This window comes from Diceros bicornis, chromosome 2, assembly GCF_020826845.1.
Source record: "Diceros bicornis minor isolate mBicDic1 chromosome 2, mDicBic1.mat.cur, whole genome shotgun sequence".
Lineage (NCBI taxonomy): Eukaryota > Metazoa > Chordata > Mammalia > Perissodactyla > Rhinocerotidae > Diceros > Diceros bicornis.
Genome location: NC_080741.1, coordinates 6167091 through 6239179, shown reverse-complemented (window position 1 = coordinate 6239179; position 72089 = coordinate 6167091). Strand labels below are relative to the sequence as shown.

At 39.4% G+C, this 72089-nt stretch overlaps 1 protein-coding gene across 1 annotated transcript; it reads left to right on the top strand.

Annotated features, from left to right (window-relative positions):
• The first annotated feature begins 19557 nt into the window (after positions 1-19557).
• AGTR1 (angiotensin II receptor type 1) lies at positions 19558-63437 on the top strand. Its single transcript, XM_058551253.1, has 3 exons — positions 19558-19920; positions 29328-29412; positions 61476-63437. Exon 3 carries the CDS (start codon positions 61522-61524, stop codon positions 62596-62598), a length of 1077 nt encoding a protein of 358 aa, XP_058407236.1. The 5' UTR covers positions 19558-19920; positions 29328-29412; positions 61476-61521; the 3' UTR covers positions 62599-63437.
• Positions 63438-72089: the final 8652 nt, after the last annotated feature.

Below are 72089 nucleotides of genomic sequence, written 5' to 3'. Positions count from 1 at the left end.
AAAATTTCCTAAAATTGTATTCAGGATAATATTTTCATGATTGTTCACTAAAAAGATCTTAAGCAATTATCTAACTTCCCCCAAAATGAAGAATCTGTACCTCTATCAACTCAAAGATTTTGCAATCTGACTTCCTGATATTTCTCTTCTGCAAATTGAATTTCTTTCTCCCTAATCAAAATACGTTTTGTATGAAAAATGTTAAACTAAATAAGTTAACAGTGTTAAACTTTGGGGAGGGATTTACCCAGTGATCAAAAGTCTTACTGGTCTATTTAAAATCCTGTTTACCTCTTGCTTATTGATGCTCACTTTTCACACGCAAAGTGCAAAATAGTAATCTTCACATGTTTAATTGCTCTCTCTGAACGCTGGACTCATGCCAAACTCTGTCCATTTTTTTTCCTTTATGATTCTGGGACATGGTGCACAGCAGAGAATAAAATGAGGAATTATCATGAAGACAAATAAGGTTATAATAATCACTTGAGCCAAGAAATGAGAAGAATTCTAAGTAAGGATAGTGATTAGCCTGATTTTTAAAAGGCCATGTTCATCCTCAAGTCACTTTATGTGAATTTATTCAAGGAGCTTCCTCTTTGCTTAATTTTTACCAATACTCATTTTAATGGATGGGCCATTTTAGAATAATATAATATTTTCATTTATTAATAATTATCCTTATTAAATAATATTGCTAAATATGCAATTAAAAATATGGATTTTATAATATAAAAACATTTTGAGATCGTTATCAATAGTGTCAAAAATATAGTGACACTGGGTATGGGGAGGGGGAATTGGAAGAAAGTGGTCAAACCTCCAGTTACAAGATAAATAAGCTCTAGGGATGTAATGTACAATAAGACGACTATGGTTAACACTGATGGATGATATATAGGAAGGTTGTTAAGAGTAGATCATAAGAGTTCTCGTTATAAGGAGAAATTTTTTTCTTTTCTTTTTATTGTATCTATACGAGATGATGGATGTTAACTAAACCTATTGTGGTAATTATTTCACAATATATCTAAATCAAAACATCATACTGTACACTTTAAACTTATCAGTGATATATGTCAATTATTTCTCAATAAACTGGAAAAAAGATTTATCCTAATATCAATATTGATCATTATCAAACAATCAATTATCAGTAAAATCATTATCAATAGTTTCTTTTCTTTTGTTGCAGGACAGCATTCTACTGTATAGATATATCACAATTCTTTTGTTTCTTGATGGACATTTGGGTTGTTTCAAGTTGTTTTGGCTATTACAAATAAAGCTGATATGTAAAATTGTGTAGATAGAAAATATAGTGGTTCTATGCTAGTTTCATGTAAATTAACCAATTTAACCTTCACAAAATCTCTGAGGAAATCTGATTATTATATCCATTTTATAGATGAGGGAACTGGGGCCTAGAGGGATAACTTGCCAATAAGTGGCAGAAACGCTGTTACAATAGAGACAGTGTAACTCAAGTCACTCTTAACCACCATGTCCTACCATGTAATGACAACACCTTGCATTGTGTGATGCTCGGCAGTTTACAAAATTCTATCACATGATCTTCTCACCAAAACCAAGAGATAAATATATCCATTCTCAGGATAAGTGGCTGAGACTCAGAAAAGTTAAATAATCTTTCCAGAATCTAATGGCAGAGACGTGATAAATCCAGGACAAGAACTCCAGTTTTATCCCAATTTGTATTCTTTTTTCTATTCTCTGTTTCCTATAAAATAGGTTAAAATTATCAACCTGTGAAACGCATGGCAATAGTAAAAATTCCTGTTTTCTTGTCAAGCAACACTGCTTCCTTTAAAATATCCAGAATTTATTTGTTACATTTAAGGCTCATTTTTTTGCATGTATGAAAGACATTTGTACTCTAATACTGCATACAAGTATTAGTTTGGGAATAAAAACCTATGTTACAAGAGCAGTGTTTTTTGTGACCTATTATAATTCTTTATCAATTTAACTCATCATATGATGTGTGATGAATACTAGAGCACTGAATAAGGAGTTAGGAGATCTGACTTTTGGCCCTGGTTTTATCAGTAACAAGTGAATCTGGATGAGTCGCTTAACTGCTCTAGGCTTCAATTTCCTCATCTATACAATGAGAGGACCCTCCAAGTTCTCTACAGCTCTAGGAATTACAATAAATCAGGATGTCCTTACAGGACAATTTCCACAAGCTTTACTAAGCCTGTGGCAAGCAAAGAGAGAAAATTATACAAATCTTATTCAACAGGGAAGTTTTAAAGACTGTATGGGTAAATTACAGCGTATCCCCTAGGAGAGAGGAGATGGATGTTGCTAATAATGCTCTGAGCTCTTTCTGTGTTCCACACACTGTGCTAAATGTTTTCACATGCATGCTTTCTTGTCACACAGTTCACAAGCACCCCAAGAACTCTAATCAATTCACCTGGAAATGTTGACTAGGTCCTGCTAAACCTGCTCCTTCTATTGCCAATGTTACTTACACATTCAGTTAAAATATAGCCAAGGTCAGAAGCCAGAGTCAGCAAGTACGTAACTTCAAAAATTATGTGTATATATATATATATACACATATACATATACATACACACACATATATATAAAACAATAGATTCATTCCAAATCCTCAGAAATTTCACTTAAGAACTTTAAACAATTAAAAGTTAACAGAAAAGCAAAATTAATTTTGAAAACTGTAAAAACACTGTGATGTCAAAGTAAAGCTGAGCATATACTTGCTCTGTAACATGCATTAAAACCCCTTACATTGGTTCTCTTTTCCCTAATACAAATGTTATTGCAATGTGTTGACACAAATTATGTTTAAACTTGTTCTCTTTTTTAAAAAGCCTTATGTTTTGTGTTAGGAGAGGACAGTTGTAAAATTATTAACCACGCATTAGGCTCATACTGATTTCAGAGGCTATTAAGCAATACAAACAGCATCTTGGTGGTTGGGAATTAGCCTCAAACACAGCATATTCCATAGGCGTTCGTCTTTACAATCTGCTTCATACTGTGTGCAAAACACTAGAGCTATAAGCAACAGAACTGTTAGAATATCAAATGAGGCTGATATGATAATACATATGTGGCAGGTATGAAGAATCAGAATGAATCTCTTCAATGAATAGATGACATTTGGCTTTCTCAACAATAACGCGTGATCTTTATGGAGCATCTACTATGTGCCAGGCATTGTTCTGAGCAATGGGACTATCATGGGCGATATTATACCATTCTTTTCTTTGGAAATAACATACCAAGACCAAGATTTCTTGTCTTATTTCAGATACATATTCAGGTTTATGTATTCAAAGGGAGCCAACTAAAATATTTCAACAAATAAAATCTTCACCACTTCTAGCTATCCAAGAGTAATACAGTATCTCTGGGGTCAACTGAATATGTTGACCCTTATTTTTGGTTTTTTTTCCCTGTAGAGGTCTAGAGCCTTTGGGTGTTTGTGCTTAAATATTTCATGCCTGCACATTCATAAGTAAGACAAATGGTGCTAGGGAAAGACACTTTTTTATGTTATGTTCAAATTAAACTACAACTGGTTTTAAAAAAGAGCTTTAGTCATGTGGGCTAGAACTGATAAAATCAAAATACTCAAGACAAAAATAGGTTAGCAAACATAGGTGTTTCCTCAGTGTAGATTTAAGAATTCACACCAAGCTTACAGTCATCAACAGCAACAACGCCTATAGAAGCTAAGCTAGGATTACACACTGTTCTGAGCTCAGTAGAGCAGGTATTCTGGAAAGGTTGTGCATATTTTCTTCTTCTAAGCCTAAATGCTGGGAAATAGAGGTAGAACCTATAACCAGTTGAAATGTTGAAATTCCTGGTTCTTTCAAGGATTCAGCTTTGTTACCACACTGATGAGTGTGATGTACTCTCTGCAGAGACCAGAACAAAAGGAAGTCAGGTAAAATGGAGGGGGGGAATAGTTTAGTTGGTCTTAAAGAACAGTCTCAAACACACTTATAAAGTGGGGTGAAAAAGAAACTCTTGAGTATTAGAGATTTAGAAAACTATGAATTATTTGACTAGTCACCAACTTACAGACAAGGCATATGGGTTCCAATTTGTGATCCTAGATTAATTCATATGTTGCATATCTCAATTCACTTTCATGTGCATAACCTAATATTTAACTACACTAGTCAGTCTTTGATATCTCTTTTTATATTTGGATCGACGTTTTCATTTTCAGCAACACTTTCTACTTAAAACTAAAATAAAATGTGACAACTATTCAGAAAATTTGAATAGGCATTGTACTTGAAGAAATACTTGCAATTTCTATTTAATAGAAACTCAAAATCAGGCAGGATCCCAGTAAGAAACAGAATTCACCCCAGAATCAATGAAAATCAATGAAGACTCAAAAGCCTTATAGAAGTATGGGCAGGGATAAGGAAACAAATAAGATACATAAGGTGCTTAGAGACAAGCGATCCATGTGAATCCGTTACCACCCCCAGGACTAAAGAGACAAGGGGAGGAAATGGTGGTCTGGAACCCAGTGAAAATGAGAACCATGAAGAATGAGCCTCCCAGAGGGAACCAGACACATGGAGGAGTGGAACTACTGCCAGACGCAATGCCGAAGCAGAGAAGGAGGCAAGAAGAAATACCCCAACCTCTTGCCCCTCAGGTCTCCTGCCTCTGCCTCCTATTAGCCAAACCCAGCAAGATGCCAGAACCAGAAGCCAAACCCAACCTCCCACTGGCCAAACCCAACCGGAAGCCAACCAGCAAGAAGACCAGGTGATGCCTTCAGTAGGAGGCAACTGCCCAAGGAAGACAGCAGTACAGAGAAGGATAGAGAACGGATTTGACGGGTGTAGGGATGCAGATGGAGATTAATCAACACACCAGGACAGCCGCGTGCCCTTTAGATTTAAGATAGGAATTGGAAAAGTAAGCAGGGTGCTTTCTGGAGTTCACCACGTGACAACAGCATGAAGAGAAAAAGCATTCAAATTCATTCCCTAAGAAAGCAGTTGTTACAAAGCTATTACAAGATGGCCAATTTAAACCCAATGCTCTTGCTATCTGGCCTTTTTCTCTGCAGAAAGGTATGATCCTGTCTTCTGGAGTGAAGAAGAGAAGTATGAAGTTACATTTCTAAAATAATTTAGACTTGAAAATTATTATTTTAACAGACCCTATGATCCAGCTATTCCATTCCAGGTATATGCCCTTGAGAAATGTGCATATATGTGGAGCCATGTACAGGGATGTTCATTCCAACAGTACCCATTACAGGGAAAATGTCAACCCAGATGTCTTTCCACAACAGAATTCATGTGGTAGGTATATTCACACAATGAGGTACTCTATCATAATGAAAATGAACAGATTAAAGCAATACATAGCAACATGGAAAATTCTTGCCAACTCTATGTGGAGCAAAAGAAGCACGATGGAGACAAATACATTAACAGCAATGGTTCTATCTTTATGAAGTTTAAAATCTATATTGTTTAAAGATATATTCATATGTAGAAAAAATATAAAGAAAAACAAGGAAATGATCACAATAAAGGTCAGCATAGTGGTGGCTTCTACAGGCAATGTGATAGGAAAAAAAGAGACATGGGGGGGCTTCTGACATTCTGGCAATGTTCTGTTTTTTGACTTGGATGGTGTATTAGTCGGCTTGGGCTGCCATAACAAAATACCACAGAGCAGGTGGCTTAAACAGCAGACACTTATCTTCTCACGGTTCCGGAGGCCGAAAGTCTAAGACCAAGGTGCTGTCAGGGCTGATTGAGGCCTCTTTCCTGCCTTAGAGGGCTGCCTTCTCACTGTGTCCTCACACGGCCTTTCTTCTGTGCGCTTGTGGAGTGGGAGAGAGCTCTCTGTGTCTTTTCCCCTTCCTATAAGGACACCAGTCCTATTGGATTAAGGCCCCACTCTTACGACCTCACTTAACTTTTATTACCTCCTTATTGGTCCTATCTCTAAATACAATCACACTGGGGTAAGGGTTTCAATATATGAATTTGGGGAGGATACAATTCAGTCCATAACTGATGGTGTTTACATGGATGTTTGCTTTATATTTATTGACTACAGTGTATGTTTATTTTCTGTATTTTTCTATATGCGTGTAATATTCACAATGGAAATGTTTTTAAAATTATTACTTGAGTTTCTTTTACTTGAATATTTTGAGTTTTACAATGAGGAGCCTTCTTGGTAATTAGACAGATAATTCATTTCCAGGAAACTTTGTGCTCTGAAATAATTTCCTTTGGCTCCTAACGTTTAATTATAACACTCACCGGATATAATAAATTAGAAGGAAAAATCCAAAACATTTCGTTTCTGCAACCTCTTTGGAAAAGACATCTTAGGTGTATCTCTATCAATGAAGACAATTTGTCCCAGAACACATGCGCCAAGCATTTGTTTTTGGAAGGAGATACAGCATAAAAAATATAACTGCCCGGTTTGATCTCAGAAGAGAAGAATTATAGTTTGGAAACAACATTAATTAATAATTAAAATAATATCAATGTGCCAAAAAATATATAAATTTGGATTCTGGGTGACTTTGGACTTAAGGATTTATCAGGGTAAGGGTCAAGGTTAGTGATGAGAAAGTGATGTCCTCAGGGACAGAGGAGTGGAGAGAAAGCAAGTCTAGAGGAAGAGGAAAAGAGCCTACTGAAATTAAACGTACCTTTATAAAATAGAGTTCAAATTCGAGCTGTGAAATAATTCATCCAAAGAATAATCTAGTCTCAATATAAAGTATTTGATTTCTATTCCTTGAAATTTAGAAAAGTTCCATTACACCTTGGCATTACTTTTCTTTCGTATGCCAGCATGTTGGAGATGACACTTATCATAGGTAATAAGAAATATTTAAATGATAATTTAGGGGATTTGAGCATTATCCTTTTCTGCCAATTTTCTCTAACTTTTCTGTATTTTTACACAAAATGTGTTCTAAAGCTGTATTAAGGCTTCCTTCCTCTGTCAAACTCTTGTTCCCAACATATTTTCCTCATGACCTGAAATGTTTCCATGTTAATTATGTTCTTATACTTGTTCATTTTTCCTTTTAAATGACTTTCCCTGGAGCCTCCTTGCCCTTCCTGGTTAGCACATATTAAGGACTCGCAGAACTGAAGGACGGATGTAGGAATTGTTGCATTGGGGTGGGGGTGGGGCAAGGAAACGGTTTCTCCTCTGTCAGGTTGGGTAGTATTGTTTCTAAACTATTCTGAATGGATGCAGACCCCACCAAACTCAACCTGCAAGTAGAATTGAGCATTTAAACACCACTGATTGTGCTTCCTCACTATTTTTAGGTTACATCTCTACAACATTCCTCAATTATTTTGAAAGTAGAAGAAAAATAGATGGCACTTTTGATATGGTTAGTATTAAAGTTATTTCAGCATGTGTTAAATAAGCTCTCTATTATTTTTCAACTATTTACAGACATCCCTAAGTTTTTGACAAGTTTTTTTCACCCTCAGGAATAATCCATTTGCCTGCTCTCTGACTGTCAAGTAGCTAGAAAGGACTGAGGGATGGCCATGCCAAGGCAATTTTCCTACAAATGGTACCACCAGAGCAGGTCCCTAGGCGTAGATATAGGAATGACCAAAATACAGTTAGGTAGCTAAGAGTTGTAATTCAAGTTTCCTAAAAGATCTTAACAACTAGAAGCCAAAAATAAAACTCTAATTATAAAAGAAATCAATATAAATTTTCTTTAAACTTCCAGAATAGAAAACTGCAAGGATATGGTTCCATTTTAACACAAGCCCTTAAATCAAGTGATCTCTAAGTCCAAGTAAATAGATGGATGTTTCATTCAAATCTTATTTCAAATATCACCACTAAACTCTCTTGCATGTTGCAAACTTACTTAGAAGTGGGAAAGGAAGGAGGATACAATGGAAAGAGAACGGGAGCAAGAATTAGAGTGTCTAGTTCTCATCTGCTCCCTTAGCTACGTGTCTTTGGGTACATTTAACTCTCGATCCTCGGGTTCTTCATCTGTAAAATGTGGGTAGTAACACACAGTATCTGTCAGACAGGATTATTTTAAGAATCAAGTAAAATTCCTCTTAGCCATCTTAGAAGCACCATTCAGAATAGACACCATAGGGAAAGGATGTGATGGCTCAGTCCAAACTTCAACCAAAGGGCAAAGAGAACCAAAGATAATCTGTCCATGTGTACACAGAACCCTATGCCCCCTGCCTTCCAGAGGATCTTGTCCTGTCAATGATCTCTTCTTATAATCTTATAATCTCTCTTATTTTTCACATGGTTCCTTTACCTCCAAATATTGGTCAAATTACCTAAATCCTAAAACAAAGAAACAAAACAAAAACTCTTCTCTAGGCATTGCCTTTCCCTTAAGGCATCACCTTAGTTCGGTCTTTTCCTCCCCTGCCAAACTTGTTAAGACTCTATATTTACTCTATCAATCTTATTATCTCCAGTCTATTATACTGAGATTTTTGCCCCTCTACTCTAATGAAACCACTTTTACTGGATCATCAACTACCTCCTATTTGCAAGATTCAGCAATATTTTTAAGGCTCATATGTTTGCACCTGACACTTAACACCCCCTTTTTATTTAAACCAAGGGTTGGCAAACCACAACCTGCTCCCCTTTTTATATGGCCCATGAGCTTAGAACAGTTTTTTTCATTTTTAAAAGCTTAAAAAAAATCAAAATAAAGATATTTCAACTTACGAAAATTATATCAAATTCGAATATCAGTGTCCACAAAGTTTTAACGGAACACAGCCACACCTAGTTGCATGTCTATGGCTGCTTTCGCACGTCAGAGGCAAAGTTGAGCAGTTGCCACAGAGGCAATATAGCCCGAAAAGCCTAAAATATTTACTATCTGGCCCTCTGCAGAAAAAGTTTGCTGATGCCTACTTAAAACTCCCTCCAGCCAAGGTTTCAGGATGCTTTTCCTGGACAAGCTCCTACTTCTCTGCTAGTTTTCCCAGAGCTGTTGTGAAGATTAGATGAGACAAGTACCCAAGACGGCATCTGTCTCACAGTCTGTGTTCAAAGCAATGTTAGCTCTCTTGTCTGTTGACTCCCTTCCCTCTGTCTATCCCTCAGATGTATACCCTCAAGATTTCATCTTCATTTCTGTCTCCTTTTCTCTTCACACTCTTTCTTGTAAACCTCATTGCCTCCCAGAGCCTCAAGCATCGTGTCCACACTCATGACTCCCCAAACCACATATCCCAGCCCAGCTCCTGCTTTACTTTGATGCCCTTCAAGAAAGCAAGCTGAGCATATCCAAAATTAAACTCCTCCTCCCTCTAAAACACGTTCCCTTTGGTATTTCTGACCTCAGTTAATAGCACTGCCATCCGCCAGCCTCCCAACCCAGAAATCTCATCCTTTCCTTTCTACCTCTTTCTCACCCTTCATATCCAACTAGTCAATGAATCTTTTCCACTGCATTTCAGAACCTTGTCCCACCATCCAGAGAGACACCACTTTAGTTTAAACTCTCTTCATTTCTCTTCTGGAATTTTTAGTTCACTTCCTGGAATTTCTAACTCAGCAGGCCCACAGTCTGGTCCCATTTAGATCCATCCTCTACATTTCCACCAGAATTACTTTTCATCTTCTTCCAAAACACATGGGATCAGGACTCCCTGCTCAACGACCCTTGTGACTCTCACTACCCACAGGATAAGTCCAAATACTTGAACCTGGCCTTTCACAATCTTGCCCTCACTCATCCATTCATTCCTTTAACAAATATTTATTGAGCATGTACTGTGTGCCTAGTGCTATTCCAGACTATGGGTAAAACAGCAAATAGGATCAGCACAGTCTCTGCTTGCTGGGGGAGTCCAATCCAGTAGAAGACACCAAGATTAAACAAAGAACCACTGCATTTCCCTTCTACCCATATTGGAAAAGGCACACTGTCATAGTGCCATCTGCACATGCAGTGACCCCTGTCTAGAATACTCTAACCTTCAAGGCATGGTTCAAATACCTCCTCTGGTATGGGAACTTTCTCCAACTTGTGGCTATCAGAGTAATTCCAGCCTTCTCTGTATTCTCTGAGCATCTCTCTATTCTTTAAACACAGTATTATACATTCCTGCTACTCTTATGTCACTGGATTGTGAATATCTTATATTCGTGGACTAAATTGATTGCTGCCCCCAGGCCTAATCTAGTAGTCATCATAGGTGCTTTCCTTAATTAATTGTGACTAAAGGCCAAAAACCTGCTTATATATACACTATAATAATAAGCAATATTTGAAAAAATCAAATAGTAAAGAAATACGTAGAGCGACAACATATCTTGCTCATGGATAAGTAATATGAATAAAATAGTGCTTTATTTGCATGTTTAAGTAATTAATTTTAAAAAATTTAACTTTTACATTTTGTTCATTCAGGAAAAGCCAAATGATTTGCCAGTAAAGGCATAGTTAGCTGTTTAATGCTTAATTTTTATCTGCTAATTTTGTTTCTTATTTTAATATTTTCAAAGTATATTTTAGTGAAATATAAATCTCTTTGCTAAGAAATATTTGAGCAAATTATCTTTACAATAAGATATTTGTTTTATATGAATAATATATTTACATCCTGTAGATCTTCAAGGCATAAACAATGACAAAATAGAGAATGATGGATGGGCTGCAGAAAGAGTCAAGAAAATAATTATAATAATAACTATTCTAATCTTTCAGATGTGCCGAAAGGGAGATCCAGGAAATTACCAAGCAGTTAACATCAATACTAGGAAAGAATCAGAACAAATAACAATAGAATTGATCAGGAAGTACTTAGGCAAGGGCAATTTAATGAGCAACTAGCAGCATGAGTCCATGTAGAAAGATCGTGGAATACAAACCAGAAAGTGTGAATACAAGCAGAGTCAGCCAAAGGAACCTGAATTTGTGTACCAAAATTATACCAATTGCCCTGTGGAAAAGCGTCTTAAATTAAAATAATCCTATAAGTAGAAATATAAAACCAAGTTTTGGCTGATATACTAGAAAAGACAGCACTTAATTAAAAAAACTTGCTGTTCAGATGACACCTTCTACACAACCACGCCTCCACCGCTGGCTCAAAGTGGTGCGTATGTGTGCCGATGGTACTACTTCAATACTCTTACTCCAACTCTCAACACGTGATTGCTCAAACCTCGCTAATAAGTGCTTTTCAAGCCAGCCAAATACAGACTGTTTATGTAGGCTGTCTTTGTGAATGCCTCAAGCATGAAAACTAGTGTGGATAAAATGCTGACCAGATGATAGTTATTAGCAATCCAGGGGCTGCAAGTGAGTGCATCAAGTTTTACTTTTTTAAGGATAATTTGCTAATGTGTAACAAAGTATTTGGACTGCAGGGTCAAGTTAAAGATTCTAAATGGACCAGAGGAGTTCATTAACTTCAGTAGTTGTCTCTACCCTAATGGAGCTCAGATCAGCTATAAACTTCTCCCCTCTGTCAAAGACATGCCTTCCACTGATTAAGGAGGAGCCGTCTGCTTGGACCAGGAATCATGCAGCTCAGTCAGTAGGGCAGGAGTGTGCCCTGGGCCAGCGGGGGCGTTCTCAAGGTGGCCAGGTGCCAGAGAAGCGTCAGCCAGGCGGACATTCTGATATCATGACCCCTGCGGTGTGTAAAGAACAGCCAGCATGATTGTGTGAATGAACCATCTGTAAATAAGGGGCCACCCACCAAAACTGAACCAAAATAAGAAATAATGGTGGAAAATGTTTGGATTGTATTCTGAGGACAAAGGGAATTTAACTAAAATTGGGACAGTAGAATCTCCTTACCTTTCCTCAGCTAGTTAAATTCAAACACAATTTTGCAAATGTCACCCATTTTTCTAGAATTTTTTCTGAAAGCCCCTTGAGTTCTTTATATGGGTATCCTCTTTGCCATCCTAAATACCTACCTTGTTCTCCCCAAGGACTTCACTTCTCAGCACCTCCATTTTTCAGCATTATTATTCTTTTAACTTCCTTCTTTTAAAGTTAAATATTTAAGAAACTTATACAACTCTTGTGTATGTCAGTTCCTCCATACAGAGCATGAAGTATTTATTCAATGATTAACAATGACGTTCATAGATTTAAAACATTCACACATTACAACATTCTTATCGGGAATTTCATTTGTGTAGTATTTTTTCGTTCTTTCCTATCATCTATCAACATTTCTATTGGTAAACATAGTAGCTTTGCTTTTTTTTAGAAAATGAAATTAATTCAATACTAAATTGATCCATCATCATTTACTGCATCTGACTTCATCTCTAAAGCTTTATTCCTATTAGTTTGCTCCTCTTCCCTAGAGAACATTTAGATAATTTTAAATATTTAACTCAGAGCTAAAGCAAAATATAACTTAGAATAATATATTCTGCTTTTTAGCTTCTTCCAAGCCTCTACAAAGCATTTCCCATTCACCAGCTTATTGGCTAATACCCTTGGGCTCTGGTGAGTTACAGAACCTTGGCAATGTCCATTCTCCATCTTATAAATGAAGATGATAAGGAATAGTAGAAATCTTGTCTGATTAATGATCTATGAAGTTTATAACTTTGTTTTTTTAAAGAGGTTACATTTGTGAAAGGTAGAAAATAAGAGGAGTAAAGCAGTTTTTTATTCATTCTACATACATGACAGTATATACTACAGAGTATACATGACAGTGTACTCTACAGAGTATTGAAATAAATCACCTGAGACATAGACCCTCACTATAGTACACAGCATTGTAAAACTCCGTTACACTTAACGAGGCTGTCTACCTGGGCCCTAGTCAACAATGCCGTTTTGTGGTCATATTTATCTCTTTTTCTATATTCCTGTGAAACTCTTTAAAGCAGCGGGGATATCAATTTTGGTCAAGGACATTGAGTAAGATAGATCCTTATCTTATCAAAAGGATTTCTCAGAATAGTGACTGTATTTGAATATTTTGACAACACATATGTTTAGAATTATTGGAGTTGATTTTAAAAAAGGTAACCTTTATTGAGCACTAACTAGAGACCAGGCACTATTCTATTTGCTTTACACATATTAATTCATTTAGTCCTCATTCACATTGAATTAGGTGCTATTAGTACCCACATTTTACTGATGAGCATAAGGAAGTTAAATAACTTGCCCAAATTCACACAGTTAGTAAACAGGACATTGGAAAACCCTTACTTTAAGGACAGATCTAGATGTCAGCTGGCTTGGCCAGCTCCCATTGAGGCCTCTTTAGAGAACGGAAATGGACTCCAGGTCTCTGAACTCCTAGTTCACATCTCTTCTCATAAAATCATGCTACTTTATATTTTCAAAAACAGTACATAAAGTTCAAAGGAGAAAGTGGTAACTTCTGACAGACGTGAGCAGGAAAATTAAAAACTGGCATTTGATCTGAGTCTTTGAGGATAGGCAGTTTTCAAGTGGCAGAGGTTGGAAGGTAGCCTAAAAATGGATCAGCACAGGCAAAAATGGAAATAACAAGCCAAACAGATGTGAAGGGCATGTCTGAGAGCATCTAGGAATATGAGTGAAAATTTTAAAAGCAGTTGAGATATTGGAATCACAATGAAGTTTTTTGTGTAAATTTACAGTTTATGAAGCTTAATGATATTCTTTGAGAAAAATTTTAGAACAAGAGAAATACAGAAAATGTTCTTTTTTTTTTTTTCACTTTGAGTAATATAAGTAACCATTTGCCTGAGTTCCAATTTACAATCTCCAGCAGCTATGCAATGATTTCATTTGGAAGTACGCATAGGATAAGACTAGGTATCAGGGATCAGTCTAACCCAGTGATCTCTCTGAGACGATAAACAGAAGTACACGCAGTAGCAGACTAGGTTAATGTCTGCCATAGTATCCATCTCAAAAGCCTGGTCCCATTCTCTCAGCAACTCTGCAGTCACTAGGATAGACCCCCACTTAGAAACAAACCTGAACTTGGTGAATATTTACATATGTTTATAACACCCTTTCTCATATAAATACCAGATGCTGTACTGCTACAAAATATGGGAGAACCAACTGAATACACCAAACCATAGGAATGCCCTCAAGTACAGGTATAGGCACACTCACCTGGTTGAAGCCATTGGGCCTTCAACTTTAGTGTCAGCAAAAACTGTCCACGCAGATGTTCCTTGCTCTCCAACCAGTTCCTGTGCAAAGTTCCCTGCCTTCTCGTTCATTCTGCTAATTATTTTATAGTGATATAATTGTTATATAAAATATGGATAATATATGTAAGCATAAAAATACAATATAATTTAAAAGAACCCATAGTCACTATGTTCAGAAATAACCACTGTATGCATTTTAGTGAATATACATCCAATTTTTTTCTATGCATATGCATGTATATGTACACATATATTCAAAGCTGGGCTGCAAATCTCTGTCTCTAGTCATAACTCTAAGGCACACTCTTTTGCATAGAATAAATGTGTTATTGTAGTAGAAAAGCCAACTGTTTAAACTATACCGTTACTCAGCCGGTTCATCACAATAATAATGATGCCATTAATTTCTTGGAAACTTGTCTTTCTTATCTGCTTGTTTCTGATGATATAATGCTCCTAAGAGCAAATCCCGCCCTTTTAAGAGGTTTCACCCAAAACAGCTGACTCTCTAAGAAACTTCCAGTCCTCAAAACTATAATCATTTCAAAAACCAAGATGGAATTTAATACAAGCATGACTACGGTTAATGATTTATAGCACTAAATAAATTTTAAAATATAAAGCTCTGAATCTTAAACAATAATCACAAGAGCATTTCCCAATTTCACTCACAGACTCTGGAATTTGGTTGTCACCCTCTTCTGGCTTTTCTACAAAGTGATAAATGGTTCCAACTATCTGTGATTCTATGAGACAAGTCACAAAGTGTCCAATTTCAAAACTGAGCAAACAAGTAAATTAATGCCTAGGACAAGCTTTACACCATACGAGAGGGTTAGCTGTTGTAAGCCTCCTCTCTAGTCCCATAATCCTCAAGCATGGACCACTCCAGCATTTCCAGGCTGCACCAGAACCACCTGCAAACATGGCTGCCTCCCCCAAACCCCCTCCTGTAAGAGGAGAAAAAACCAGTGACTCTGATCTCTGTTCCCTATCGCTTAGCAACAAATACAAAGAAGCGCAATGAACGTTTGCTAAGAACGCAGGAGAGAAAACTAAAAACTGTATACACAGGAAGGTGTGACATAAAATAAAACGGAATATTGCCAGTGTGAGTTCTTGACTGCTGGAAAGCATGGTAGGAAGAGGGAATAACACAACCAAGAAAGTGTTGTCTATTTAAAACAGGGCATGCTAAGGCTTGAAAATCAATACCGAAAGGCAAGAAAAGTACCCGGAGTCCTAGAAAAAGTGCCTGACCATCGCTGTACCCTCACCCTTCCTCTTCCCCCCACAACTGTCTGCAAAGCTCCCTCCTGCCCCGCCCATCTGGGGTAACTCTCCAACCGCAGTGTTACTACCAACGCCTCCCTTCTCCTCTTGTCTGCCCATTGTCTTTCTCCCTATCTCTTGTTCCCCCCTCTCTGCCTATGGTCTCCTAAATTTTAAATATAGGTCAAGGTCTCTGCTGGAGTCCATCTCTCTCTCTCTTCACCGCCAAACTTCTTGCAAGGCTCATTTCTGCACCTCCGCTGCCTCCTCTTTCCATCCCTACCACGTGGCTCGTCCCCTGATGCCGATGCTCTCCCCTATAGCATAACTTTTGGATCTAATTCCTGGTCACCCTAGTCTCAAATATAAAGACAAATTTTTAAGAGCCCCCAAAACTCATTAATATCTTTTCCAGTAATTTGAGCTAATAACAAGCATTCCCAAGAAAAAAATAAATAAATAAAGCCCTCCAAAGGAGGCCATCTCTCTCCCAGTTACAATTGCCAGTAGGGCATCTGTGCAAGGTCCTTAAATAAATAAACATGATCAGCTGCCTCTCATAACCAGCTCAGTGTATCACCTTCCCAGCTCCCCGACCCCTCAGTTATTTCTGTAAATTCTCTCTATTCTGTCTTGGCATTGTTTCTAGTCCTAACGTAGTGTAGGTCCTTGTTACTTCTCGTCTAGTCCACTGTTATTCGTGCTTCCAGCATCTCCATACTCTGATCCATCCTACACATCATGCCCCTCCTCAAAAGCCTCAGTCATTTCTCAACAACCAAATTAAATGCAAACTCCTCTACTCAGTTCTGAACTTCATGTTCATGCCAGCCTCATCTTTCTACCACTACTCTCTCTGAGCAGAGCAAATGCATAGGCTCTGATGCCACAGAACATAGAATCGTGGCTCTGCCCCTTACAAATCATGTAACCTTGGGCGACTGGTTTAACTTCTGTACCTCGGGTTGCTCATCTGTAAAATGGGGATAATAATGTACTTGTTTATATATGGGTTTTCTGTGATGATTAATTATATTAATAGATATGAGGGCTTAATAGATGTCTGATTTATGGTAAGAATCCAATAAATGATAGCTCTTATTATTACTCATATACTCTAGAAAATTCCAGCAACCCTCTTTCCCATACAAATGATAACATTTTACCAAAGTACTTTGACACATGTTGTTTCCTTGGTCCCTAGTTCAAAAATCCTATCCATCCTTCAAGATCCATCTTAAGCAACATTTGTTCCAAGATACATGGCTTGTATGGCATCAAAGTCAGTCTTATATCAGTGATTTGTTTGCATTTGTGGGGATTCTTGCCATGTGTCAGGCACCCAGCACATCAGTGAAATGAGACAGGCCCTGACCCAGAGGCACAACCAAGTGGGGAAGGGGATGTGCCTCCCTCCTGGGTTAGCACAGCCAGGGCTCTAGGGCCATGTCTGCCTCCACTTTGCATTCCCGACAAGTTCTCCTGCAGAAACTTTTGCTTACTACACATTTGATTACATTTTAGTAAAGCTGGTATTTTTAATTTTGTGAGAATTCAAAAAATATGTTGCCATATGGTAACTCTATGCTTAACGTTTTGAGGAACTGCCAAAGTGTTTTCCAAAGTCGCTGCACCATTTTGCATCCCCACCAACAGTGTATGAGGGCTCTAACGGCTCCACATCCTCACCCACACTTGTTATTATCTGACTTTTTTTTTTTTTTTGAGGAAGATCAGCCCTGTGTTAACATCTGCCAATCTTCCTCTTTTTTTGCTGAGGAAGACTGGCCCTGGGCTAACATCCGTGCCCATCTTCCTCTGCTTTATATAGGACGCTGCCACAGCATGGCTTGCCAAGCGGCGCACCGCCACGGTGGAGTGCATGCACTTAACCGCTTGTGCCACCAGGCCGGCCCTATCTGACTTTTTGATTACAGCTATCCTAGTACGTATGAGGTGACATCGCGGTGTGGTTTTGATTTGCATTTCCCTGATGTCTAATGATGTTGAGCATATTTTCATGTGCTTATTGGCCATTTGTCCACCTTCTCTGGAGAAATTTCTATTCAGATCCTTTGCCCACTTTTTAATTGGGTTATTTGTGCTTTTGATATCGGTTGGGAAAAGTTCTTTATATGTTCAGGACGTATCCTTATCAGATATATGATTTGCAAGTATTTTCTCCAATTCTGTGGGTTGTCTTTTAACTTTCTTGATGCTCTTCTTTAAAGCACAGAAGTTTTTAAGATTGGTGAAACCCAATTTATCTATTTTTCTTGTGTTGCTTAAGCTTTTGGTGTCATATCTAAGAAGACTTTGCATAACCCCAGGTCACAAAGATTTACTCCGATGTTTTCTACTGTTTTCTAATTTTACCTCTTTTATCTAGGTCTATGATCCATTTTGAGTAAATTTTTGTGTATGGTATTATAAGGGGTCCAACTTCATTCTTTTGCATGTGGATATCCAGTTGTTCCAGTACAATTTGTTGAAAAGACTATTCGTTCCCCCATCGAATTATCTTGGCACCCTTGTTAAAAATCAATTGACCATATGTGCTGATTTAATTTCTGGACTCCATTCTATTCCATTGACCTATATATCTATCTTTATGCAAGTAACACGCTGTCTTGGTTATTATAGCTTTGTAGTACATTTTGAAATTGGGAAGTGTGAGTCTTCCAACTTTGCTCTTCTTTTTCAGGATTGTTTGGGCTATTCTGGGTCCCTTGCACTTCCATATGAATTTTAGGCTCACCTTGTTAATTTCTTCAAAAACAGTTTGTTGAGATTTTGATAGGGATCATGTTTAATCTGTATATTATTTGGAGATTGTTGACATTTTAATGACATTGTCTTCCAATCCATGAACATGAAGTGTCATTCCATTTGTTTAGGTCTAATTTAATTTCTTTCCTCAATGTTCTCCGGTTTTCAGAGCACAAGTTTTACACCCTTTTTGTTAAATTTATTCTAGAGTATATGATTTTTTTGCTCTATGGTAAATGTAATTTTTTCTTAATCTCATTTTTTTAATGTTCAATGCTGGTGTATAGAAATAAAACTGATTTTGTATACTGATCTTATATCCTGAAACTTTGCTGAACTCACTTATTAGCTCTAATAGTTTTTCAATTGATGCCTTAGGATTGTCTAAACACATGACGATGTCATCTGCACATAGAAATAGTTTTACTTCCTTTCTAATCTGGATACGTTTTATTTCTTTTTCTTGCCGGATTGCCCTGGCTAGAACCTCCAGCACAGTATGGAATAGAAATGGAGAGAGCTGACATCCTTCTCTTGCTCCTGATCTTAGATGCAAAAACACTCAGTCTTGGGGGCCAGCCTGGTGGCGTAGTGGCTAAGTTCGCCCGCTCTATTTCACCACCAGGGGGTTCATGGGTTCAGACCTGGGCAGGCGACCTACACACAGCTCATCCAGCCATGCTGTGGTCGCATCCCACATACAAAATAGAGGAAGATGAGCACAGATGTTAGCTCAGGGCTAATCTTTCTGAGCAAAAAGAGGAAGATTGGCAATGGATGTTAGCTCAGGGCCAATCTTCCTCACCAAAAACAAAAAATGCAACTGTGATAGTATGTCCCATAGGAGGAAAGGCATGCTCACCCGTTCAATCTGTAACCCTGAAATTAATCTATGGGATCTATGATCCACAACGGTATCGTCCAAGTTTGAGTTACTCACAGGAAAGAGACAGAAGTTCCCTAATTCGTCCTTAAAAAGTTTTCCAAGTTTAAAAAAAAAGTCAAGGAACATTCCTCTCGGCGAGAACTGCTTCTCCTGTAGCCCCAGCTCTCTCCGTTTCGCGACCCCTCCTGGATGCGGAGCTACGAATCAGGTGAGCGCAGGTCTGATGCGTGACATTGGGGATGACTGTGGCATCACCCCGCTTCCGTCAGCATCTGGAGAGGGAGACGGTTGGGCCGCGAGGGTCTCCCGGGGCGGGGCGGAGGAGGAGGGAATGCAAAACAGAGCGTCGCCCCTGGAACCTACGGAGCAGCAACGCCCCTCGCTATAAATTTGGAGCTGCTTCGTCGCGGAGGATTCCAGCGCCTGTCAGCCAGACGCCCGGGCGGTGGGCCACAGAGCGCCTGGGCGGGCGCACGGCTAGCAGCTCTGCCAGGCGGGGGCGGCGATTGATGCGGCCCAACCCGAGCGGACCCCGGGAGTGAGGGCGCACGGCCGGACGCCGAGGCGGCGCGCGGAAGCCCCGGCACTAGCGCCGCCAGCTCGCGGCCCGACGTGGGCGCAGCGCCCCGAGCGCGGGTGAGTCGGCGCCCGCTGCCGGGCCCGGCCGGGGGCTGCGGGGCGGCGCGGTCAGTTGCACGTCCAGGTGTCCCGACTCGGGCGCTGTGCTGGGAGGCGCCCGGGGACCAAGGAGAGGGCGAGCGCAGTTCCGGTCGGCGCCCACCCGGAGCCGGCCGCCCTTCCCCAAGGTAAGGGGCGTCTGGGTTGGGAGGGAACAATTTGAGCTTGTTTCCCCCGTGCCCCAGAAATTTCATCCTGATTTGACCAAACTCTTTCGAGTTCAAGCAAGAATTCTGCAGAAATGGGGTGCAACCAAGCAAACTTTCTTCCCGAGGCTTTTAGCTAACTCTTCTCTTGTCTTTTAACCGTGACCTGAGTGGGAAGCCGGTATGACTCTGCCGGGCATCCCTTTAAAAGTTGTGCTACCTCTAAGGTGAAGTTAAAAATGTCCCCATCCTCCCTGTCTGCTTTCCAGGCGATGCCCCAGCTCATGTCCCCCTCTCCGCTCCCTGCAAACCATACCGGTGGATCCTTGGCACCGGACGCTGCCCCTACCCTGGACAAACTCTCCCACCTTCGGGTGTTCTCCCTGATTCATCAAATTGGGGCGAGGAGAAGCCGGGGCATCTCCACACCCTAATACCCACAGCCTCGGCCAGCGCACTTTTGTAGCTGAGGCGGGATTTTAGGAAAAGCTCTCGCTGGCTCCTTTCCTGCACCCCACCTCTCTAGCTAGCACACCATTCTCCAGTTCCTTTAAACGTCCAGCCCCGTGTCTCCACTGTGCTAGCCTGCTAAGGTCTCCAGAAGACCTCAGCAAGTCTCTCCCAAAGCTCTCCTGCCCATTGTCTTTGGGCAGCTACTGGGGAGTCGGGGCTGTTGGACCGTCTGAGGCTTCCTGACCTAATCTTCGCTTGTCGATGGCGTTATTAAGTATCAAAAACCCAGCAGCGGCCCTCAGGAGCTCTCTCTTCTGAGGTGCCTCTTTCCTCTGGGATCGTGTTTGGGACTTGGCTCCATCTATTTCTAGCGTCATTCAGGGAGAGAAGGCAACAGTGAGAGAAGTAAGGAATCTGGTGCTGCTGTTCTGTTTTGTAACTTTGTTGAGCAACTTGTGTCTCTTCCTGAAGATGCCTCAACCCCAACATGATTCTCTGGGCAGTTTCCACCTGACGGACCTGGGTCCCCAGGCATTTATTGCCTCTAGCATAAGCTGTAACCCCTTATAAGTCTTCCCCAAAAAAGAACCTGCCGGCTTCTGTTGTCTCCTGGAGTGTTTCCCCAGCTCCGAAGGCCCCACGTGGACACTCTCCTCAGGCTGTGTTGACTCCACCACCCTTCCTGGCCTGGAAGCACAGGGAGCAGGGAGTGGGCACTCCCATGTAACTAGCTGGGTGCTATTAGGAGAGTTATTTCACAACTCTGAACCTCAGGTCCCTGCCCATAAGTTTCCCTCCACTGATAAAATTCCTCGATTCCTTTTGTTTCCTAGTTATTGTTTGAAAAATAAAAGTGTAAAATATTTATCCTTTTAGTCCATGTTTGGGGTCCTCAAAGCTGTTTAAATCTCTCTCCTGGTGAATTATCTGCTCTGGAAAATCGTTAGGTTTTCCCATGCTGTCTCCAAGTGTCCTTCCCCAGATCACGGCTGGCAGTTCCTATAACCTGGCTTAAGGCTCAGGGAGTGGCCCCAAGTTGGCAGGTCTCAACATTTGTTAGTTGCATGATTATTCGTGTCAAGCCTGTTGTCTCTTCTGTGTCCCTCTTTTTGTGCTGACTTCACTGTGCTTTGTGCCCATTATGAGGCTTAATTTCTGGTTCGGCTCTTCTTTGACCTTAAACTGAATCAACTGCTCTGTCATCCAACTCAGAAGAAAACTGGTTTCTTCCCCTGATGCCAAGGAAGACTCATCTTCTCTGAGAAGTAGAAAGTGTCTTTCGGTCTCTGTTGCTTCAGCAATGCTCTGCATCCCAAGAGCTCTGAGCTTAAACCTTTCCTGTCCCTCTCCAACCCTGGTTCAGAGTACAAAAAAGGACAAAATTGTGGCTTGCTCAGGTTTCTTACTTTTTGTGTTTTTTCCTAGTTTGAGGTAAGATTTGTGTGTCTATAATTTTGTTTTTGGTTTTTTGCTGCTGCTGATTACTGTTGTTGTTATTACCTTGACTAATTATTTGCCCTATGCTAGAGGGAATATAATGAAAGAAAATTTAATCTGCTACTTACCCAAAGCCCAGGTAAAATACTTAGCTAAGACAGAGTTAGAAACTCATAGTTTAAATGCTTGATGCATGTCTCCTGCAGTTCTATCTGTGCTGTCACAGTGTCCTTTTCAAGTAGTTGAGTTGCTGTATTTTACTTTCAAATTTGTTACGGGGACGGAGATGGAGTCCCGTCACTCTGAGACGTCTTGGCTGGCTAATGCAGGCTCTGGCCTTTCTCCATGCTCACTGGTTTACCTAGTCCCTTTCCCGCTCAGTCATGATGGGGCAATGCCAGAGAGTCTCCCAAGTAGGCTAGCAAATTAAGAATTTTATTTAGAAGTGTGAAGTGAATCCAAGTGTTGTGAAGATTAAACAGCTGCCTTGAAGACACACGGTGGCAATAAACAAATACAGAACTAGAGCAACAAAACATGACAGAGTATCCGAGGCCAGGCTGGGAGCGCTTTTATCCCATGTTTATCTAGCAAACTGGACAAATCAGCTTTTAAACCCGTCACCGTTCGAAAGCGCTATTATTTTTCTTCAAGATAGTTCTAAGCGTTCTCTTTAAAAATTGCCTGAAGTCATTGGATTACATGGTTTGCATTTCTTTTCACATAGGTGCTTATTAAAACAGTATACTAAAACTCCCATAAGCAAAAATAAATTTTGTTCCATTTCTGCCTAAATTTAGCTATCACTTTACATTTTCTATTTTATTCACAATATGAAGTTTTTCTACCAAAAATCAACTTTTCAATGGCTTAATATATAAAGCCATCTTAAATCCAGGAGTATCTATAGGGATTTAAGGTAATATTCAACTGATTTGGCAAGTGAGTGCGATTATCCTATTAAAGCTCTAAAATATATTTCAATCACAGCAAAAAAAAAATCTAAAAGGATATAAATTTGCCAGATGTATCATGAGTTAGTGGCTACTTTAATGACAAATTTGACAACTGGAAGTAGAAAACAAAGTATATATTTAGAACAGTCATAGAAATGACTAGTGAATCTTGCTATTAGCTGTGGTTGTATTGACATTAAAAGTTTTGCCATCTTATTTTGATTCTTTCTCTTTTTAGCAGATGGTCACAGGGGGAAAAAAATCCCTTTAATATGAAAACCAAAATAGTCTTTCAAAATATTTTACATACTAACAGAGAATTCACTATACTGTAAATGCTGTAAGATTGTTTTATTTTATATTATTCTTGTAGTTCAATTTAGAAGAGTTTGGTTTTATTTTGTTTGTTTGCTTCCTAAATAGGTGTATCATCTAAATGTCTTAAGTAGAAATAAATGTCTAAAATCTGCCAGTTAGAGTTAGGGTTTCCTTCCTATACCGAAGAATACTTTAAATTGCTAGTCTTTAAATTGCTATACCGAAGAATACTTTAAATTGCTAGTCTCACGTTTCATTACTTTTCTAACATTTACAAGTTTGGAAAGTGGGTAAGAAATGGGTATGCTTTGTTTTTCATAATCTCATGGTGCCTTCATATTCCAAGTCCCAACTCTAGATGTCCTTAAAATTTTAAATCATAGAATTAATAATCATTCAGTTTGGGTCAACGTTTATGTGATTTCTTGTTCATTTTATACATTTATAAGCTACTTTGTTCTTCTCTAAATGATGTTAAAATCTTATTTAGATTGATGGATTTAAGTACTTCAGGTGGTTAACTTCAGCATAAAAATATTGGAGAATACAGATATGGTTGTGCACTCTTAAAGAGAGTTTATGATTGCTAATTTGCTCTAAGTTTTCTTTAGATATATTCCATTTTATATCAATCAAAGTTTCTCTTATCTACCTTGGAAGATGAAGAATCATGTCTGTGAAGTGTATCAACCATAGTAGAAGATACTTACAGAGGAAATACTATGGATCTGAGTGATATCAGGCCCTGAGGACATCCCAAAGTATAAAAATGGTCTTTGCCCTAGAGAGATGTTGGTCAAGCTAGTACATATTTACATATGGGTCTCTCTCATCATCTCAATGCCACTGGGGTGGGAAGCCATTTAAAAACAACCCTCCTTTGTCCTACCGTTCAGACCAGGTGGAATGTCTAATGTGATCACATTGTTTGATTCTGGCCACTTCCATAATAACCACCACAACTCTCCCATCCCCATGGGATTATAACTCCTTTGATTGTATGGACCACATCCAGTTCATCCTGGTATTCTGTTACTAAATGCTCCGTAAGTCACTTGCTTGCCTGTTTGTTGTTTGTTTGTTTGGGCTGAAGCTGTGGAAAATGTTAAATACATTTCCAGAACCCTATATATTAGGAAAGAAATGTTAGAGAGAAACCATTTTTCTAATCTCATTTAAGTATTATCCTATTACAATAAAATGATTTAAAATTGATGCTTTAGTCTTACTAATTGGGGAACTAAGTATTAATACCATTTTTTTAGTCTAAAGCTATAATGTCAAGGGGAAAGTAGAGGAAAGAGTAAGAAAAGGAGAAACAAAAAAGAATAAAAGTTTAAATATCAACTCAGTCGTTCTGAAAGTGTTAGGGAACAACTAAGGCAAGCATAGTACAGTCACCTGGGGAGCATTTTAAATCTCAAAGACTGTCTGCACTTTCCCTTCTGCCCCTTCCCCATTTCCTCTACTGAAAACCACTGTATTACAAACAGGAGCACCATCACAATGACCTTGGGTGTCAGGGTCCACAGACCAGCAGCATGAACATCACCTGGGATGTAAAAATGCAGAATCTCAGCCCCCACCCAGACCCATGGAATAAGAATCTGCGTTTTAACAAGATTAAAGTTAGAGAAGCATAAGTATACAGGACCCACGCCTTGTTCAGAATGATTACCTGGAGGTTATTTTCTTGTTTTTTTTAAATAAACTAACTTTTTAAATTAAGCTAACAGCACATATAATGTGCCAAACACTATGTTCAGGCTTTAAATTCTGTGTTTTATTTAATCCTTACAACATCTCTGTGAAATAGTCGCTGCTTTATCCTCACTTTATAGGCTTGGTTACTGAGTAATGATGAGATGAGTCGCTAACCCCACTCTAGTAACTGGTAAGGTCAAGATTTAAACCCAGGAATCCTGACTCCCATGCTCTGAGCGGCCGCCCCACGCTGTCTGCTCTACACTAGGCTGCCTGCTTTTTAGGGCCAACTAATTGTTTGACAATTTATTTCAAATAATAATTTGAAATCAAGTTCTGTTTCCCTCATAGAGAAAAACAAGAACTATTCCATTTTAGTCATAACATTTGCATGTCATCTTACCTTTAAGTAGAATAATGAAGAATTCTAGAAATTCCTTCTTTAGTTGGGAAATAAACACTAAAACTATGACAACTCATTATTTAAAACTTAAGGTTTGATATCTCTATTTTTTCCCATAAATTAATTGAAATTTGCTGTTTTTTACTTTTGATGTTCCGATGCTATAAAAAAAAGTCCTCTCTTGACTAGGTCATTCCCTACATACATAAACTGTTCAGCACTCCAACTCAAATTACATATCACTCTTTCAGCTTTTAATATAAACACTTGTTTATCTACAAGGAATGGCTTACAAAACTGTAGTTGAATATAGTTACTAACAGTCAGTCTGCAAGCAAGTGGTGACTTATTTTAAGCCGTTGACTCCCCATATGATTCAGTCCCCGAACAATTTCTCCCGGTGCATGTAGACTCTCTGACAGTTGTCACTTGGATCCAGCCAAATGCCCATTGTTTTGACAGGGGCTCATTGATGTTGCTCAAAAGGCTGAGGTGAGTCTGGGCTCCTTGTGATCATATTTGAGAGGAGAGGTGTGTCAACAAGACTGAGAAGCCACGATTTTCTCAAACAAAGGGACGTCCTTGGGAGACAGAATTTCACCAGCTGCTTGGATCTAGACCTTTAGGTATACAGCAGCACTAACAGTATGTCATCTAACTTGTACATGATGGGTTAGGGCTGCCATAATGCCAAATAGTGGCGGCTCGGAGGGGAAGCGGTGCCCAGGAGACATCTGCATGTAGCAGGCAGAGTTTCTTAGTGCTAATAAATTATAAAACACCGACAATCCCCTTATGACCCTTTACAGTCCTGCTGGTCTCACTAAGCCCAAATATTTGTGACTGTCTCTGAATATAATCTGCACCAGGTTTTTCTCTAAATAAACTGAAAAATATCTCACAGCATTTCTTCTATTAAACTTTATACGTTTACAATTTTATCATCACATATACTTTTCTTCACTTTTTGACCCAAATTCTTCTTGTTATCCAATTCAAATGTGTTTTACATGCTTCTAAGTCTACGTGGTATGCCCCTAGAACAAGAATGTTCCATTAACCCAGCTTTCATAATCTAACTCTCTTTCCGTCCAAATGATGTCACTTCACATAAAACACATTGTACCCTGATGTCTCCCAGCCCTTAACCTTCACGCAGCTAATTGCTGCCACTTTATCAGGAATGGAAGAGAATCTGATGTGATTCCTACGTAATGATTTCTTGAATGTCTTCTGGCATTTGATCTGCTAGGTTAACAGAGAGGATTTTTGAGAGAAACATAAATCTGTTCCTATTCTTTTAAATTCCCGTTAGGTTAAACCAAATGATGGAACACTATATAGTCATTATATATTTATATAAATATATATTTAATAATATTTAATGACAAGGAAAGGTAATCATAAGTGAATAAAGCAATATATAAAACATAAACCGTGAGTGTGATCCAGTGTGTGTGTGTGTGTGTGTGTGTGTGTGTGGTCGGTAGATTCTTGTCAAGGTACCATTAAGGTCTTACTTGGGTCATTGGTGTTCTAATGAAAATAATTTCGTTATATTAGCACTGATTTGTGAGTAAAATCACTGATATATTTTTTTAAGTGCCTGCATATTTGTGAAACAGATAAGAAAGATGATGAAAAACATATAACAAATCCTAAAAGCTTTTGAGTATTATTAAGATCAAGGCTAAGATCAAAGGTGACTTTTTTCTTTCGTTTTTTTTCTCATGTGCTTTCAAAATTTCCTATAATGAACCTGTTACTTTTATACTTCTTACTTTCTGTTTGTCTTGGAATTTCTGTTACTTTCCTTGTAACCCACTCTAGATTTTAGATCTTAGACAACCACTGTTAACTGTCTGGAGAATGCTACTGGCAAACCTGACCCTGTCTCTAATTTTTTTTTCCTAAAGTTCACTAGAGCCTTACAAGAGTTCCCAGAATTCACACCAGAGTCGTATTTTATAGGAAAATCACCTTATGGGAAACTTCTTTTGCTGTAACAAAAAAGCCACCAAGAAAGAGAGATAAAAAGAGATCCTTCCCATGCCAAAATTCTCCTAAACAACAATGCTCGAGTAAAGTTGATGTACGTTGTTATTAAAAAAAAAAAAAAGTACCCCGTACACAATCTTCTTGATGACCTTTTCAGCTTTAAAAAATTTCTTACTTAAAAAACCCCAAATCCATAATGAAAAATATTGATGAATCTGGCTATATAAAAAAATCAAAAGGTTGTATAGTAAAAAGCACCACAAACAAAGTCAAAAGATCAACAGGAACTCTGGAAAGCTATTTGCCACACGTTACGTTTGAAAGGCCCGTTCCCTTAACATAACATGAGCTCTTTAACATAAGAAACAGTGAATGACCAAATTGAAACGTGAGCAAAGGCCAGGACTGGGCAAACTAGTGGAAGATTAACTACATAGAATAAGAAAATAGAAAAGCTCAAACTCGTTCGTAATCAAAGAAATGAAAATCAAAATAAATATGTACTTTCTACTTACCACACAGAAAAAAGTTAAGATTTGATAAAAGCCAGATTTTGGTATCATAAATTGGTATAACCTTTCTAGAGGACATTTTTAAGTATTTTTCAAAAACTTAACCACGTTCAAACAATTTGCTTCAATAATTATGTTTGAAACTTATTCTGCTGATATTCATATAAGTACAGAAATGCGTATGTTTAAATATGATCATGAAAGCTTTTTTTTTTTTTTAGTGAGGGAGATTGTCCATAAGCTGACATCTGTGCCCATCTTCCTCTATTTTTTGTATATAGGACGCCGCCACAGCGTGGCTTGATGACCAGTGCATAGGTCCACACCTGAGATCCGAACCTGTGAACCCAAGCCGCTGAAGTGGAGTGTGCAAACTCAACCACCACGCCACTGGGCTGGCCCCCATTGAGGCATTTTTTTTAAGCAGCCAAAAAGGGAAACTGAAAAAAAAAAAAAAAAAAAAACTTTAAGGCCCTTGAATAGTGGGCTGGTTAATAAATAAATTATCGTGTATCAGTGCAATGACTAGAATACTGTATGGTCATCAACATGAATGAGGTAGAGCTATGTATACTGATGTAGAAAGTTCTGCTAGCCATATTATTAAGTTAAAAAAAAAAGAAAGAAAGCAAAGAGCAAAACACTATGAAGAGTAAAATGAGAAAACATGGACATACACATTTGTATGCATGTGTGTACATTCCTTAAAGTCCTAGAAGGATCATAAACTGTCAGTAGGAAGTATCTCTGGGGCGTGGATCCAGAGACAATTAGAGGGGCTCGGAGACGTGTACTTTTATTTCATACTTGTCTGTAACTTGACATTTATACTACATGCATGTATTACTTCTATGAAATATAAAAACAGAAAAAGATCTTTTAAAACAATATTTTAATTATACTGCAATAACACTGTGTAAGCTTTATATTAAAAAGAATCATTCATGGAAGTTTGTAGATTCACAAAGATCTAATCTATTATGATATTTCTTATATTTAGTAGTTCTGTCTACAGAAGTGTCTTAGAATAAAATTGCACTATTTTACTCCCAAATATTCTTTTTCTTCTTCTCTAGTGTGTCTCTGCAAGGGTCTGGGGAAGATGTTGACTATAAGCAGGATGGGGATGAGATCCCACTTGAGAGAGCCACTCAGCACAGCCTAACTCTATATAAGGGAAAATATGTCCCTGCTGTGGACCAGATGGTTCATTCCTTCCAAAAACATTCATAAGATGTAGTGTTAATGCTTACGCTGTCAATTACAAAATAAAAATCTGGGGCCAGCCTGGTGGCATAGTGGTTAAGTTTGTCCATTCTGTTTCGGCGGCCTGAGGCTTGCCGGTTCGGATCCTGGGCATGGACCTACTCACTGCTCATCAAGCCATGCTGAGGCAGCATCCCACATAGAATAGCTACAACTCTACAATTATGATACACAACTGTGTACTGGGGCTTTGGGGAGAAAAAAGAAAAAGAAAGCAGAAGATTGGCAACAGATGTTAGCACAGGGCCGATCTTCCTCAAAAAAAATAAATAAAATAAAATAACAAAAAAATGAAAATCTGACCATATTCAGTAAATCACGTTAATCTTTTTTTCTTTCCAGATTTGCTACCTGATAAATTGGTCTGAAATGGCTGGATTTCTATCCGACTAAGTCACTGAATCCCTCCCAGAAGGTCTGCATCCAGGTAATGTCTTAACACCTGCAGCATTGCATCTGTCAGTAGTTTTCTCTAATGTGTCAACAGTGGAGGCAGCACGGGAAGCCACACACGCTGTTGTCTAGTGATAGAAACAGAGGAAGCAGAAAAGAATGAAACTCCAGTCTTACCGCATCCCTTCCAATATACAGCTTAAGAACATATATACTTATATGAGTTTAAATGTAAACAGTGTCAGAATTACCACCATGTTCATGTACTGATGATAAACCGTGTGAGAGATTTGCAACCCTTTGGCATCAAGGATGCGCTGATGGCCGTAGGTGATTGTTCTGAGCGGCACTCTCCATGCTATGGAGGGCTTTAGAGAGCCAAAAGGGAAATGACTGTGCTCTCTCATCAGGCACCAAATGGGGGATTTGGGCTCTGCGATGCCCCAGCACTTACTTCCAGAAGCACATGTCTAAAGACCATAGACCTTCAAACTTGACCTGCTCACTTTCTGAAAACCCAGTGTCTCCGAGTCTCATTTTTGCAAACGTCTCCCTTACTCCAATAAGATATAGGAAAAAGGCAATATAAAACTGGAACTAGAGGCACCCTGCAATCCCCATGCAGTCCAGCCCCTGGTAGGCGTGAGTCCCGTGGAGGCACACAGCAGACCTCACCCTCAGAGGCTGAAAGTGTGCGGGGACTGCTCTGTCGGTCCAACTCCTGTCACATGGGTTTGTATGATATTTTTCATAAGAACACTCCTGGATTTACCCAGCTCGCAAGATTTTTTTTTCCCTGACAAAAACTCAGCTCAAAGAGCAAGCTCTCAGCTTCCCAAATTGACAGGGAGACACTCCCTAGTCCCTCAGGGCAGAATGAAGTGTAGATGTCGTCTTCTGAATATGTTGTGATTGCCTTTTATCAAAGCAGAGGATAGACCGGATAGGAGGTGGGCGAGCGGACAGATGTTAGAGGCGACTTTATTCTTTGCTTGATCAGGTGGGAAACACTGGCCAGAAGGATCTCCACAGTGCGGGGAGGAGACTACTTAGGACTGCTCTAATCTTGGAGACAGAAACAGGAGTTCTGTCACTGGAGATCTTCAGGGTTGTTTGTTTGTTTTGAGGTGTAGTGCAGCTTAGGAAACTGGGCTGTGCGTGTTTTCAGCAAAAATTCAGCTCTGGAAAAAGTGCATTAATACCTGTGTCTTAGTTGGGAAGACACTAAGACAGGAAGCTTTATTTTCCCTCCTAAAATGACCGAGCCGAAGGAGCTCTTTTTCCCTGACACCCCCTCAGCCTGACAGCGGAAGAGGCGGGACAGGAATCCTGGGTTCCTGCTGGAAATGATTCGTGGACCAGCCTCCTTTTCCTGCGTTTTGGAAACCCTCGGTTTCTAACATTCACACATTTGTAGCAAAACTTTCAAAATAACTATGACATTTCGCTTACAGATAACAAAACACTGAAGAAAACGTTCTGTAAATTTTAAACTTTTTCAAACTTTTAAATTTCAGGTGAATAAGCAAAACATGCTTAATTCTAAGTTATTTTTTTGTTGTTAAAGAACTGATGCTACACCAATTCTGCCACTAACGAGCGACTTTGCCTTTGGTTTCCTGTAAAATAATCTCCAAGGCCCCATTTCAGTCCGTGGGCACTATATTGAAATACAAAAAGTGTTTTCAGAAGGACCTTCTGAACTTTGTAGTGCACCTTTTACCAACTTATGACGACGGAACTCTGATCTCTTATTGATTTAAACCAGTAATGTGTAAACAGCATTTCAAGGCTTGTTTTTATAGGACCAAAAGAATTTAGGTTGAAATCTGCTTATGACAAATGGGGAAAAATTGATTAGGACATTTAAAAGAATAAAGACCATATTCAGTGGTTTAAAGTCTATAGACCTGCACTGTCCAATATGGTAGCTATGTGTCACATGTGGTTGTTTAAATTTAAATATAAATTAGTTACAAAGGAAGTTAAAAATTCAGTTCCTCACTTATACTAGCCACATTTCAAGTGCTCAATAGACACATGTATTTAGTGGCTACTGTATTGGATAGCACAGATAGAGAGCATTTCTATCATCATAGAGAGTTCTACTGGACAGTACTGCCATAAACAAGTTATTAATAACGCAGTGGACTTCCATTGCCACTTGGTAAGAAAGTTTTATGTTCTTTTAAACTTATTTGGAAATTCTGAAATATTTTTTAACTGACAGCTGAGAACATTGGAATTTATCTGGTGTGTAATTCTCACAGGCCCCTTTTCTTTCTCCTATTTATTTGCATATTAAAATATATAGAATTAAGTATTTTATGTACTCTTCTAAAGTTAGAGGTTCTTGTTTTCTTAAAAATCATGAAAAGAGATACACACAGTTATACTGAGCTGATATATGGCTGTTGGCTTTTTTATCTGCATCGTTGACATCTCCAAGTAAGCAAAACTAGAAAAGATGTAGGATCATTTTTAAAGGCCAATATGTTTTCTTTACTCTTTTTTTTCTTTACTCTTTACTCTTTATATAGTCTTTACTCTTTATATTAAAAAAAAGATTTTATTTTTTTCTACAATGATAGATATGTCTCAATTGTATTGACTTAAATAAAACTTATGTTTTTTAAGCAATTGGAGAGCCAAGCAAAATATTAGACCACTTAATTCTTTTTTCTCTTTTTTTATGGAAATGTATAAGATATTAGAAGTCTCCATTTTTATTTCCAAATTGTATGTATCATAGATAACAGTTTGTTTTTAATTTTTCATTAATATAATCATCCCCTATTATAGTATATTCTTAAAGTTCTCAGTCACCATTTTTCCACTAATATGATCCCATTATTAAAACGTCAGTCTCGGTTATTTTCCAGTCTCTTATACCTAGTAGTTCAATTACATTTCGTTCCTGGACTGATGGTTGTATGTTACACAAGGCAAAAAATTAAAAACAAATTTGTCTTTGAGTCATCGAAGCATCAAGGATTTGAAATAGCTATGTAACTAGCTGTGAGAAAAGCATATAAATCTCCAGCCAATATTCCCTTTCCGCATTTAATAGTGTCATTTTTCAATGAAAGCATAAATAATAGAAGTTTGGAATTGTTGATATGAATCCCAGAATCTTACCAATGAAAAAAAGGCAATGTAAAGGTTGGACATTTGTGGGGTGTTTTTTCAGTAAACAAAAATACAGCTTTCTTTATAGATAACAAGTTTACTCCAAATAACCTAATAATCACACAGTTTGTCTACAGTAACATTGTTGCTAGGCTTGAATAACATAGCTAGATATGCTTAGCACTAAATTGACTATGTAGGAAATTCTGACTTAAATTAGATTACTATTAATATTTTTAACACTTAAAAGAGCTCGGAGAATTAGCCTCTAAATTTATAGGCTCTGTTTTGCTGGCAGGAAGAACTTTTGACTAGTAGCAAAAGTGTTGTCATCCTGTCCCTTCAACTAGTTAGCTCTTCCTCTTAAGAAGATTTAAGGAGTCATTATAATGACTTAAGGTGTCATTATTTAAGGAGCGTATAGGAGTCATTTTATAAATTCCAGAAAGGTCTAGGATATCTCAGAAATGTAATAATACAGTGCAGACCTGGCGGAAGGCAACCAGTTATCTGGAACTAGGTCTTTGGCGCCTTTCCAGAATTTAGACAGATGCTAGACTGACCCAGGGGGCCCTGGGACAACAGGAACAAAGTCAGACCACAAGTCCAAGATCCAATCAGTAGCAGCCTTCCTCCTCCTCTCATCCAGGCAAAGCCAAGATAACTTCTGCACACAGCGTGGGCCACCACAGAAAGCATTCAGAGCCGCTGTAGATGAAACCAGGCCGTGGGTAAAGGTTGTCTCCTGACCTAAGGCCTGAACCTTGGCTCCTCAGTGATGCGCCCAGGTCAAAGAAGAACCAGATGGGCGTTACGCGGCCTCCTGGTCCCTCCAGTGCAGTCAGTTTACGGAGCAGGAGAATAAAACAACTGAGTGTCTCCCTTAACAATGCAAAGTAAGAAATCCAACCTGCTTTGGCAGTATGACAGCAATGCAAATTCGAGTCATTGATGACAACAGCTTCTCGTGTGATATATATAACACTGATGGGCCAGCCATATTTATTCAACTCTAAACCATTACTGAATGCTAGTCTTCGTTTTACATAGAGCATGTTTATCTACACACAGTTGAACAAATAGGGAGCGTTGGAAATGGCCCTGTGGGAAGTATTGGCCCACAATGCATCAGCTTGATTTGGGGCAACTGAAATAGCAGTAGGCTCCCCCGGATTTCTGCTCAAATTTAGATTTAATTCGATGGATGAATTAGACAAAACATACCATCTGAAGTAAAGAGTGAGAAATACAATATGCACCACTTAAGTGAAGGAAAACTTACACTACGAATAAAACAATAAATGTCAATAAATTTAAAAATTTATCTTAGCTTACCTAAGATATATGACAAAGCTAACAGACAAAATTTGATATCTTAAAATAAAGAGATCTGTGTAGCCTATTTTGCGATTATCTTCTTAGGAGGATGTTTTGATATCTTTAACTTTAATATTTAACCAATTTTTTTTCTTTTTCTAATTTCTATGGTATAACCATCCATCAATCCATATTGGTTGAATTTATAGATATATAAAGATCCCTAGAGAAAGTAATTCTACAATCCTCCTCAGCAATTCATTCTAACAATTAAGAACCCTTAAGCTAAATAGAATAATTCATTTCACAGGAAACTTTTATTCAATATGTATAATTAGTTTTAGTTAACTTTATTAATGAAATGTGGCAAATCAATTAGGTTTGCAATAATCAGATGCCAAGGACCCAAGAGGGGCCATATCTCTCACAAGAGGGGAAGGTGACACACAATTTAGTTGGGAAGCAAATGTAATTAGATGTGATCAGTTGAGTATTCCTGTCCTGACATGGAGTCAGGCACATACCCGAGCCTGAGTGTATAGTTGTAAAGAGGTAGACAAAATAATATGACTTAGAGAATGTCTTCATGGTTCTGTGGGCCACAAACTGACAGCTGAAGTGAGCCTTTGAAACCACAGGAAGACGGGTTTTCTTCAGACAGAATTGTGTTGTAAATTTCTTTTTCAAATCTGAATGTCTTCAAGTAGGGTAGTATATGAATTCTCCGATTTATCACAGACACCACCACTCCCTAAAGCCTTATACTGGGGGCTTCACACATCTATTTAACTGCCCAAATCCTGATGACATTTCAGTTTGCAACTATCGTGACCTAAAAGTTTGTTACTGAACAGGTGTGGGGTAATCCTAAAGTTTCTTTCCTCTGACTCTAAAATAGGAATAGCAAAGAAATGTCATGACAGTAAAAATCCTTCTGAATGAGAATTATATTAAATACAAGTTATTCCTATTTAGGGCTACAGTTTGCAACAGATTCTGCTGTGGTTCATTCAATAAGTATTTTTGTTGGACACCTACATGCCAATCACTGTTCTCAGCACTGAGGACAAAACGTGAGCAAATCAGACAAAAATCCCTGGGCTCTAGAACTTACATTCTAGCACATCTAGACAGAAAAACAATCCAGTAAAATGTTGGATGACATGGAGAATGGAAATAGAGTGTGGAAGCAGTGAGAGAGGCAGGTGCAGCTTTAAAAGGGTGTTTAGAGAAAGCCTCCTTAGTTAGAAGGAAGGAATTCTGTGGACATCTAGGGGAAGATTACTCTAGGCAGAGGGCAGAACAAATGCAAGGCCCTGAGGCAGTACTATGCTGACAGATTCAAGGTGCAGCAAATAGGCCAGTATCCTTAGAAACCACAAAACAAAAATGGATAACAAAAGAGAGATCCAGTATTGAAGAGTATGAACTCACAGGTAGAAACTGGAGACATTTAGAATGGATGCTAGAAGAGGGTAAACAAATGGAATTTTAAAACCTAAATGGTTTAAAGACTTAAAATGCTTTGAAATGTAGTGAAATGTTTCCAAAATTAGAGATTTTGAAAAGAAGTCAGGTCCATGATTCAGCCCCCAGTGGCTGGTTCTGTGGCTACAACTCGACCTCTGATCTTAGAAACCTGCATTTGATGTCAGTGCCTCATGGACACCCAAATGATTTGTTTGGCGCCCTTGGTATACACTTCAGAAACACTTTACCTATCACTGACCTGTAATCCCGTGTCCTGGGCCTGAAAATGAAGTTGCTCAAGTAGGTTAGGTGTACGTGACATTGCCATTAGATTGTTTTTCGTGAAAGCTTTGTCTTCTTAGACAAATACACCAATGAACTTAGGTCCCAGGGATATCACCGAATGCAAAATGATTTCATATACTGGTTATTCCATTTAAATTGCTTTATCGTCAAGTCCAACAAAAAGAAAATTCTAAATAAAAAGATACATTTGGGTTTGTATATGTGGCATCCATCCACATATAATTGGAATAAAATTATTTAATGGAAAATTTCAAATTCAACCAACTCTAAACACATAAGATTGTCTGAATGAGAAGGAACAATCCTGACTTTGTGTTATTTTTTAGTGGTGTTGTTTTCCTATAATGCCCACGCTTTTTTCCTGTCCTGCTGTTCTTCAAGATTTCCTAATGAGGATTAGGGAACAGGCATATTTAACAATCTGTATTTGCAGGTTGGAAACAAGAAAATGAAGACTAATAGTTTCTCTCCTGCTAATTTGATTTTCTACAGCTCCTCTCCTATCAGCTGAGGCAAAGGACTTAGTTACTATTTCCAGCAGATGGGGCCAAGGAAAAGACAAGCATCTGGGATGTCACGCTTCCCCCAGATGGGCAAGCTGCCTTACAGGCCTCCGTTAGAGACTTCCCCGAGAGTAAGAAATGAGAAGTGATCATGAACAGAATGAGAAAAAAATGCAACTCCCTTTATTCTAGAAAAACAATACTCAATGGTTGGTTAACAGTGCTACAGTAAACATTCTGTACATTTCTGCTGCCCGTGTGGAAAGTTTTAGGGTCTGTGCTCAGAAGTGAAAATATGATTTGACTTCCAAAGTAGTGGTGACATAAGGAGGCTCCTGGAAACGGGGTGTGCTGAGTTGACAGAAAGACGTGGGGTTCAGTCCTTAACTGCCAATGTGTGGCTGGCTCTCTAAACTGAAATATGACCCAAAAAGAACCTCCTCTTGTATAATTCCACAGGCTAGTTAATGGTACGAATACTTAGTTATTTATAACCACCCTGGAATTTATTTCCCAATACCCCTTGTATCGCTGACATCCCATTGAATCAGCCCTGCAAGGAACTAGAACATTTGGAGAGTATGCAATATGTAACTTTAAGGGCGAGGTTTTCCTTTTCTCACACAAAACCGTGAAAGTTGGTTTGAATTGCCGTGGATGTCTGTCCAGGCGAGTGCCTGCGATTTCAGGGAGCATATTTCTCTTTTGTAATTCCCGTATGTCCTTGGAAATGGGTGCGTAAAGGCGGGGCTGCCAAGTCTAGTCCTTCTCCTCCCAGGAAAACCTTTTTAGTTGTATGTCAGTAGCTGGTCTTTGTTCTCATCAGTGCTTGTTGCAAAATACAGCAATTCTAACTCTAAATCCCCATAGTATTGGGAAGACAAGTTGAGTTAAAATAATGCCTGCAATTTAATCAGTATTCTGTCCCTAATAAAAAGCTAGTTCACAGCTTCCTTCAAATCCCTCGCCCACAGATTTCCCTCCTGAAAGGGGATACTAGACAGCATTTTGGGGAAAACAAACTTCTGTCAGTCGCTAGGGGTGGAGTAATGAAAGGGTTGAACATGGCATTTTTAGCATGATCACGTCTCTTCTTTCTGTTCCCTGAGGTTGGACTGATTTTTAACTTCAGTTTTTTAACTGCCCTGAAAATAATTTCTGTCTCTAGTTGACTCGTATTTCAATGCAACATTTTATCTTCTTAATCTGGTAGAGTCACAAATTTAAATCATCATCCAGATCAGAAAAGAAATATGTGAGACTTAACGTCATTTAAATGGCACAATCTTCTCACTCAAAAAATTAAAAATAAAAAGTCTCAAATCTAGGAATGAAGCATCCTTGAAACTTTCTCAACTTGCGATCTAGTTTTACGGGTGAAAACTGTGGGAGACCAGTTTGGGAAGCGAGCAGTGCCGGGTCCTGTTTTCATACACGTCGTCTTATCTGCTCCTCATGACAGCCCTTAGAGGTAACAGTGATTATTGCCATTGTATTATATGGCAATATCTGTTTTATAAACGTAGACACAAAGAAGCAGAGAAAATAATCATTAATGTCTACTAACTGGACACTTACTGGCTTAGGCACTGGGTCAGTCACTCCATCTGCATTTTCTTACTTTTAATCCACCGAAGAACCCCTGCAGGCCAGGCTCTCTTATTGGGTTCATTCTTGCACAGACACTGAGCCTAATGGGCCCACATTGCTAACCAGCTCCAGGACCGGAACTGGAGTTTGGCACCAACTCCAATGCCCCGGTTCTGACCATTTCTCTCCCAGATGTAACCCATCAAATTCGCCAGAGCCTGAGATCTTCCTGTCGCTGTCTTTAATTAACTGCTACACTATCAGCATTTTTTTACATATGTGTATACAAGTGAACACTGTGCTAATAGTTAATTAAGGTTTATACTGATATTGGGTGCAAGTGTAAGCTAGCATCATTTTGAATAATAGAAAAGTCAGGAGTTCAGAAAGGAATGTTCAGGATTGGGTAAAGCTCATAGTTTTCTGTCACATTTCAGTGAGAAAATTGTCAATTCATATGCCACCGGCCATATGCAGAAATGCAACAGGAAATGAAGAAAAACTTAACTACTTTAAGTAATGTGGTCTGTAGTGCAAATGATTGCACCGTGCATTAGTGTCCTTCTGCTGTAGAACTGATCATTTGGATTATGTAGACAAGCAGTGTAAGGCATTACTAAAATTATCCTTGAATCTTAGCTTTGAGATCTATATAAAACACCAGGCGATTTGCCTGAGTGTACATAGAAAACACTTTTTAAAAGGATTGGGATGGGTTATTTTCTCTTCTGTTAAATATTAGCCTTTGAAATGAACCCAGCTGATCTACTAAATAACACTTGCAAATTGTTGTGTTTTAACAAAGTGACAGACTGAGAGAGAAGCCACTCTAGACCTGCTCATGCTTCTGGAGGCGTTGCAGGCCAGGCATAATGTTTTAAAGGAAGGGAGCCTCTTAGTGTTACACCTTGCCTGGCAACAAATGTAGCCATTTACTCCAAATGCAGGCATAATTAGCATCTATGAAAATCGAGCCTCAGAATACCAAACCCCTGGTGCAATACTCAGTAAATTACAGCCTTTACATCTGTAATATTTTCAACCACTCTATTTAAATATATGAATATCTAAGTGTGTGATGTTTTAGGAGGCCTGCTCTATAATGCTATGGAAAGGTTTCATCCTTATTAATCAGGTGTCCTGTAAACGGGACACCTCATTTTAGAAGGCTCAGAGCCTGCCCCACTGGCAGAGGGCAGACCCAAATGGGCCACTCCAGTGAAAATCCTGGGCGAACATGAACACAGGGAAAACCGGGAACCTAGCGTGCAGTAGACGCCACTAGCAATTATCACCTGTACTGTAGCTTTAACCAGGCAGGGCAGGCTCATGCTTTCATTTCTAAAATTGCAGCAGAGCCTTATAAAGTAAACCTGAAAGAACGTTAATTTTAATCTAATCTTGGATGACCAATAAAAGAAAATCTTAATCAAAAACCCTCATAAAAGCAGTAAAATCGGTGTTTTAAATGAGCTAAGCTCAGAATTAATTAAATTACTTTAACTTTGCTTTTGTTGCAATAGGAAAATAAATGCTTTAAAACTTAAAAGTTAAAACACAGAGGTCTTAGCGTACATTGGGGAGAAAACTCTTTTGCAGAAAATAAATTTTGTTCCTCTGACTTGTGACTGGCCACTGATTTCTGAGTTCCAGAGTATGAAAGTGTGCTCAGCTGACCACTAGAAAGAGCAGGGAAGACTCCCCTGCTGGATGGAAAGTTTCCTGTTAGCTTTTCTCCTTCATTTCCTAAAGTGTTGTGATTTTTATTCCCTGGTGTTATGTCTTAAAAGGATTTTAAATCCTAAAGCATAGAAATAGGTATTAAAATTGGGACCTGCAAGTCTCAGCCAGTTGAGTATGATTTTTTAAAGTAGGTAATACAGACCTCTAGTGGTTGAACAGTTTGAAAGGCTCCGCAAGGAAAGGAAATTGTGAGGTAAGTGCCTGCATTTTAAGGAGGAAAAACAGTTGTTAGTTAAAATTACTCATATTGCAAAATTCACATATTTCAAACAAACATAAAAAGGTGAGAATGTGCTTCAAGGGAAGGGGGAGCACTTCCCGTCCTTTTCCGTGCTCCCTGATTCTCCTAAAACAGCAGGAACCCTCCCACCCAAGTCCCAGCGAGAAGTCTGGCTCTCTGTTGGTTTTCCTCTAAAAGATTAACATCCAATTCATTTCTTATAAGAGATATATGAGTGGAGCTGAAGGATATTTGTGTTACACAAAATCGATTTTATTTCCCTCGGTACACAGTTTTGCCTCACTGGGACTCTTCTTCCTCTCTACTCCAAGGGCTGCCCGTGACAATTCACGAGCCCGTCACCCTACCACAGCCTGCCTGGCCTTTCTCAGGTTCTCTCCGTTGGCAGCCACACTTCCCTGGAGTAGGCTCAGTGGTTGGGGTGGCTCTCCAGTCTACATGAGTGGCAACCTATTGGATCCATGCACAAGTTTACGTGATACTAAATGTCCCTCTAAACCCTGCTTCTCAAACTTGAATGGCTACACAACCCACCTGGGGAATCTTGTTGAAATACAGATTCTGACTCAGTAGGTCTGGGCTGGGCCTGGGGTTGCTTTGCTCTAAGCTCCCAGGTGATGCCAAGGCTGCCCCTCCAGGGCCACACTGGTAGCAGCGAGGAGACTGTATCATCTCTAATTTTTATTTCACTTTGTCTTTTTACTGATTTCTTCATCTTTTTGCATTTTTACTTTAATGGCATCTCTTGAAATTTAATTTTTGCATTTATAAAACTCTTAAAGTTCTCTTTCACATGACTGCACAAATATCACTGGGAACCTGTCATTCAAGTTTCCTAAAGTTGATCTTACATTTTAAAAATGGATCCAATGTCATCTGTTTAGGTCGGTGGGTTCTTGGTGGCTGTGATCACCTCTCTAAGCACTTGGAGTCACTGGGCACTTGTCGCCACATGAAACATCTATTAGCCCTATTGGGAGAGTGGGTGAGATTCAGTTTGTGCATGTTGAAAAACTACTAAGGGCCCAAAGAAACATCCACATCATCAAATCAGGCAGAAAAAAGCACAAGCTGAAACCATACAAGTCAACAGATCAGAGTAAAATGTGGGAAAATACGCTTTTTCAGGCAAAATCTATTATGATTCCTTCGTCTGCATAACTTCCTATCATAGCATGTTGTCAACCTTAATTTTGAAATCCATAATTTTAGAACTTATGTCACTGGGTAGTCTTTAAAAGCCTCATGCAAACTTTTAACATCTAGTTCCAAGTCAAAAATAATATATTAAGAAGCCGTAGCATGGAGGGAGAACATAAATAATCATCATTGCCCTGAATGAACAGTAATTCACAGATTTGGCTCAGACACGACTTAGATGAAATAATTAACTATGTACAGTACTTAACAGTATAAAAGTAATTAATCTAGCTGCCTCATACTGGTTTGGCCTAAATAAACATGCAATAAAAAAGCCATATGATTTTATTATTTTTTCACTCATGTTACTACTTTAGTAAGTTGGAATTTTAATATGTCACAAGAAAGATACCTTTCTCTTAAAAATGCCACTTTCTTTTGAAATATTCATGTCCTGATTATAAGCTGAATGAGTTCCATATATTTATAATTGTGGGCAGATGTTCTCAATTAATAGTTTTATGCATTCTACTTCACAGGAGTTTGGTGAAAATGATTGTCTATTTTAAATTAAGGTGTAAATCAGAAAAAAAATTGATTTTTTTAAATACAAATCACATAGACTCCATTGATGGTACTACAGTCTCGTGGTGGTGTAGCTTTGGCAAAATGTTTCAGGTAAACTTGCTATTTTCCCTTCTGGGAGGAGACAAGTTGCCTTTTGGCCCATAGGCCCTTTAGTCTACAAGGTAAAGGGCAGGGTCACTGGTTGGTATGAGGGCAACAAATAAGGCAGGTACCCCTGCTGGGCAAGAGAAAGGGCTTGGGTGATTCCTGCTAGGGAGAGAGGAGGTTCATCCCACTCAGAGATTCATCCCACTCAGGTGTTCTTTTAAAAAGTCTACTCTTAGTGTGGATGCTCCTTTGCCTAATCTTATAGACCATGACGTGTTCTCCCCTATAGGATTCCATTGATTAATCACTGTATTATTATCCCCATTTCACCAATGGCCAAAGAAGAGGATGAAGCTGAGTAATTCTTCCAGAATCAAATAGCACACAAGATGTAGGGTCAAAATTCAACCCCGAGACTTCTGCTTCCAGATAAACGGGAGTAACAGGGATTTACCTTCTCACCTAAAACACTAAAACAATGGTTTTCAAGACAGTGGACATCAGGCACAAGGGCAGTGATCTCTGAGAGGTGGGAAACAGATGAAATGAGCCCTACGATTGCCCCAGCTCACTGCCTGGAGGGAGTTCCCCGCCATGCTGCAGGGAAGGAGAATCCAGAAGGAGCTCCCAGGTCACCTGAGTTGAGATGGAGCTAGGATTCCAGAGGAGCAAAGAGCTAGAGTTCACAGGGTAGAGTTCCAGAAAGTAGAGGCTCTCTCTTTACAAAGAAAGAGCCCAGAGATCTGCAAAGGGTCCCCCTTTTGTTTCAGTGCATGTGTGTGAGTAATCACCCAAAAGGATTAGATAATCTCCAGAGATCATCCAGAGCCGGAAAATAGTTCCTGTTCCCACCAGGCAGAGTGGAAAACCACGATTCATGGGGCATCAGGTAGCATACTCAGAAGGGTTTTGCCTCAGGAATGGGAAAAAATCAGCCCTGGACTCCATGCTGCTCTGGTGCCACCTAACAAAGCTTAAAGCCAGATCTGAAGGGATCAAACTGGTAGCAAGTAACTTAACTGTTGCCCAGAACAAAGCTGGGGGATTTTTATAGAAATACAAAAACATCCAATACCCAACAAGGTTGAATTCAGAGTGTTTAGCATCCATTCAAAAATTACCAGGGATGCAAAGAAGCAGGAAAGTACAATCCATAAAGAGGAAAAAAAAATCGATCAATGGAAACAGACCCAGTAATGACACAGAGGATAGAATTAGTACACAAGGACATTAAATTGTTGTCATAACTGTATTCCATGTGTTAAAGAAGCTAGAGGAAAGTTTGAACATGTTAAGTAGAGACATGGAAGATATAAAAAAGACTCAAATTGAATTTCTAGAGATGAAAACTACAATGTCTGAGATGAAAACTCAAATCGGGCCTTCAGAGACTAAGACCATGTTCCTTCCACGGACCCCACAATATTCTTCCCTGGATCCTGAGTTTGATCCTTGAGTTAATATTTGCTTAATACTTTCAGGTGAATGCTTCCTTTTAGAGGTGCTTAGCAGCTAAAGACAAGAGAGTTCCTGATGCCACCATGTGGGCCCTTTCCTGTCTCGCTTTGATCCCTCCTGGCCTGTCTCTGGCTTGTGGAGCTAATTCTACCCCTGCCATGGACTGACTCTCCCTCGCTCTAGCAGGAAGACTCCTCAGTAAAGTAGCTGCTAGCAGTCCTCAACATGGCCCTTCTGAGTAATAAGAAACTTTACATTATCACACCACCATTTTCCATCTCGATTTTCTGTCTCACCTGGAAAACTGTATGGTTTGAAAAAGCATGAAATTTGATCTCTTCACATGAAATAAAATTAAAGTGGAATTTAGTACTGTTGCAGCCTCCACCCTTCCCTTCCAAGGGACTGTGTATAAAATCGTGACTGTTCTTCCAGCAAACCAAGCCATTAACCAAAATGTAGATGTTGTCCTTTTATGGAATTCACTATAGGCTCGTGAGAATTAAACTATTTTCCAAAAAAGCTGAAAAATCAACTTATTCTCTGGGAAGTTTTATTAGGGCTAGAATCCCAAGAAATGTATATGCCAGCCAAGTGTTAGTGTTCATCAGAAACACTCCATATTTATCCAGCATTGATCCTGTATAAGTCCCTCAGTGAATGTATCCACCCAATCAATAGCAGATATGTTCTCTTTATGCACTTTTTTGTGTGTTCCAAAACCTGCAGTGAATGAATTTAGAAAATAAATTAATTTCAAAAACACAAATATAGCCTTTTAACATAAACATGTAGATAATTTCATACTTGCATCATCAGACTTCACTTTAGAAACACTTTACTTGACAATGAAGCTTTCAAAAATAAATATTTTTCAGCACTTCCCAAAAATATTTTAAAATTTGACCTCATCACCTCATCACCAGGGCCATGGAGTCAGTGTGGCTCTATGAAATAGCATCAGCCCCTTTCACTATTGATCATCTTTGGGGCACTAGGTGATATCTGTTGAATGAATGTTAAAATAATATGCAAAAATATCCAAATATCACAGATTCTGTGCTGTGTTCACCCATGTGGAGACATCACATTAGTGAAATGCAGCAACAGCTCTCATAAACATAACAGTATCTTTAACAATATAGAAAAATGAAAAGGGAAAAATAAGTGGCTGGCAGGAACAATGAGGTGCGGAGGTGAAGCCCAGAATGCCCTTCCGAGACTCTCCTCAGACGCGAGGGGCTGCTCTCGTGCACACCCAGATGGGGCAGCCCGGCTGGATGAGAGCAGGGGTAGATAATTATCCATCCCACCCTATCTCTGTATTTTTCCACCACCAGCTCCAGCTCCCCGGTCAGGGATTGCTGTTGAATGTGGAAATGGAAGGGGGGATGTCTAACAGACGTATATTTTAAATATTTAGTGTAGTAAAAAATCTTGGAATGGGGGTCTGCAGCGTCTTGCCAGGCTTGGAGTCTGTTGTCGGAGTGGTAAAATTAGGTGGCTGGCCTGGATCCTAAGTTGTAAATTGGCAGCCCTCGGGGGCCAAATTTGATCAGCAAAAGAGTTCTGTTTAGTCCCACACAGTGTTGGTTTTTTTTTCATTTGCATTACTTGAAAACATTTTAAAATAGAATATTTCACATAAAATCTTGAATTTCCAGCTTATCTTAAAAAATCAGCCTGCGTCTCCTCCGATCACAATTGGCACAATTGGCTGTAGCTGAGAAGTGACTCTCCCCACTCCCACCTCCCCTGGGAAAGGGAAGAGTCTTCCATTCACCACCATGCCCACTGCACCCATCTCTGTTACTACCAACCCCTATAAGCATTGGACTGTGTGAACCCTGGAGCATGTAATTTCTAGAGACCATTCCAGCAATAAAATGTTATGAATCTCTGACTTAAGTTGTTTCAATAAAAGCAAAAGACTGTAGAGAATAATAGTTCAACTACATTATAGGTTAAAAATAGGCTTTGCTTGAGTAACCTGACAAGTAAAACACCATTTACAATATAGAAAGTGTACATGTTTACAGGGACAAAGGGCATACATATATATTCCCATATTTCTCTGAAGAAGGAGAGCAATAAATGTGACCCATAAATTTCCTTCTATAGCAGAAATTTCTGTGACTTCCTGATCCTCACTGAGATAAAGTTACTCTCCAAGCCTGAATCAAAAGTCCATAGTTGCAGAATGACTTTTTATGTAAAGAGAACATCTTAATCTGTTGGTGTACCATAAAGAAACCATGTAACTTATCTAGAGAATCGCTTTAAGCCTTTAATCGCTTTAAGCAATGATTTAAGCTGATCATTGACATGTATACAACCATGCCTACTGAAATAGACCAATTTCTAAACATATTTTCTCTGAATTGGAACCTCTTCATATCAAGATATCCAAAATTATTAGCATATTATGCTACTCTCACAAAGTTCTAATGAACTTCACAAATCTGCTTGCTCTATTCTGAGTACAAAAATATTTCACCTAATTTGTTTTTCTATTTTATATAGTAATAAAGTAATACCAAAAATGTTATTACCATACAGTGTTGTATAATTATTAGAAAGTGAATCTCATGAAATCATATTAAAGAACAACAATTACCACATGTTAAGTCAGATAATTCAAGGAAGAGACTTATATGAATACTAGGAGAGCTGTTGGCTAAGAAATCTTTTTCTCTGAATCCTGCATTTTGAAGGAAATCCTTGCCATTTAATTAGTTGAGGTGTGATTCACCAACCAAAGGCTATAGTATGATATTTTTTTCCTCCTCCTACTTACAGTAATCTTAAAATCATCTGAGCTTTAGACGCTTTTACTTCTTCTTAAAAATGGATCTTTCATGGATCCTTTCATCGCTCTATGGGTGAATAGCAAAGTGGATCACCAGATTGTATTGTATCGACAGGGCTCCCAACATCCTTCCAATCTGGTTCTTGGCCATATGTAATCATGTGGCCAATTACACATATAAAAAGTAAAATTTTATGGGGTAATTTACTTAGTATTTGTGTGGGGACATATGAATATATATTGAGAATATAAATAAGACAGTAATAATAACATTTATTGAGTGTTTAATATATGGAAATCTTCTTCTCCCGTGTTTTATTTAACCCTCATATTAACAGTGTACAGTAAGTTTTTTCTTTTTTTGAGGAAGATTGGCCCTGAGCTAACATCTGTTGCCAATCTACCTCCATTTTTCCTTTTTCTCCCCAAAGCCCCAATAGATAGTTGTATGTCATAGTTGTACATCCTTCTAGTTGCTCTCTGTGGGACGCTGCCTCAGCACGGCTTGACAAGCAGTGTGTAGGTCCACGCCCAGGATCCGAACCCAAGAATCCCGGACCACCAAAGCGAAGCGCACAAACTTAACCGCTACACCACCAGGCTGGCCCCAGTGTACAGTAAGTTTTTATCTCATTTTAAAGATGAAGAGACTAAGGCTCAAAGAGGCTGAGTAAATTAGCCAGTTACAAGATTAGTCAGATGCGGAGCCAGGATGGTAACTGACCTTCGTGACTGCAAAGAGAACGGCTCGTTCCTTTCCTTTCATGTCTGCCAGCAAACAGACTCTGCTAATGTTAATTAAATTAATGTTCTCTTTTCAGAACCTAAGTATGGAATATATGCCTCTTGATATATAGATTAGCTTTCCACTTCAGCCATGTATTAAACTTGTTTTTATGGTATATAGTCTATTCATACTGAATGTATATAATATACCATCTTTTGAGGAAATTACTGTAAACATATAATCTTACAACATTCTTCCAAGGGTAGAGGCTTTATAGCACCATTCTCATTTGTCAGATCAAAGTCCAGGGAAGGTTTAATGATTTGCCTAAGCTCTCAATTTCTAGAGAGTCAAAGAAAAAGCCCCCATGTCCTCCACCCCCCAGTTCTAGACTAGTGCCTGTTCTGAGTCTTTTTTCCTCTGCTAAATCCTGCAATGAACTGATTTCTACTCTTCAACTTCCTAAATTATGTCGCTCTCTTACTCATGGCTTTAGTTTTACACATTAAAATTAGGCATCAGCATTTACCGTATCTTTTCCCTGCCAGGAAAGGCTGCCTGCATCTCTTGAAAACTCTGATGTTCTCAATGAAAAGACCTTGTCAATGACCTTGTTGGTCTCCCACAGAGGTGCACATCACGGCGTCAGACACCTCACTCACAGGCTGCCCATTTGGCATTAGAATACAGAACAGGCTGCGCTCTGTGATAAGTACAGTGGGGTTTTCCTGGTGAGAGAACAGAGCTCCTAATGGGAAAAGGGGGAAGTATTTCCACAGAGTTAGCTGGTATTTCAGACACAACGGTGCTTTTCTTCTAGAATCAGTCTGTAAGAAATCTGTAGGTAAGGGCCGGCCCTGTGGCTTGGCAGTTGGGTGCATGCGCTCCGCTGCTGGCGGCCCGGGTTGGGATCCCAGGTGCGCACCGATGCACCACTTCTCCGGCCATGCTGAGGCCGCATCCCACATACAGCAACTGGAAGGCTGTGCAACTATGACATACAACTATCTACTGGGGCTTTGGGGGAAAAAAATAAATAAATAAAAATTAAAAAAAAAAAAGAAATCTGTAGGTAAAATACCACAGAAATCAATAAACAATTAAAATTTTGGTCATAGAACTCTATTATGATTATTATTATTATTATTATTATTATTTAGAAACCCTTTTTCCAGAAATGTTCTTCTTTAGCTAAAAAAACAACTACTCAGTACCCTTATAAATCAGAACAGCAGTCAGGTAGAGGAGGCAAGAAACAGTCACTCAACAAGTAATGGAAACTCTCCGGTTGCCAAACTTCCAGAAACTCTCGTTGGTAACCATTGTGTTTATCCTCTCTCTTTCTCACTTTTCTCTACTTGGTTTAATTCTAATGAGAGCCTGATGACAGGTTACATTTAGTGTGTTGTTCCACAGAGAAAAGAAGCCTCATGTGAATGCAAAGTTGAATTTACATTCAAACATTGCAGAGTCATTTCAGACCCTGTGGTGCAGACTGAACCCCTCTGGCCCTCAGTCAGATTCCCGCAGGCAGTGTCTATGGCCCTGATGCCACCAGAGGGCAGGGTTTGACTTCTGGACATGGTGGCTTCCTCCCTCCACAGGCTTCCTTAGGACCACTCTAAGAAATCCCCTGAAGACTTTACAATGAATCTAAGCTCAAATCCTCTCCTCTGGTGTACTTGTGCAGAATCCTGGAGGTCTGGAAAATGCTTAGAGAGGGTAATTTCTAGAATGATCTGACACAACAGATATTTAGTCCACTCACAATTTTAGAGCTCCTACTCAGTAGTACTCAACATGACTTTGCACATTTGAAGGTTACCCAACAGGATTTTATCTTTCAAGGGATCTGTAGTTGCCCCGGGAAGATAAGAATATAATATATGAAACAAAAACCACCAATAAAACACAGTATACAGTTAACTTATTCCATAAAAGATAAGAACTACAGATTATCAAGAATTAAAAAAAAAAAAAGTAGGAACTAGAATGAAGTTTCTCAACAGCAGCCCTATTGACATCTTAGGCTAAGTAATTCTTTGTTGTGGGGGCCTGTCCTGTGCCTTGTAAGAGGATTAGCACTATCTCTGGTGTCTACCCACTAGACACTGGTAACAACCCCCTCCTCCCTCTCCCTCTGTTGTGAGAACCAAAAATGTCTCCAGACATTGCCAAATGTCCCTGGAGGGTGAAATTACCCTTGAACTGCAGTATGAAGAGATGACCTTACCAAAAAAAAAAAAAAGTGAGCCTTGAAACTTTAGAATGTTAAAAATGTAAAGACTTGCTCTTTAAGCCTCAGTTTCCTCATCTGAAGAATGGAATATGTTGCCTTCCTTCATAGGCCTCATATTAGTTTGCTAGGACTGCCATAACAAAATACCACCAACTTGCTTAAACAACAGAAATTCATTTTCTCAACAGTCCTAGAGGCTAGAAGTTCAAGACCAAGGTGCTGGCAGGGCTGGTTTCTGGTGAGACCTCTCTTCCTCACTTGCAGACAACCACCTTCTCACTGTCTTCACGTGGCTTTTCCTCCATGGGAGCACCTTCCTGGTGTGTCTTCCTTTTATAAAGACACCAACCATATTGGATTAGGGCCCCAACCTTATGACCTCATTTACCCTTAATTACCTCTTTAAAGGCCCTAATCTTCAAATACAGTCACATTGGGGATTAAGGCTTCAACCTATGAATTTTGGGAGGACACAATTCAGTCCGTAACAGGGCTCTTGTAAAGATGAAAGCAATTAGCACAATTCTTAGCATATAGTCAGCATTCAATTAATAATAAATCATAAATGCTACTATTGTTAATATTAAGCCACAATTATGAGTCCTCTTTGTGGATCAGATACCAGCAGAAACACAGAAGAATATAAAACAATTGTACAGTAAATAAGCTCATTTGAACATCGTGTGTCACTTTGTGCTGGAGTTATGTAGCTGAAAAGTCTAAATTGACATTTTCCCCACTGACATAGCTAATCATTTCAAGGATGCTCAGTCCTCCATTATATGAAGGTCAAAGGGCAGTAGATCCTGCATCCCCAGCATCTGATGAGCAGGTAATGGTCCAGAAATAAACTTTTAAATGCTTTGGGGGACTTCTGTGTATAAACAAATTCTATGTAAATATTTTCCAAGAGAAGGCTTGAGAGTGATAATTCACTTTCACTCTCTTAATTTGATTTATAAGCTTCACCTCTCTTATAGGAGATAAGAATGAAAATAAATTGGGTAGAAAAAAGTTTCAAAGAGCCATTTTCTTCAGCTGGAACCGAGTAACTGCAGAAAAATTGCAGAGGAACATGGGCCTTCTTCCGCCAAAATATTTGTGTAGAAAAACTAGAGGGTGTTAGATATTTCTGTCACACTGGCTTATCATTTGAAATTTCTACTGGCTCAAGTGAAACTGTGCCGTCCTATTTCCTACTGTGGGGTTCCCTCCCTAACCACAGTTACTTTCGGATTGGAGGGTTGTAACTTTGAGGACAGAAACAGAATCGGCTTAGTTGGCTGAGGAACAAGAGGAGAGTTTTAATATCTCCTGAAGAAAGGTGAGCACTAGCAGGGTCGTCATTAGAGCTGGTTCAGGCGAGTGGCGTCGACATCGGCAGTTGCTGACTTGAACTGTTTTGTGGTCGGTAATAAAAGTAGAAATCGCTTCCTGAAAGTGAAGGCGAGGAAAGGAGAATTACCATGATCAAGTTAAAACAAGAGGAAATGGCGTCTTGGTGTGGCACAGGGTGTTCAAAAATATTCTTGTCCTAAAAGAGTTGCCGCTGTGTGAGTCATGTGCCGCTTCCCTACGTAGCCCTTCTCTGTAGAAATGCTGCATTTCCACTTTGCAAAGCACGGGTGCATTTTACTTTACACTTAGAAGAGAAACCAACAATCGCAGGCAAAAGTGGTGCATTATATTTTGCAGCTCTCTTGGAAAGAGTTCATTTTTTCCTCCTGCTCAGACGGCACACAAATCTTGGGACCATATTTTAGTTTCAAATCTGCTGTGTGACATCTGGTAACTCATTTATTGCTAATGAAGTTTTCACGGGAAGCGGCAGTCACCGGAATCTCGTCGTGTTTTTCAGTTGGCAAAGTGTTGTTTACCTTTTACTGGCCCAGCATCCGTGCCTCTTATCACACACTGTTTAATTAGAAGACACAAGTAGCCCCACATAGAAAATGAATGGAGTGGTAAGTAATAGTAGAGAGAATGGTCCAAACTTTGTATTATAAGCAGTGGGGTAGTATCATTGTCATTTATATTTTAAAATTATATAGTTATTCAAGAGAATGATTAGAGCTGGCAAAACAGTCCGGTCCAGGCAGCTTATGAACAGCGGCTTTCAGTCTTCCTCTCTGAGCCTTTCCACCTCTTTCTGGGACTTTAGCTTCTTCCACTTCCAGTACCACGTGCAGTTTCCCAATCCCTCTTATCCAAATTTGCTTGCGGGGGGTGGGGGGGGTGGGGGGGGGGGTGGGGGGGGGTGGGGGGGTGGAATTAGTCATTTACACCATAGTATGAATTTAATAACACTAACAAAAGTCTCAGAGCTACAGGATCTCATAGCATCTCCACATACATGACCTCATTCGATGTTCCCAACAATGCTGTGAGCCAGACTGGACAGATATTTTTTACTTCATCATTATCACGAACTTCAATATCATTATCATTCTCCAGATGAAGAAAATGAGTCACAGGTTAAGTGAAAAGCTGAAGACCCCACAGCTCCTAGGAAGGAAATCATGAACCTGATTCAGATCTTTGGGTTCCCATCACCATGCTCTTGTACTCCCTCACATCTGGCTCTCACCTGAGTCGGTGTGTCTCCTCTCTCAGGGAGACCTTGGTTCTAGTGGAGGCATAAGAGGTGGGTATCGCCCATCCCCCCCCAGTTAAAGAAATATCAGACATCTGTGAGTAGGTACACGGGGTATTTTACCAGATGGCATCCTGGTGGGCATCCCTTAGTCCTGAATGTTTGAAAGAAATACACAGTTTAATGAGTAATTCTCAAGCTGTACTTGTGAGTTTGTTGTATTTCAGACTTTGATGCCTCAGAAGGGCCAAAGGAAAACATTTTGGCTGAGGGCACTTTTGTTGTTTGTTGGATTTGGTTTTGCCTATTAATCATGATTATCAGCATATAAGCCAGAGTTGCAAATTAAGATGCCAGTAAGGCAGTGATTTTAAAACATTACTGCACATCAGAATCACCTGGAGGGCTCGATGAACACGCTCCAGAGCTTCTGAGCCAGTAGGTCGGGGTGGGGCCTGAGATTTGAACTCCTAAGGAATTCCGGGGTGATGCTGACGCTGCTGACGCAGGGACCACACTCCCAGAACCGTTGCTGGGAGGGCTAGGTAGGTGGCGTACGTGAGGGGCGCACCTAAGGCTGTGCTGTCCAGACAGGCAGCCCCGAGGGGTGACTGAGCACTTGAAGTGCGGCTAGCTTCAGCTGAGATGTGCTGGAAACATAAATTACACTCCGGATTTTGAAGACTTGGTACAAAAAAAAGTAAAATATCTCAATTTTGATATTGATTGCATGTTGAAATGACAATATTTTGGATGTATTGGGTTAAATAAAATACATTATCAAAATTAATTTCACTCATTTCTTTTTACTTTTTCATGTAGCTATTAGGAAAATTTTAATTACATATGTGGCTCACATTATATTTCTTTTGAGCAGCACTGACCTAAAGAATCAGAAAATAGAGAATTGGTGGGATTAGTGAACTACAGAGGATTCAAATCCCGAAAGCTGTAAACACTTTGGGGGCCAAAGAAAATATACCTGTTGGTTAGATTTAGCCTGAGGACCCCACTTGGTAGCCAAACATTTGCTGTCACAAGTATTAAATGTAGAAGCTCCACAACATCTACCGTTTTACCTTTCTATCAGCATTAATCAAGCGCCTTGTTATAATTCTTGAAACAGAAGTATTAGATTACAATAATGAAAAATATTTCTGCTGAATTTCTGAATGAAAAAAATCCATTAATCTTTTGAAGTTCTGAGCTTTCTTTCGCTAAATTCACTTCACTTATCCTTGCATTATAGAAAGGTTATATTTTCAAACTGCTTTTATGTCTTCCAAAAACCTCACTTTTTACCTTGAACAATCTATGAAATAGAGGTGAGAACAGGTGTTGGTATTCCCATTCTAAATATTTCGTAATACTTAAGGAATAGCAAAGTAAGAGATTAAATTTCCTGCATATGACTGTGTCACTGGTTGGTGACAGAGCAGGCTCTTGGACAGGACTCTAGTCTAGTGCTTTCTCTGCAAGACTGTTTGCTCTTTCTTAGTTTTCACAGCATTTCAATGTAAGAAAAATAAAAGCATATAAAACTGCTTGATAAAAATGTAACTCTAGGATAAAATCACACAAGCGTTATCCTTACAGAATTCATTTTCTTAGGACAAAAGTCCATTTAGCTCTTCAAAACATTGACTCATATAATAATTCAAAGTATTATACTAAATAATATATTACTGTGAGGTTCTTTTATAATACTCTGCCCTCACCTCTGTGTTTTTATCTGGGCAACTGAACCATGTTAACTATTTGCTAAACTTTAAAAAGTTGTGTTTTCCCCAGAAAGAATCTGAGAGTAGGTTCATTTTGTATGAGTTATTTTAACAATAATACATTGTGTCGCCTTTTCCACAGGCCGATGCAATCTGGACTCCTAACTGCAGGGCGTGCTTTTAACTTAGATGTGTAGCCGGGAGCCAGTCTGTATTTACTCTTCACCCGGTATTGCCCAGGCCTAGCACGGGGATGCCTGAGAGGCACACAGTCTTTGGCCATAAATGGAGTGAAACCAGGTAGTCTAGATAGGGCCCAAACCTGTAACCTCAACCTCATTAACCTAGGGTCACAACCACTATCCACATGCTGTGCAGCGGAAACATTTTTTTGAGTAGATAGTTAATCTAAAAACGGGAAAAACCACTGTCACTATAATGTAGTAATCTTATGTGGAGTTTCGTTAGTCATCTTTGGTCAAATGTAAAATTCTTTTCATTTTTTTTTTAATAAAAAGAGTTTTTGTATATATTATAGAATGTTAAATCATTGTGGCATTAATGATACCTATATTGATAGACAGAGAGTGGGCTGAGTTAGTGATTTATCAGGTCATTTCTACTTGTCAAACCATTATTGCCCTTGTCTTCAAAAGATGTATACCTATTCAAAAGCAAGATGGTGAAATTTCAGTGTTTCAGGAGATTTCTTTAAGCATGTACCAGCTCCCTGAGGAGGCAGAGGTCTGGAGAAGCTGAGTGACTGGTTCAAGGTCACTCACGAGTGAGTGGGAAAGCCAAAATTAGAACCCCAGTCTCCTTACACGTTGTGCAGGACTGCTTTGTAGGCTGTCAGTCAAACAACATTCCTACTGCAATCAGGACATTGAGCAATTGAGGGAAACATGCACAATACACTGAATAGTTAATCCTTCCAGCTTCATTTAAAATTTATTGTTATGTGATTTGTATAATGTAAAAACTTTAATCTGAAGTGAATGCCATGTGGCCAATAATCTCTAAGATAAAACTCATAATACATATAAATTCTATAGTATTATAATTTCTTAAGGGTAAAAATTAATGAGTGCTTCCTTTCCTGCCCACTAACTTTATTCATACTCCTTAAAGTGGAATTTGAAATGAGATAAGCAGTTTCTGCTGCTGACTTAAACTCTCAAAGACAAAATGAGGAGTGACTTCCCACATGAAATCGGGGGTTTTGCTCACAAGTCGAATTAAGCAGCTGTTGTTGACTAAGATGCCCACATAGACACTGCCTTTCTCATCTGTTGAGAAAGGAAAGCTTGTGAACAGTCTCCAAGGGCCACATTATTAAAAATGATGTTTCCTCCCCCTTGATGGCCAAGATGCGGATCCTCTGAAATGTGGTTATGATTCCCTCAGGGAAATCCTGAGTCCATAAGTTTAAGGAATCTGGAAGTGTAAGAGGACAGGAGTTCATTTATATACAAATTTTCTTTCAAGTTAGGTTTTGTGTTCCTTTTCTCGTAGTCTCTGGAGCACTGCTCTTTCTAGGCTCACTGGAAAGCCTTCCATGACCCTCTATGTAACATAACGAGAATATTTCCTGCTAACACCAACATGTCAAAGGAAGATTTTTAAGCACATGATTAGACTTAATCATATATCTTTCATCCCTACCTGTTTCTCTTTTCTTTTTGAAATTAAAAAAAATCATACAACAACAACAGCCAAGAGTTTAGCATAGCAAAGAGCAGGAGGAAATACAGGCATGAAGGGAGTTGTTCGGGGGGCTTGGAGTTGTCACCACAACTGAGTTGTTTAAACTGTGGTTTACGACAAGTAGGAGCTTCTGGAGTGGAGAGAAATGTAATTGTAGTTTAGTGTTACATTTTTCGATATTAAAGTATTGAATAATTTCCAAGAAACAAAAACTTATCATTAACATTTTACTTTCCTTGAAGTGTATACCCTAACTTGGAAGGAACATCTGAATTTCCTTTCATAAAGCTGAGTTCTTCAGGTTCTTGGGCTATTTTGGATGAAGCAAAGGAGAGGGCTAGTTGAGGATGCCAGAAGGTTTAACCACCGCAGTTGGTTACAATTGGTATGTGCAGAAATAAGAAAGCAGCTTATGCTGTCTTGACTTCTCATGAGGGCAGGCCACGGTGGGTGATACTGACTTGGGAAGAGGGCCAGAAACCACTATTCACCACTTAGACATGTCACACAGCCATTCATTAAGTTTGAGGAAATTAAATCTTAAGTACTTAATTAGTATGGTATTAATAATTTTAATAAAATGTTTTTTGTGTTAAGAGAAACATTCATCCAGGAATTGCAGAGGTGAACAAAATCATCTCCAAGGAAAGTATTTAACATAGAGAAGTTATGCTAGGATTGTCAACCGAGAACATGGCACTCTTCTGTGCATCTGATTTGAAAGCAATTCTGGTCACTTGCCCCATGGTGCCAGGCTCTCTGCTGTGCTCCCTTCTTCATGGCTGCCAGTCTACCAGCATGGAGGAGAGTGTACCTAGAAAGGCTTGGATGCTTCATCAAAGGGTATGATGGGAGGAGAGGGTAAAGAGGGGCAAAGCTATAATCCAAAGCTTATTGGTCCAAGCAACTTAACTATTATCTCCAAATAATATATAGGGCAACTTCCAGTCAAGATGAAGACAATGGACTAAGCCAGTCATGGACATTACCCTTCTGTCTCTAAACACATAGAATATCACATCACAGCTCTGAATAAGAATTGAGACCACATGGGCCAGAGAAGAACCAACACCAGATACACAACTGAGGTAATGTTCTAATGACTTCACCAGGATGGAAGTCAAGACCATTAGACTCATGTCCTGAAGGCAATTGAAATCAGTTCCTGGTTTAAGCCAGGAACTGGAAAATTACTGCCTATTGTGACCAAAGACTAGATAACTTCTGTAGACGAGCACAAATTTGAGAATGGGTAGAGGGCCTAGTCTGCAGTATCTGCAGACAAAGTATGAGGTTGGAAACTAGGCCAAGAGTTGGCACTGAAAACTTTTCCAGATCAAGTGAGTGTTGTATGCCCAAGCAGAAATTTCACAGGCTACCACCATCCAGACACTCAGGCTTGCTAAGAAAGTTAATTCCCACTACAGATGAACTCACAATCAAAGATTACAAAACCCAAGATGAAGGTGAATGCCAACAAAGAGTGTCCACAGATGAAACACATAGAATTTATACCTGAAGAACTACAAACAGTAAAGCAATTGGATAGGGGGCTCTTAACATACAGATGTTCAAAATGGTTAAGGAGATAAGGGTAAAAATAAACCCATAAAATAAAAACAGAAGGTTAAGATATAAGAACATATGGATTTTGGGAGGGGGAATAGAAACCCTAAAAATTTTAGTGTCAACATCTATGTCAATGAATTCACAAATAGATACTAACAGTTTTTTCCTGGAGAATACTTCATTCATTACTTGGGAGAAAAACGCATAGGAGAAGGAAAAGTTGCTTTCTAAAGTCTGAATTATAAAATAGGAGCAATAAAGAGAACGATTTTTGAACAGGCTGATTTATTGAGCTAGAAGCGAGACTAGAAGCGAATGACTTAGAGACACTGGCCTACTCTTTTTGATATTTGAGAAAGATACTTTGATGGAAGATTATTCTAAAATATAATTACTTGGTCTTTAGTTCTCTCTTTATTATCATAGGAAACGATGGGGTATTTTTTTTTCTTTAGATTGCAAACTCATTAAAAAAGGAGCTTGTAATGAACAATTTAATTAGATTGGTTTTGGCTTGCCTAAAAGCTTAAGAAGAATTAATATTCTAATCAAAAGTCTGGGGGAAATATTCTTAGAATTAAAAAAGAAAGTAAGTCTTCTCTCTTCGCCTTGTGTCTAAGAACCAGGGAGGCTGTCAAGGAGTACAAGGTAACTCCTACGAAGGCAGGCAGTGGAGAAATGTGGTGCGGCCACCAATGCCAATCTTGTGTTTGCGGCAGACTGAAAGTTCCCACCTGACTCATGGCAAATTTATTCAGCTGCTTGAGATTATTTTTACTCATACTTTGAATGAACAACAGCTTGGTATTTTCAGCCTTTTAATGGCAAGAGAAAGAGCTTACCAATGATAAACCTATTTTTTGCCTCTCATGCTTTTTTGACCCATGGCTGAGTCAGCGCTTGCCTTGCATTCAAAAAATAATGGTAAAGATTCAAATAAAACACATGTATTAAACACTTGCTATTTGAAAGATATGCCTGGTGCTCTTTCATGTTATCTCATTTAATTCCTATGATAATCATGTGCAGAAAGAATCACTGCTCCCATTTCTTAGAGATAAGGAAACTGAGATTCCCGTTCAGAGAAATGGGGTGACAACTACCCAGAGCCACACAGATTTGTAAGTGGCAAAGGAAGATTCCATTACAAGTATTTGACTCCAAATCCCATCTTCTTCCCCCAAGAGGAAATGGTGCTGTGGAATTCACATAAGCCACAGAGCCTGGGCAAAAGCTACGGTGAGACCCAGAAACAGGGAGAGGTGGGATCCTCCTGTGTTTTTTATCAGTAGCCTACCTGCCTGTAACGCTGCTGGGAGAAGCAGCAGGATGAAAGGGAAATGTAGCTGCTTTCTGGGACTCACAAGTTTGGTGTTCCTAGTAGCTCGCTTCTCTCTCTCTCCTGCAGCTCCTCACCCACACAGCATCCTTCCAGCTTCAAAGAGAATAGATCCCCACTCCTTCCCACTCATTTATCATCAGTCTAAGGTGGCTGCCAATCATGACAGTCCCATTTTCCCTCTTTCCTGAGAAGCAAGTTTCTCTAGGGAAGCCTATCCGTGGCAACAGAGCAGACCGGAGATTGGTATTTCTTGCACACCAGCATGGCCTGTGTCACCCTCCCATCTGGTGCACATTCAGACCCCACACTCCTGCCCAGAGGGCTGCGTAGTATCTGTGAATTTACTACAGCAGTTTCCCATGGCTGATGCTGCAGACATTTGTAAGGAGGGAGAAGTTCAATGACAACACAATCTCTACCCCACCTTAGCTGACCAGCTGGGTGCCTGTAAGTTCTAGCCACTCTGTTTCCCACACTTATTCCAAAGTCCAAGTGCCATCCTCTCTGGGAAGTGTTCCTGAGCACCCCCTCCCCCACCACCACCCCCCACCAAGCTCGGTCAATGATAAACACAGCACCTTCCACATGACTCTAGCATGGTACAGTATTCAAGACACTGGAGACAATTCTGTCTTTAAGGCTCCTGTCCCCCTAGCTAGACTCAGATGCCTGAAAGGAAGAGGACCGTGACTTTATTCACTTTGCATCCCTGACCCCAGCTCATAATCATAATGCATATGGGATGAATGGATACTTGCCTGCTGAATGTACTGTTTGCATTTCTGCTTCCCTGCCCTTGTTCCTGCTGTTTCCATCACCTAAAATTCCTCTCCCCCTTTCCTCCACCCTCCAAGTATGAGAAAATTTGTTTCCTTACTAGGTAGGAAGTCTTCTTCTAATTAGTATATGCAGTGCTATGTCCAGAGTTTCTCAGGTGATATACTCATTAATATAATAAATACCTCACTAACATTTCCAGGGATGTTCCCCTAGTTGTTCAGAGCAAGCTTTTACATATTAAATATTAGTCAGTATGGATCAATGGGAATTGAAGAAGAGGCTGACCTTAGATTGTGAAGGAATTGAAGTCCAAAACTATGTTTATAAATTGGCCCTTTCAAATGCAAACTCTTTCCCATAGAAATTCTTTTATAAATGATGGTTACAGTTCAAGCCTAGTCAGTAAAATTCAACTCACTCTAGATATAGGATTAACGGACCGGCCTGAGCCCTGTGCCCTCAAAGTACAATCAAGAGAGAAAAGAGGAAAGAGGGGAGACTTTGCTCCCTGCTCTCAGGCACCCACGCTCAGGGCACCTAAGGGATCCTAATGCGTCAGGTTTATTCCTCCCCATCTTTTAGTGCACTTGTGCCCAAGCTGAAACAAATATTTACCTCTGCCCTAGTTTTCAGTTATGGAGTTTACCCAGGCCACTTTTAATCTTTAAGATTCTTTAACCTTGACATTTCCAATTTTTTCCTAAGCAAAATCCAACTGATCTCAACTAGATGTTAGAACAAGAGCAAATAAGTAAATTAATCCACATTAAGGTGTAAATGACTGCTCGCCCAGAAACTTTTTATGAAGTATTTAATTTTTAATAGAAAATATTTGTTTACCTAAATGAATTTATCCTTATAAATTGGCATAATTTCAGTAACTATAATGAAATGAACTGAAATATCAGCAAAGTGTAGGGAAATCCTTTTGGTGAAGAAGAAATAGGTCATACCTCCCTGAGAGCCTCGCTCCAGCATGTATTAAATTATTCCTTCTTTTCATCTTCTGTTTTGTAAACCACAGATTTCTAAAAGTGCCAAGGGTTTTTTCGTCTGTTTGTTTGGGTTTGGTTTTGGTTTTGGTTGCTTCTTCAAGGGGAGGCCCAGGTTGACACTAAGAATTTTCTCTTAGATTCTTTGGGGAGCAGAATGTAAATGGATTTCATTAGCCTGATAGAAATTAGTCTCAATGCTCTATACTCTGAGCTTTTAAATTATATGCTGTTCACTGATGCATTTGTCCACTCGCTCTGACATTTATCATCTGCCTCCTGGACTGTGCGGGACCTACACTAGTAAAAAGATGATTCCAAACAGGCCCTGCTCTAAGCAGCTGACAAACCGTGGAGAAGACAGATATGTCAACAGACCATTGTAATATAGTGTCAAAACCTGCATCCAGAGTGCCAAAGTGGCTCAGAAAATGGAACAGCCAATTGCCCAGAAAAGTCAGGAAGGCTCCACAGAGGATGTGGCATTTGCAGTAGATAATGCCTGTTTGTGGATGCTGACGCCCCCGTGAATGAAGAGAGAAGAAAGGGATTTAGATTATATAAAGCTGAGTACAAAAGGAGAAGATAGTGAGGATGTGGAGCCAGCAGCGTGGGTAGGAAGAATAACTGCCTCCTTGGGCAGGCAAAGAGGCCACTTAAGAACCCTTTTCTTCCCAGTGTTTCCTCGTAAAACCTGGCTGCTTGAGTCTCATCCCTGTCAGCACCACTTTGCACCAGGGTGGACACAACCTCGGGCGCATGTGTTCAGCCAGCTCTCCCGGATGCCAGGCACAGCTCTCCTGGGCAGACTAGTGCTGTCTTATTCCCGTTCCTCTTCTTGCCCAGGGCCCTTTGCGTGAGGGGAAAGCACAGCCGTGCTCATTCACTAGGGCCCTGATCCTGGTGCAGCAATAGGATCTTTAGCCGGCACCACTGCCCTGCTTGCCGGCCTTGCCTGTGCCCACTGCTGACCTTCACCTCAGAGCATGTCTGTGCCACAGCCTGGGATGTCACCCTCACAGCATCTTCAGCCTCCCTCCCAAGGCTTTTCTGATGGCCTCTTGTCTAGGGCAGAATATGTTGATTTCCTAAATCACATAAATGAATAGCGTGATTGTTGATTATATAAAATATTGGAGCAAATATTTGCAGAAGTCTTTATGGAGCTCATTCCTGAACATCTGATTCTTCCTAAAATCCTAAAGGACTGCTGCTATCTCAAGCCCCCCACAAAAGACATGTTTTATTGGTAATCCTGACCTAATCTATTCATTTGACATCCTTGTTATACAAATGGTTAATCTCAGAGCTGGCTGGAGGGCACAAACGTTAGGAGATCTGGGCCCTTTTGCTAGCCTGAGTTGGAAGTGAAAGAATAAGTGGCTACTGCCTGTAGCAGCCTGGCAAAGCACGGACAGAATGCTATTCCCCAAAGTCTTGAGCCTCCCTCTTATTCCCTTTTTAAAACAATTCCCACCATGACCAATTCCTCGGTAACCTAGAGGCAGCTATTCTGCCCACTTCAGGGAAGATGCTGATAATTTTTATACCTGAGTAAAGATTGTGAGATGAAAGAAATGGTTTAAAGAATACGATACGGATGTGCCATGCTTCTGAGGTTAAAGACAAATTTCCTGAGGTAGCCTTGCTTACCTCAGGAAAAACTCAAGTCTTTCTGAATAACTAATTTAATTCAATAGTGTTTTCTGAGATTTAGATTATGTTTTTTAATCAATTTGGAAGCTAGAATTTACTTCTAGAAAAAAATGCAAAGGGCCTAGATAAGTTTATTCTCATAGGACCCCACTTCCATTTGTCTGGAGGATATTTATCACTTTCTAGAAAAGCAACATGCTGTAAAAATTAATTTAAATGTGACTTATCACATTTAGACTTCATCGGTTCACAGTTTTCTCCATAAAATACGATCTAATTTTTTTTCCTAAGACTACAGTTGAGTTACTGTGTTTATGATTGAGAAATAAAACTATTTGTTTACAACTGGAAGTTAAAAGTTTTTTACCTTTTCATTTTTATTTCTTCCAGGTGTATTGGGCATAGTGTCTGAGACTAATTAACCCAGGAGATCAAAATGATCCTCAACTCTTCCACTGAAGAGGGTATTAAAAGAATCCAAGATGACTGTCCCAAAGCTGGAAGGCACAATTACATATTTGTCATGATCCCTACTTTATACAGTATCATCTTTGTTGTGGGAATATTTGGAAACAGCTTGGTGGTGATCGTCATTTACTTTTACATGAAACTGAAGACTGTGGCCAGTGTTTTTCTTTTGAATTTAGCACTGGCTGACTTATGCTTTTTAATGACTTTGCCACTATGGGCTGTCTACACTGCTATGGAATACCGCTGGCCCTTTGGCAATTACCTATGTAAGATTGCTTCAGCCAGTGTCAGTTTCAACCTCTATGCCAGTGTGTTTCTACTCACGTGTCTAAGCATTGATCGCTACCTGGCTATCGTTCACCCGATGAAGTCCCGCCTTCGGCGCACAATGCTTGTGGCCAAAGTCACCTGCATCATTATTTGGATGTTGGCTGGCTTGGCCAGTTTGCCAACTATAATCCACCGAAACGTATTTTTCATCGAGAACACCAATATCACAGTTTGTGCTTTCCATTACGAATTCCAAAATTCAACCCTCCCTATAGGGCTAGGCCTAACCAAGAATATACTGGGTTTCTTGTTTCCTTTTCTAGTCATTCTTACAAGTTATACTCTTATTTGGAAGACTCTAAAGAAGGCTTATGAAATTCAGAAGAACAAGCCAAGAAATGATGATATTTTCAAGATAATTATGGCAATTGTGCTTTTCTTTTTCTTTTCCTGGGTTCCCCACCAAATATTCACTTTTCTGGATGTATTGATTCAGCTGGGCATCATACGTGACTGTAAAATTACAGATATTGTCGACACTGCCATGCCCATCACTATTTGCATAGCTTATTTTAACAATTGCCTTAATCCTCTCTTCTATGGCTTTCTTGGGAAAAAATTTAAAAAATATTTTCTCCAGCTTCTGAAATACATTCCTCCAAAGGCCAAATCCCATTCAAGCCTATCAACAAAGATGAGCACGCTTTCCTACCGCCCCTCAGATAACGGAAGCTCCTCCAAGAAGCCTGCCCTGTGTGTTGAGGTCGAGTGACACGCTGGAAACCTGCCTGTGAATAATATCGTGAAAGAGGGAGCAAGAGAAACGTTCCTTTGCAACATGTCACCACCAAACGAGCATGAGCTACTTTCCAGAATTTAAGAAGAGAACAGATTACATGGACTGAACTGACTTTTCTAAAGTTCTGAACAAAAGCTTTTCTTTTCCTTTGCAACAAAACAAAGCAAAGCCACATTTTGCCACATTTTGCATTAGACAGATGATGGCCGCTCAAAGGACGATGTCAGAAACGGTATGAACATGTTGATTTAGAAAATTTTACTGGCAGAAATCCCGTCTCCCCAGTCTGATCTTGTTCTGTTGTTTCTGATTTCCACATAAAGTGTTTAGAATATGTTAAACCTTTAGAGAAGCAACAGGACATCAGAGCTCAAGACTGCTCTGCCCAATTTCCAAAGGGCGGTAAAGCTTTCACGCCTATTTAGCGATTAGCAGCTGTGGCCCACCTGTACCACCTACTACACATTTTATACCAAGACTTGCTAAGCAGTAGTTGTCAAGTTTCAGAAACTTGTGAAGTTCAACCAGTGTCTTATAGATTCACACTGCCAAAACATGCCAGCTAAATGGCTTCTCTGTATAATGATGTTACTAAAGTCAAGTATAAAAGTTAAACTACTTGTCAAGGTCTTACTCTGGTCCCAGGTAGTAGTGTCTTCCTAGTCATAATAGTTTCATTTCATATCTGAGAAGTATATATATTTTGTGGTAAAAGATTATATATCATAAAGTATGCCTTACTGTTTTAAAAAGTATATATTGTACCTATATATGTGTATGTATATCTCTAAACTGTTGTTACTTGATTAAAATCTGGTAAAGTTATATTTACATTAAAATAAAATAATTTTATTGTAATGTATTTAATCTTCATTACTTAAAACAGGTGCTGATTTATTTATAAAACAAGACTACTGAAAAACTACGAACATATTTCCATTTAAATCTTGACACAACTGATAGTTTAGTACTGTTGGTTATAGATTAACCAACAGTTAATGGATATAGATTGTATATAGATTGTATATCCTGCCACTGAAAAGATAAAGAACACATTTTATTCCACTACACAACATGAAATAAATACATCATTTTGAATTTTCCAAAGTTTTTCACACAACAAAGAAAAAAACTCACTCCTTGTAACACTAAAATAATACATTATTTTACACATAATTTCTTAATAATAGGGTTTTTCTAATTATATAGATGATCATTCTAGGAAATTTAGAAAATATAGGAAAGCATAAAAAATAAATCATATTTAGTTCTCCTACTCAAAAATTACCATTTTTAACACTTGGGTGCATTTTCTTCTACTTTTTTTGTATTCATTATACACACACACATAAATCATGGTATTGGAGTCATTATGTGTATAGTACTTTGGATACAGATTTTTCCCTTACTGTCATAGCATAGTAGATTGCTACACCATTAAATATTTTTCTAAAACATTTTAATAATTGCATAACATTGCAAAATACAGACATATCCTGATATAGTTAGCTAGCCCCTAAATTGGAACATTTAGCTTTTTTCTGATTTTTCAGTATCATAAATTGCACTGTCATGAACATTCAAGTACATGCATCTGATAAATTCCTCATGATACCCTCCTAGAAGTGGTACAACTGAGCATACAGACATGAACTTTCTAATGTTCTTAACACATATTCCCAAATATTTTCCAGAAAACTTATAACAATTTAAAATAACACCAACTATGTGTGAACATTTCTCACTGCAGCCTCAGCAGCATGGAATATTTACTAGATTTAGGCAGAAAAGGCAGATTTACTGTAAGGACCCAGGTGCCACATGCAGGAGCGGGAACGATGCTGCCCTGAATACAGCACAGTAGCATCTCTGGTCCCCTGGGCAGTGGCCTCATTCTTCTCCCTAGAGGCCTTCGCTGCTCCTGGAGTCCACACTGAACAGGCTGAGGCACTCATCAGGCTCCATACACAGTGGCCAAAGGATTGGGGTGATGTATAAAATAGCCTAAGCTAGGTGTGGGGGGGGACATTCAGAGAGGCCTTGGTGGGCTGGCCAGCACCTCCACAAAGCGGCCTATTACATTCACATTCCCACGGATAGCGTTAATTTTGTGAATAAATGCGGTTGCATATGCCTCACATTATTTTCCTTTTATATTCTTTTAATTTCACTAATGTAACATCAGCCACTAACTCCAAAGGTCCTTTACTGTTTTCACAAAGGATCATCTCTAAAATATAAATTCTAGCTCATCCTAAATTATAGTGTAAACAACCTGTTTGAAATCCCTCCAAGTCAGCTTTATAACGGTTCTTTTTTTATTCAGTTGTCATCTTAATCCAGGTGATTATAAGTACTTGAACTTGCTGAACCATTTGATAAGTTATAGTTGATAAGATTTTTGGTAGATAATTGTATTTAGATACCCTCTAACTAATCTATTTATTAACTGGTGTGAACAACCAAGTCTCATTTTCATTTTGATTTCATCAAATTATGTTGTAATTTTTCCCCATCCCACTTTGTGAAATAGATACATAATGATAACTTTGATGATCAATCTTGCTTTTTCAGTGAGACCAACTTAATATTGAAGTTGAGACTCTACTTACCAAAATGTTAGGATGGGATGCCATGATTTATTCTTCATGAACATATTTAGAGGTTAGGTAGACTCCTTATTTTTTGGATTATTTTTAAAACTTATGCAGAATGGAATATTTACCATAAGGATGTAGGTGCCCAACAGAACTCAAGGGCAATATGTATATTCCAATTTACATTCCAATTCTTGTTTCCCCCATGAAAGATTCATCTTTTCAGTCAATCATTCATTCATTCACGGATTCTATACATTTTGTATTATTTACCTACTCTGTGCCAGAGGACTAAGGTTGTGTAACATATAGCTTAGAACGTATGGTAAACGATTCAATCAGCTGCTGTGGGCCTGTGGAAGAGAGCCCAGTGAGAAGCGGCTCTGCTGCCAAGCCATGGAAAGATACCACAGTTTCTCAATTTTGTAACTTTGTATACTGGAGCTATTTTTTTCCAACAATACATGCCAACCTGGGGAACCAGAGAGGAGAAAACAGATTCAGATCACAAAAGTAGTGAGCGAAGAAAATGAGTCCCAGAGAATTTTGGACATTGGTATGAAGGGTGAGACCCCTGAGGGCAGAGAAGAGAGTAAATCAGAGCAGATGAGATACAGAGAGGCTGAGGAGTGGACCGAGCCTGAGGCAGCCACGCACTGCCCAAAGGTCAGGGTGCAAACCTCACATGAGAGCTGTACACAGATGTTTAGGGCCCCAGGGCCATGCTGGATCCCCCCAGATCAACTCCAGAGGAAGAGGAAACCTAGATATTAGGGAGGGAAGTAAGCGATAAGCAGCAAACAGAATAGTGTGGAGCAAGACTCAACTATATGACTTTTATATATTTCAGGCTGCGTGTTGAGAGAGAAAATTTCCTCTGTGGAACCACACTGGAGACTTTAATGAGACTGAAGAAAAAATGTAAAGGGAATAAGGAAATGGAAGAGGTGGAATGTTGGAGCTAATGATCAAAGAGTCAGGTTTTCCAAATTTAAAAATTTGATCGAATCCATTAAACTATGACATCTGTAACTACATCCACTCTTGTCTGATATACTTGTGTAGTGGACACCTGTGGAACTCTCAGCACAGCATGCCTTCTCCCCTTATCACGGGAATTTCCCACCTCACTCAAGGACAGGCCCACCTCAGAATAAGCTATTTTCTTACCAAGCCCTATCCCCAGGCTTGTTAATTGGTCTAGGCTTGAAGTGAACCAATCAGTGTTTTCCCTAAGGATTTTTCAGACAGGCACTGATGAAGGTTAGCCTCTCCCTAGTGCTGGAAGTTGTGAGATGTAAGCTTGGGATCTGTTAGCAGCCATGGCTCCACTCTGTGGAGAAATCTGGTTTACTGAGAGTGAAGTTAACAGAAAAGGCAAGAAAGCCCTAGAGAAGATTGAGTCCTTGATTCTACTTGTGTCTGATGCCAAGCTGTATCCATACCCACCTCATACTTTGGAACCAGCATCCATGTCTCTAATCAAGGGACAGAATATCATGATCTATAGCTGAGATCTGCCTATATTCCTTCCTGCTTGACCAGTAAGAATTTCACTTCTGTAGCGGCCAGCACATCACCCATTAGCCAGCCAGCAGGAATGATACCAGTCTGGGTCCCAAAATATCTTGGTCTCTAGCTTAATAAGGGGTCTTGTGGACTGTCCCTCTTTCATACGTCTTCTTCTGAGAGAGTGAGGATCGGGACATCCAGCAGTGTGTGTGTTGGGGGGAAGAGGTGTGGTGACATAGAAGGACCTGTAGCTGGATAGGATCAAGGCTACTACAGTACCTACTATTGTAAATTATTGTACGCTGGGCTCTCGCCCTGAGGCAGCACACTGGTAAAACACTCTTCTGTTGCCCAAGAAACTATTATAAATATGATTTGGACCATGAAATAGTAAGTAAAGAGAGGAAATAAGCACCCCCCACTACCTCAGAGCTCAAATACATGCCCTGCATCCTGCCTGACCCTCCACTCTGTCCGTGACCTGGATGTTCTCTAGATCTCAAAGAGCCTGGGAACGCAGCATCCTACCCTGCCCAAATCCAACATAAAAGGCTTTTGTCCAACAAGTTCACCCACCTTTCTTGAAAAATGAGGTAACTGAGGTCCAAAGAATTAATTTGCTCAATCAGAAAGAGCCAGAATTAGATTATTGTCTTTTTTCAAAAGATAATAACTTAGAATGAGAGAATTTAGCTTTATTAATATTTAATTCTAAATCACTCATATACAAAGAAGCTTTCTATAATAACCCTCTAAGAGTTTAGACACTCTAAGATTTGCCCCTCAAGCAGCATGATGGGAAAATATTTATGTGCACAAGAGATGTAAATTTGATGAAAAAATGATGTTAATTTTGAAACTATTAAAAGCAGTTTGCTATTATGATTACTTTTCTTCAAATATCAAAATGATGATGAGCCATATATGCCCCTGGGCCCATTTCTTGATTCTTTCTATGTCTTATAAAGCTTTTTTTTGAACAACTGAACAAGATGAAAAATATGAATCTTTGCTGAACCTCCCAAAGAGTTGGGATGTATCTCACAGAACCTCTTTTCCAAGCCTGATGAAGTTCGGCTATGCCATATTGGCACATCCAGTTGCTAAATGATAATTTTCACAAAATAAGCTTCAATTCCGAAAAATGGCAGACAGAAAGCAGGCCGGTGTTACCCAACAGGGAGAAGCCCTCCTAGAGCTCACCAGAGACAGGAGAGCATCATATATGCAGACTCCGGAGCAGAGGTGCTGTGAATCAGGCAGCGCTGCATGATGGAAGAACCCCAGATGTGGATTCATTTGACTGGTGGCATTGTCCTGGTAATTGCTGTTACAGAGGAGTTTCTAAGTAGTACTGAATGGACACAAACTATATCAGCCAGAGGCTATGCAGGCAGTTCTCTAAAGCTGCACCTCAATTTCAATCATTGGAGACAGGCAACAACAGCAACAAATAATAATAATAATAATAAAGAATTAAAGAAGAATCCCCAAGGTATAATCTGATGTCCTTCCAAGTAAGTAACTGCTATTCTCATTCATTCATGTAATAAGTGGATAGTAGAGAAAAAAAAACCTTTTCACTGATGATATCACCTTTAGAGCTGTTCCTTGAGTGCCCCTATCTGTTCCACCTTCTTCCAAAAACTGCCCCCTATTTCTGTTCAGGTGCCCACCCCTTCCCACATTTAGTGTGGAGTCTGGATAGGGCTCTACCCCCATTGCCGACACATCCAGATCTGCCCATCGTATTCCTCTGACGGCAATGGGATGGGCACATAACCTAAATGGACCCAATTAAGGTGAATTTTCTGATTTTGCCAGGAGCTACCAGACAAAACGTTTGTTCTTTCTCATTATATAGATCCTAAGTGGGTATGAAGAGCAGTTACAGCCATTTGGTTTCTCCAGTGGGAGAGGCCAGAATTTCCTGGAGTTTTCACAGGAAGCATAAGGATAAAGCCAACATATGAAACCAACATAGTGAAAGGCTGGACCAAGAAAGAGAGAGGAGCCAAGTCCTTATGACACTGTTTGAGGACTGACTTTCTGAGCAAGGAGCTAGCACTGCCTTCCAGAGCTCTCTTTTTCTTTATGCACTTGAGGATGGGCTTTCCTGTGAAAATTATCCACTAAAATCCAGTCTTCAGCAAAATCGCTATAGCTACCATTTATCAAATTCTTATTACAGGACAGTCACAGAGTTCTCTCTTATATACATAACATTATTTAATCTTCACAGCAACCACTCTTGTCAGTTCTATTATTCTCCAATAAGACAAAAAGAGGCTTAGAGATTTTGCATAATCTGTCCAAGGCAACCTGACTGGCACATGCTAGACCTGAAATGTGAATCCAGGCATTCGACTCCAGAATCTCTGCTCTTATTTGCTAAACTATGTTGCCCGCTCGGAAAAAAAACAGCATCACAGAGTATGAATCATGTAGGTACCTTCCAAAGTATTGTCCATGTCTATTTATTCAAAATCAACATGAGAAATGTTTTACTTTGTCTTAAACCCATACTTACTGGGTGTCGAGCTAGAATTTCAATGGTCTTTGTCCTCGAAAGTTGGGCTCCTTAATGGAAAGTACTAATTGACCTTACACAGCACAGCACTGGGTTTTACATTTATTGTAATTTGGTTTTGGATGAGCTTATACTGGATCTAGTAAATAAACAGGCTACAACTGCTAACTGTCACAGTAATTAGTTCAATGCTCTGGTCCTTTCTGCAGCCAAGAATTGAGATAGCATTTACTAAATGGGAGGGGGAAGGAAATTCTTAAATTAATTTTCCTGTCAAATTTTACTTTCTTACAACCTAATGGAATGATGTTCTTTTGAAAAAAATAGTGTGGAGAAACTATATATTACATTCTGAGACAGATTTCCTTCTAAGGTATTCAGTGAAGATTTGGCAATAAATTTAGATGAAGAATATACCTGGAATAATGATAACAAAAGTGTGATTTGTTTCAACTGTGCCCAGAGACGGGGAGGATGAGGGTGACCAGATCGCAGCCATGAGTCCTAAGGACGGTTCTAGCAGTATCACTGCAAGTCGCCTCCAAATGGATGCTGTTCAAGACAGCGAGAGGGAAGAAGAGAGCTGCCGCAGAACAGGCAAATGTGCTCACTCCTTCGCCTTTGGCTTCTGGCTGTAGAACAGGTAGAAAGGAGTGGTGACGCATGAAACATTGAAAAACATGGCGATTCAGCCACAGGCTGAGAGAATCACCATGACATGATGAAAGTTCCAGCAGCCAAGATGAAAGAGAAAGTAGTGATGAAGCCTATCATGATGGGAAAGTTGGGCATAGAGTAGATCATTGGTTCTCAACTGGGAAAGATTCTGCCCCCCAGGGGATATTTGGCAACATCTGGAAACATTTTTGATGGTCACAGCTTTGGGGGAGGAAAGCACTACTGGTGCCCAGTTGGTAGAGGTCAGGGATGCTGCTAAACACCCTACAATGCACAGGACAGTCCCACACAACTGAGAATTGTCTAGTCCAAAATGTAGTGCCAAGGTTGAGAACCCCTGGGGTCGAGAAGGAAGAGAGGAGCGCCATTTCAGTGTGAATCAGCAGCCATGCACGGCGTTGGTCTGCTGATTTGTATAACCATAAAGGGCATCTTCCACCTATCTCTTTTCTGTGCTCCCACTCACCTTCTCAAATTGCATTGTGTAAACTATTTCATGGAAAAATTATATTAAAAAGATCAGTGTCATTTCTGGGGCGAAGTAGGCAAATCTATTAAGATTGTGCAAAAAGGTGTATATTTTAAATTCATTCATGAATATTAGGAACTAAGGCAGTTGGGGCATGACGTAAAGCCGAATGGTTACACCCCCTTCCCTGGGAGACGAAATGAAGATGTGGATCCCATGGAGCAGCTAATCCTCAGAGAAGACACTAAGTGCGGAAGTAAAACACGTGAGCCCCGCAGTGCAGCTGGCAGCTCCACCAGGACACTCTAGAGTATTTCTAGTAGTTGATGTGATTCTAATGAAAATTTTTATTGAAGAAAATCAAAGATGTATTTTATTTTTACTCTACATATTTCCATCGAGGATTTGAGCAGCTTCCAATGAAGACCCATTAAAACAGGATAATCTAATAGAAATCAGAAATAAGGACCACAGAAAGGAAGAGCAAAACCACTGATGATGCAGGCTAAAAGAGTTGCTGTGAAGGAGAAAAGTATTGAGTTCTGAGCTTCCTGCAGCTGGGCTGAAAAGACAAACATCATAACATCTCCAGTTCTTTTTATCAAAGCAACAGCAGACCAGGCTCCCAAATGGAGCAGTGTCTTCTTGACTCTGAATTCCTAAGGGAATTTCTCACATAGCATTGTGGGTGGAGATGTAGAGTCACATAATGGATCATTTTTAAGCAACATATTTCATTTAGAACTGATTCTTATATGGTTGTTTTAGTAATATTCTATAAAACCCAAGAGCATGACACAACCAATTCAACAAAGGTGGTGTTGTGAGGGTATCCAGTACTGTGGTATAAGAGTCATCCAAAGATGTACTTGACATGAGTAGCAATGTTCTTGTGATGTCAGTGGGACCTCTGGATCCATTGAAACCTTAAGTGAGATTGACTCACTCCCTGAGAAAGTCCAAGATCTCCAGAATTTTCTGCAGAAGCCTGAGAAGTTTACATTTCCATGGTCTCATTCTAGCCATCTTTTTCCCCTAGTTCAGTTCAAAGATCATCTCACTAATCTACACAGGCTGTAAGATGCCCTTGTTCCATGTGATACAGGCATAAAACAGCTCCAGTTACACACACACCACATTCATAGGCATTAAGGGATTCAAGAAGTCCTCCATCCCTCTGGACACTTCTCCCTAGACTCTAGGTGGTCCCCACCTTCACCGCATCTCACACATCATCCCATTCCTTCTCAGCACCCTTTCCTCTTTTATCACCACCTCCCTTGCAGAAGCAAACCCAGTTTCTCTTATTTTCACATATAAAGCAGCCTAGCCATTCATCTCATTAGCTACCCCACTGAATATCAACCCTGCCTGAGGCAGGGACACTTCTTCTCCTCTAAGCAGATTATCAAGATATTTCTTTATAGAAATTCCAGCACATACTACTAAAATAAAGAATTGTTCACCCTGTTACTGACAGCCCAATGGTTCTCAAATAGTAGTACCAGTCCCAATGGTGGGAAGCAGAAAAATTTCTCATGGAATGGAGGGTCTCATAATTTGATTTATCCAGGATTCATGCTTCATCGATCCTCATGTTTTTCTGCCAATTATATATGTCACTTCCCGCTGTTCCTACTTCCAGGGACCACCCACTGCTTTATGTATGGAAGGGCCC

What these genes read in the sequence shown, in the direction of transcription:
- AGTR1 (XM_058551253.1), top strand. Translation starts at nt 61,522, where the DNA reads ATGATCCTCAACTCTTCCACTGAAGAGGGTATTAAAAGAATCCAAGAT.